The 71,358-nt window shown below is 34.1% G+C and overlaps 5 protein-coding genes and 1 long non-coding RNA gene across 14 annotated transcripts in view; 4 read left to right on the top strand and 2 right to left on the bottom strand.

Annotated features, from left to right (window-relative positions):
• Positions 1-6,349, top strand: part of LOC106765398 (SH3 domain-containing protein 3) — a 9,850-nt gene extending 3,501 nt beyond the window's left edge. The window contains exons 6-10 of the mRNA XM_014650004.2: positions 5,022-5,219; positions 5,317-5,379; positions 5,517-5,606; positions 5,728-5,802; positions 5,901-6,349. Coding sequence (XP_014505490.1) covers positions 5,022-5,219; positions 5,317-5,379; positions 5,517-5,606; positions 5,728-5,802; positions 5,901-6,020 — 546 coding nt within the window. The 3' untranslated portion in view covers positions 6,021-6,349. The remainder of the gene's footprint in view (positions 1-5,021; positions 5,220-5,316; positions 5,380-5,516; positions 5,607-5,727; positions 5,803-5,900) is intronic.
• A 3,835-nt stretch (positions 6,350-10,184) lies between these two features.
• Positions 10,185-12,723, top strand: LOC106767766. The gene is made up of 2 exons (XR_001376178.2): positions 10,185-10,429; positions 12,435-12,723. It is a non-coding gene; the product is annotated as an uncharacterized LOC106767766 (long non-coding RNA).
• A 649-nt stretch (positions 12,724-13,372) lies between these two features.
• Positions 13,373-23,419, bottom strand: LOC106766462 (probable xyloglucan endotransglucosylase/hydrolase protein 16). 2 transcript variants are annotated; one of them, XM_014651190.2, is made up of 4 exons: positions 23,350-23,419; positions 14,514-14,725; positions 14,096-14,289; positions 13,373-13,919 (listed from the first exon to the last, which is right to left on the bottom strand). In XM_014651190.2, the coding sequence occupies exons 1-4, from the start codon at positions 23,417-23,419 to the stop codon at positions 13,415-13,417; spliced, it is 981 nt and encodes a 326-aa protein (XP_014506676.1). In that variant the 3' UTR covers positions 13,373-13,414. The 2 variants fall into 2 exon arrangements, with proteins under 2 accessions (XP_014506676.1, XP_022639463.1); XM_022783742.1 differs by lacking the exon at positions 23,350-23,419 and having other exon boundaries at positions 14,514-15,072.
• A 6,427-nt stretch (positions 23,420-29,846) lies between these two features.
• Positions 29,847-37,461, top strand: LOC106768806 (elongation factor 1-alpha). 5 transcript variants are annotated; one of them, XM_014654135.2, is made up of 12 exons: positions 29,847-30,003; positions 30,101-30,410; positions 31,202-31,357; positions 32,187-32,405; positions 32,650-32,727; positions 33,982-34,520; positions 34,608-34,718; positions 34,811-35,298; positions 35,648-35,816; positions 36,474-36,713; positions 36,802-36,936; positions 37,046-37,461. In XM_014654135.2, exons 2-12 carry the CDS (start codon positions 30,308-30,310, stop codon positions 37,175-37,177), a joined length of 2,370 nt encoding a protein of 789 aa, XP_014509621.1. In that variant the 5' UTR covers positions 29,847-30,003; positions 30,101-30,307; the 3' UTR covers positions 37,178-37,461. The 5 variants fall into 5 exon arrangements, with proteins under 5 accessions (XP_014509621.1, XP_014509623.1, XP_014509624.1 ...); XM_014654136.2 differs by having other exon boundaries at positions 29,848-30,003; positions 30,110-30,410; XM_014654137.2 differs by lacking the exon at positions 32,650-32,727.
• A 9,244-nt stretch (positions 37,462-46,705) lies between these two features.
• LOC106767024 (exonuclease 1) lies at positions 46,706-56,880 on the top strand. 4 transcript variants are annotated; one of them, XM_022783743.1, is made up of 14 exons: positions 46,706-46,934; positions 47,109-47,228; positions 48,461-48,584; positions 51,901-52,038; positions 52,164-52,373; positions 52,634-52,809; positions 52,916-52,988; positions 53,531-53,654; positions 54,010-54,146; positions 54,253-54,307; positions 54,421-55,184; positions 55,267-55,375; positions 56,165-56,384; positions 56,462-56,880. In XM_022783743.1, the coding sequence occupies exons 1-14, from the start codon at positions 46,774-46,776 to the stop codon at positions 56,538-56,540; spliced, it is 2,490 nt and encodes an 829-aa protein (XP_022639464.1). In that variant the 5' UTR covers positions 46,706-46,773; the 3' UTR covers positions 56,541-56,880. The 4 variants fall into 4 exon arrangements, with proteins under 4 accessions (XP_022639464.1, XP_014507323.1, XP_014507324.1 ...); XM_014651837.2 differs by having other exon boundaries at positions 55,267-55,318; XM_014651838.2 differs by having other exon boundaries at positions 55,267-55,312.
• Positions 56,881-57,998: 1,118 nt separating this feature from the next.
• On the bottom strand, positions 57,999-66,895 carry LOC106766464 (alpha,alpha-trehalose-phosphate synthase [UDP-forming] 1). Its single transcript, XM_014651192.2, has 17 exons — positions 66,532-66,895; positions 66,169-66,266; positions 65,664-66,052; positions 65,254-65,368; positions 64,976-65,077; positions 64,684-64,834; positions 64,452-64,540; positions 63,348-63,396; positions 62,685-62,785; positions 60,976-61,163; positions 60,366-60,483; positions 59,921-60,094; positions 59,721-59,843; positions 59,544-59,631; positions 59,249-59,379; positions 59,018-59,116; positions 57,999-58,415 (listed from the first exon to the last, which is right to left on the bottom strand). The coding sequence occupies exons 1-17, from the start codon at positions 66,893-66,895 to the stop codon at positions 58,044-58,046; spliced, it is 2,751 nt and encodes a 916-aa protein (XP_014506678.1). The 3' UTR covers positions 57,999-58,043.
• Between the last annotated feature and the right edge of the window lie 4,463 nt (positions 66,896-71,358).

The raw sequence follows: 71,358 nt of genomic DNA on the forward strand, positions 1-71,358 counted from the left end.
TTTTGGGAATCTTTTTAGCCAATGCCTTGGGCTCACAGCTCTGGGGGCTGGGAGATATTTAACTTTACCTTTTCCATTTTCATTTGGTGTTCTTAATGCCACATATTGTCATTCTTCTGCCATTTTATCTGATTATGTGAACACTACCATTTTCATATTGCTAAATATGTATTTCTATAGTTACTTTCTGTTACTTAGTCGCATAAGATATTTTGATGTGTGATTACAAAAGGGAAACACGATACTCCTATATATATTGATTTTCTAGGCCAAGTACAAGGGTCGTATTACTAGAGCAAACTTGACTCAGTGGTATTCCTAAGATTCAAGTCTCTTAAAACATAAAAATCCTCGCAACAACTTTCTATAAATGCGCTCCTAACTAAGGCGGATAAAAGATCCTTAAACAATTAAACCACATGATATGAAAAGCTTCTTAAATAGTTAAATCCACGGAAAGGGGGAACGAGGACTGGCTCAAGCAATGCAATTGGTAGATATATTAGATTATTAGATATTTTATCTTTAGTTACTTGTTATTAATTTTTATTTGTATTTTGGGCTTAGCCTATATTTCCTTTATTATAATACAATACTCTATGTGTATTTTCTACACAAGGAAGATTAATCACATACATAGTTTTTTTCACTATATTCAATATGGTATCTAAAGCTTAAGGTTCTTTTGAAAAAATTTCATCGCCCCTGTCCATTACAGTCGCCGCCGCCGTTAGAGACGCCACCATCGTCACCGTCGTCGGAGGTTTAGTTTCAACCGATAACCACACGGTTCTGCTCGTCTCGGCCTGGCAACCCCAACGTTGTCAAGATCGCCAACATCAGAATCCAGACATGCTCCCACATGTTGGCCGAAATTCACAAATGCCATCTTTTCTAGCCGTGTGTGACGGCATGTGCACTGTTTTTTGCGGCTACGGTCACCTTTGCTAGACATGCCCCGACCTCCTTTATGTGGATTTGGCCTTATTGCCTTGATTGGAGAAACTTGGATTTTAAGGTTTCTCTCACTCTCCTGTTCATTTATGGCTTCTTTTGCTGCTGTCTCTTCTGATATCTCTATTGCCACCAGTGCGTCTGGCATGTCTATGTATACTAACTATGTGAGTGTGCACCTTGTCTATTGATAAGTTAGATGACACTAATTATGTGACTTGGACACCAGACATTACACTTTGGCTAAAGTGTTAGGGGTATGTTGATCATATTACTCAAAAAGTGACTGGTATTGCTTCTGTTGAGGGTCTTGTTGGATGAAAATTGTTGCTTATTTATGCATCGTTCTCAAAGGTACCCTTCACTCTCTTTTGTAAAACAAATTTTTCATTCATACGACACATGTTCTGGAAACAAGCCAAATTATTATACACCAATAATACTCAACATCTTTATGGTGTTTGTCATAATCTTTTCAATGTTGTTTTTCCTTTATATCAAAACTCTATGGCTGATTATATAGGTAAGACTCATGGTCTTTATCATCTCCGCGCTCCTACACATGTTGGTGTAGTTATAGAGTCTTCATCTCTTCTTCATGCTCAATTAGGTCATTCCAGTCCTTTCAAATTGCAACAGCTTGTTCATCCAAGTTATCAAGTTTGGCATGTGAGTCATGTAAATTAGGCAAGCATAGTCGTAGTTCCTTTCCTCGTTGTGTCTACCAACATGTTTCATCCCCTCTTGCCCTAGTTCACTTTGACATTTGGGAACCTAGTTATGTTAAATCTAATTTAGGTTGTCAATTGTTTGTTACTTTTTTTATGATTATTCCAGATGGACTTGTTATTTTTAATGAAAAATCATTCTGAATATTCCAATCTTTTTTTAATGAATTTAAAACTCAGTTTGGTTTTTCTATTTGAACTTTGCAAATTGATAATGACAGCAAATATCATTCTCATTCTTTTAAACAATTTATGGTTCCTCATGGCATTCATCATCAAACTTCATGTGCTTATACACCTCAACAAAATGGGATGGTTGAGTGCAAAAATAAACATTTTATTGAAACAAAACGCACTCATTTAATTCATAGTGAGGTTCCTCAATTTTTTTTGTTGATGCTATTTTTACTACATGTTATCTCATTAATCAAATGTCCTCTTCAGTTTTAAATAATAAAATATCTCATTCTATTTTATTTTCTCATGAACCTCTTCATCCCTTATCTATAAATGTTTGAGTCTACATGTTTTAATCATAATTTTAGTTCTGGTCTTAATAAGTTTTCTCCTCAATCACACAAATGTGGTTTTTTTAGTATTTACTAGATCACACAAAGGATACAAGTGTTTTTCTTTTTCTCTTAACCGCTATTTTGTTTATGTAGATGTCACCACCTTCAATGAGCCTTTTTATTTTTTACTTTAAAGGCCATTCTTCTTCTGATATATCTTCATCTAATAAAGTCAATATTCCTAGTTTAGTCAATATTCCTTTTATTTGTCGTCCTCCAGTTGTGCCTTGTCTACCACCACAACCACCACCATCAAATTCTTCTCCATCACCACATTAGGTTTATAGTTGCAGACATCATTCTCAACAACTACTTAGTGACTCATTTCAAGTGCCAACTACTTTGTCTCCTTTGACACTGTCAACCGAGTTTAATCTTCCAATTCACCTTTTTATACTTGCCTTTTGTCTATGACCATTTCAAAATTTGTTGGTGATGCCTTAGCCCATTTTGGTTGGTGTTAGGCCATGCTAGATGAATTAAGTGCTCTTTAGAATAGTTTAACTTGGGAACTTGTCCTATTACCGTCTAGGAAATCTGTTGTTGGTTGCAAGTGGATTTTTGCTATCAAAGTTGGTCCTGATGGTACTATTGATTGCCTCAAAGCTCGTCGTGTGGTCAAAGGTTACACAAATTTTTGGATTGAATGATAGCGATACCTTTTCCCTAGTGTCAAAGATGGATTTTGTTCGTTTATTTATAGCCATGACTATTATTCATCAATGACCTCTTTATCAACTAGATGTCAAAAATACGTTCCTCAATGGAGATTTGCAAGAAGAGATTTATATGGAGCAACCTTTAGGATTTGTTGTTCAGGAGGAGTCTTATGGGTTGGTATGTCGTCTTTGCAAATCCTTATATGGCCTAAAACAGTCTCCTAGGGCCTGGTTCGAAAAATTTAGCAACGTTTTTCAACAAGTTGGTATGACTCGGTGTGAGGCAGATCATCCAGTCTTTTATCGTCACTCGAGTGTTGGATGTGTCTACTTGATAGTATATGTTGATGACATTGTTCTTATAGGAAGTGATAACCATGGCATCTCCCATATGAAACAACATCTTTGTCACCATTTTCAGACCAAAGATCCTCAGATATTTCTTAGGTATTAAGGTGACATAGTATTGTTATATCTCAAAGGAAGTATGCATTGGATATTTTGGAGGAAATTGGGTTAATGAATCCAAAATCTGTTAACACACCCATGGATCCTTATACAATTGCTTAGAGAGCTACAATTTGGAGATGTCACTGAAACGACACTTGTATGTGACAATCAGACTACTCTTCATATTAGTTTTAATCCTGTCTTTTGTGTGAGGATCAAACACATTACAATCGATTGTCATTTCATTTGAGAGAAGATTGTATATGGAGACATCAAGACTAATTTCGTTAACTTAAGTAATCAGTAGATATTTTTACTATGTTTTTACGCGAATCGAGAATTGATTATATTTGTAACAAGTTTGGTACATACGATTTGTATGTCCCAACTTGAGGGAAGTGTTAAATATATTAGATTATTAAATATCTTAGATAAATATCTCTATCTTCTATCTTTAGTTACTTTGTTATTTTTTATTTGTATTTTGGGCTTAATCCATATTTGTTTTATTATAAATGCAATACTCACAAGGGAGATTAATCCTCATACATTGTTTTTCACTGTATTCAATAGCAACAATTGGAATTTGCTGGATCTCCTACATGGGCTTCAGTAATGTCTTGAAAGCTTACTTGTGGGACCTACACAGCTGGAAAAAATTTGGAATATTAGATTTAGGTGGCTGTAGTCAGAAGACAGCCACTGGGGAAGAAAAATGTCAGTACAGAGATACTCTAGGGAGGACTCTGAATAACTATGAGGTGGTTTCAGAGGATATCATTTAAAATGAAAGCATTAATCTATTATTCCTATTTATACTAATATTTTTGGTGAAGTACAGCTGTAATACAACCAAGAATGGGCTAATTGGTTAAGAGTTTATTTGGACAAACTTTTACACGAGCACTTTTAGGAGAAGACAATAAGAAGAAAAGAATAAAATAAGTTTCTTCATAAATTAAAATTAGTTTATGCATAAGTTAAAAATCAATTTTTGAAGAAGTTAATATTAAAATGTTTCTATAGGTCAGCTTATAGAAAACCTCAAAGAAATTCTAAACAGGCCCAAAGTAATGGTGGATGGGTTTGCCCTAAAATTCAAAATGGAATAAGGGAGACTCTGAATATTGTAGTGTGATGTGAGCAATGATAATTTGAAATAGGAAACGTTGATCTCTCACCCCAGGTTTGGCTATTATCGTAGGCTTTGCATAATACAACTAGTATAATGTCAATGATACTCCTAACCTCATAAGACTCCAAAAAAGTAACAATCTTGGAAGTCTGTTTGCTACTGTGCACAAATTAGGGAAAATTTGGAATAAAAGGCGGGATTTTATATCCTTGATCGGTGGTGAATCTAGTTTAGAAAAAGAAAGAATAACTGCCAGTGTTCAAGCCAGGATTTTGAGAGCCTCAAATCTCCCGCCAGGATCTATCTCACTGAAATTCAGTGAATCTAGTCTCTTCCAAGTTCTGTCACCAACTCTTAACTCCCTTAACTGACAGAACAGGAACCATCCTAGTGGGCTTACCTGATATATTCTAATGAACTGATATTTAGATCATGATTCTTATCTTTAGCATGCACTTCAGAGTGGTGGTAGTTACTTTTTTTTTTAATCTTATAACTCAAATTGGTTTTGAAATTCAATCAGAGGGAAGAGATTGCTAGAAGAAAAATACGGGTTCGGGAATCTCAAACTGCTGAACACGTAGCCAAACTGCATGCTGCGGAAGCAAAGATGCAGGAGCTGAAAGCAAACATGGCAGTTCTAGGTAAAGAAGCTTCAGCTGCATTGGCTGCCGTTGAAGCACAGCAGCAGAGACTTACTTTTCAAAGGCTTGTTGCCATGGTATGATAACAGTGATTGCTAGCTATTATATAAATGTATGCCTAACTTGTGATGGTTTTAGAATTTTATTTTAAAGATTGTGCTTGTAATTATTTAGGTTGAAGGAGAAAAGACTTTCCATTTAAGAGTTGCAGCTATTCTTGGTGAAATTGAAGCTGAGGTGAGAACCAAATTTCTTGAACTTTTAAGAGTATAATAATAATAATTATTTATTTGTATTCTAGTGTGTTATTGTTCGTATCAGTTGTTTTCATTTTCTTAATATTAATTACGTTTCATCTTATTGGAACTTCTCAGATGGTCTCAGACAGACAGAAGAAAGAATCTGCTCCTCCAGTGACTATTTCTGAGAATGGCTCCGAGAAAACTATGTACTTCTTGGCTGAAGTATGCTACATATTCCTAAAGCTAATCTTTCCTTTGATTATTATCGTGATGATTATCAATTTCATTACTATTATGATTATTATTATTTTTCATCAACTATTCTTTGGTGCATCGCTTGCAGGCAACGCATCCCTTCAGTGCTGAATCAGAGAAGGAACTGAGTTTTTCAAAGGGCGATTTTGTGGTTGTGCGAAAGGTTTATGCAAAACATTTTTCATCGTAATATTTGCTTGATTAATCAAATTCTCAATGTTTGAGCGTCCATGTTTACCAAATTTCTAAATGCTTGCCTAGGTGAACCCTTCAGGGTGGTCAGAAGGAGAATGCAATGGTAGAGCAGGATGGTTTCCTTCTGCATATGTGGAGAAAAGACAAAGAATCCCCTCTAGCAATTCAGCCAGTGAAGTTTTCTAGATTCTACTCATCTTTTTGCTATTCATTCTTTATTTCCCATATTGGTTTTTGCACTATTGTTCAAATTTGGATAAGCAAAAGGGGTAGGAGAAGGATAGTGAAATTGATGGTAGTGTTACCCCAGAATGAATAGAAAGAAAAAAGGGTGTTAAGCTGTGGGGTAAGATACATGTGGTCTGTCCTTCCTCAAGGCTGATACTTGACACTAGCTTTGCAGACAGTTTTTCCATATATATGTATATTTTTTACTTTTCGGCTGCAGACACAGATTTCCTTTTGTTCTGTATTCAAATTGATTGATTGAAAAACATGTGTCTTTGTTGATATCATTTCATTTTTGTGGTAGTACTTATTGGAAGAATGAAGATAAGATTTGAATTTTGTACAATCCCAAGGTATCCCCTATTGGTAGTTCACTGGAAAAAGAAGTTTTGTTTTATAGTAACTGAGGATCGTGATTCACAAGACAGGAATAATAAGGACTGGGCCAAGTATTACCCTAAAGCATGATCATCTTCTTTTGGGGACGGTTTGATTAAGTTTTATACTTTACTTTTCAAAGGAGCTTTCTTTTTGTCTTTTGTCAAGGGTTGTGTTGTGATTCATTAACACTTTGCTTTATAATGGAATCTTGCTAAACCTTTTTTTTCCCTCTTTAAAATATTAAGTTGGCGATTTGATAATAAATAGTTAAGGTTATAACAAGATGAGTGCCATTGATATTCTTCCCAGAAAAAAGACATTCCTTAAATCCTGTGTGTTTGAGATTACATTGCATTTTGAGTGATTATAGTTAAGTGGCACGGATTTATTGAAGGGGGTAAAGTTGTTCTAATGCCGATGGCTTGTTTTGTTAATCTAAGATAATATACAAACTTTTTCAGAAAAACTGTTAAGTGAGAATATAAAAAGTAAAATGAAATAAGTTTATTCATAAGTTAAGGTAGTATATTGAAACTATCTCGCTTTTTTTTAATCTATATATAAAATAATATTAGCTTATACAAAAATATATTTCATTGTTCCTTTTTTTTCCCTAAGATTCCTTCAGGAGAAGTATGTTTAAAAACTTTCCAAATTTGTTCTTGAACTCAACCTCTCTTAAAGACAATATCATAAATCCAATTATGTTCTCATTTCTTAAAATTATTTTACCCCAAGCATCTACATCCAAACCATGATATTAAATGAAACTAGTAAATTTAAGATGAATTCATATAAAAATATTAATTTCCTACATATTTTAAAATTAATTTAAATTGTAATTTTTTATTACTTTTTATTGAGTTCATAATCATGGATTTAACTTAGTAATAAAAATAAATGTTACTTGATCGTTGAGCGAAGTCAAAGATAAAAAGCTATTGACTTGGCAAAGTTAGGGAATTTATTGACTTGACTGTTATTGGATGAGAATATATTCACTAAATGAGGGCAAAGTCAAAGAGTTACCGACTTGATAGTTCTTGGATGAGGCTAAAGTCAAAGAGTTTACTAATTTAACAATTGTTGGACAAGGTCAAAGTTAAAGACTTACTGACTTGGTAGGCATTGGGCGAGACCAAAGTCAGAAAGCTCATTGACTTTATAGTCGTTGGGCTATACAAGTCTCGCTAGGCGACTTTTGTGAGAAATTAAGTCTGTAAGTTCTAGTGATATTCTCGTTGGACAAACTATTTGGTCGCTAGACAAATGTGTTTTCAGGCACTACTTTTTGAGTAAGTAGATATTCTTGTTGAGCGAAAGTATTAGAGTTGAACTCAAATTTTTATGTCTCTTATGATATGTTTAATGTGTTTGATTTGTGGATGTTAAAATGATTATTGATTTATAATGTAACCTAAGAATGCTTAGTACTAATTCAAGGAAGATTCGTGGTAGATAAAATAGTATATGTATCAATATACGGATTCTGTATTGGGAGTTATCATGTCTCTCTACAATCTCAAGTAGAGAAAGGTGAGGTATATGGATAAAGAAATAGGAGGTCCTAGTCTAGAGGCTTTACCTTGACCAAAGATATTATCAGACTGACCTTGTGTGTGGTAGGATGAGATTAATTGACAATGGTTATGCAGAATAGTAGAAACTACCACAAGTTCATAACTCGTCAGAATTTGGTATCAACATGCATATCCAGATTATTGAATCTAATATGAGTCTTTTGTATGTAATATGATTGTGATTATGAATGACTATATGTGATAATATCTTTATACTTGTTTTATAATTTCTCTTTTTGCACATTTGCTTACCATTTCTTCTATGTTTGTGTATTATCTTTGTTTACAATAATCATCTTAATGGTATTAGCAAATAAAGATGTCCCTCCTGGACAAAGGTGATGCAACAACATATATTTTAAGATAAATCTTATTTTGTATAATCTTTTTCTTTTTTCACAAAACTCTAGTTTATGTTAGTGTAGTTATATGATTATTTATGTTTAGTATTTACTTTTTATAGATGATTGTAATATAATAGTTAAATGTTAGTCTTATATATTTTTTCATTGTCATGTCTATAATATTTTATTTAATAATTTTATATTATTAAATGGAACATTACATGTCTATTTTTTTTAAACAATTAACGTAAATTAATCGATTCTATGAAATTTCTCAAACTACTTATATCATCGTTTTGTATTAATTGAATACTAGGTTATTGATATTTATTTATACTCATATCCGTTTTCAGCTTATTTAATTGATTTGAATAACATATAACGTATTTTGAAGTTCATCATCATTTATATTTTCGACAATAAATTAATTGATTAGAATAAAATAAATCAAGTTTTTCAAAGTGTTTTTTTTTAAATTGATTGGAAAACTTATAAAAACTTTCTACACTTAAATATTTTCTTTTCTTTTCTAATATACATATATATACATAAACATTTTCAAATTCAGATTAAATATATTTATTTTTATCACTAAATACTTGATTTATTTTAAGTTTAAATGGAATATTGACAAGAATGTAAAAGTTTGTTCTTTCAGCATAAAAAAAAAGTATATACTTTTACTGACAAAATAAAGATAAAAGTTACAAAACAATATCAATTCAACTATCATTACCCATTTTATGAACTGAAATCTGATATTAGAACATGCATCTCAAAACAGTTGTTTATAAGATATTTTAAAAAATAAAATTAAAAATGTAGCTTTAAAATTAAGCAAGGTATATTAAAAATAATATCCTTATTTATATACAACTATTGTAAACAATTTGTATTAGAGAGCTATTTGTTTTAAGCTCCTTTACTAAAGAAAGTTAATATGCTACTCTAAAATAAGTTGATTAGACTGTCCGACATAAATTTAAATTTAAGTCATATTTTTCATTCGACCTAAATTTACCTATCTTGCAATAATATCAAACTTAAGAATAATATAAAAGAAAAGCCCAAAAAATAATTAACTAAAAATGCATTTGTTGTTATAGTGAGCACAACTTGTTGTGAAAAAAATAATTCATTGATTATACAATTGAAAAATAATGAGGAAAAAAGTTGAAGAGAAATGAAGAACATCGATATTAGTGGGGAGTTTTGTCTTTTATTATACACAATTTTTTTCTAATTTTATTCTACAAGTCATTATAAATAATATTTTTTGAAATTAAAACAATTATTTTTATCTTTTAAATGATTTCTTATTTAAATTTAATTATTTTTTGAAATTGAAACAATTATCTTACCATTTTACCCATTTAAATAATTTAAATTTAACTAACTTCTTCATGAAAGTTTTTTAAAAGACTGTAATGTGTTTAGAAAAAGTACTTAAGAACTAACTCTAATTACTTTTGCAGTTCAACATGAATTAAAGAAGTTACTTAAGAAAAAGTTTATACTTTAAAATAAATATTTATAAAATAAAAAATTATCTTATAATTAATTAATTAATTTAAATAAAAATATAAGATATTTTAATTATTTTTCATTCAAAATATTTATTAAAAAAAATAAAGAAAATATAATTATAAACAATTCAATATTAAGTCATATCTTAAGAATTATGTGTCATGAATATATTATTATCATGAATTAATAATGAACATTCTTACATATAATTTATTTCTTTTACTATCTTTTTTTAATATGTTTTAAATTCATTAGCCACAACATAACAGGAAGAAAAGACTATGGATGCACAGCACACAACACAATAGGAGTAAAGGTGGGGCTTTTCATTTTCAAACCGTATACATTACCTCGGAATTCGGAAAAAGAAAGAACCTCTCTCTCTCTCACACACACTTCTCTGTAATATAATGTCTCATCTGCCTGCACTCTCTTCTTATCTCTGCTGTTTGTCTTCAGATAATAAAAACTCACTTTCCCAATCCCATGGCATTTTTCATACCCATTTCCTCAACACGTGCTTTCTGGTCCAAAGGTTACTCTTTTCCCTCTCCTGCCGCTGTTTCATGCTCTCTTCTCATAGGGTTTTAGTTTTTATGTTTAAAGTACTTATCTTTTTTGTTTTTTCCTTTGAGTTTTAATACAAAGCTTCTTCTTTGCTTCTGAACTTGTTATGTCTCTGACTCAGCACTATCACTATGAGTTTATTACCATCATTTCTTATGTGAGTCTTCCTTTCGTTGTCAATGTGCTACTATACTAGTAGTTCTCCTCTTGGGTACCTTTATGTTGTTATTTTTTGTGCTTGAGCATACAGTCTTTTGGCCAAGGATTTGATGATCTAGTTTATTCTTAAGAATATTTCTTTGATTAGTATAGTGATTTAACTTAAGAGACGTGCTTATATGAATGTTAGGAAAAATACTGATGAGTATGATTTATCTTTGCTAATTAATGGATGGTAGGTAGAAAAGAAAAAGATTGATGAGTAGTATTTATCTTTGCTACTTAATGGAAGGAAGGTAGAGAAGATAAAGATTGATCAGTATTATATATCCTTGCTACTTAATGGATAGAAGGTAGTGGTTGAATAAGATTGTGTACGGCATCCATGCTCAGTATGTTTATATTTAGTGATTGTTTCTTTATGTTGCCTTCTGGAGAGTTCATCCGCATGTGGATATTGATGGAATATTTGTCCAAAATACAGCGTAATAGAGCAGAGATAAAAATGCTACTTTGTGTTGCAAACATATACTTGGTGGATGGATAATGCAAGGATTTCCAGGAGTGGGGCCTACTAAAACAAATTCTTTCTTCATGAATCCAATTTTTTCCCATTTTGTTTTCTCCAATTGTTCCATTGTATATGATCAAGTCCAAGATATACGTGATTTTGGGTAGTGGGAGAAAGTTTGGAGGGGATTGCAACTGTTATGTTTTGCCTATGTGTTTCCTTGAATGTACCCATGTATACTGATTCTGTCTCTTTTGCAATAAACATCACAAGCTTATTAGGAAATATTCTCATAGTAAATACACAATTTAACCAAGCTATTGCTTATATCTACCGTTTGTCTGTTAATACTTGGAGTTGGACAAAAGAGAAAAATACCTGAATGTGCAGAAAATCTTATCCATTATCAATTGAATAGTGTATGATCAACAGAGTAACGTGTCTTGAGTTAACTAGGAGATTGGTGTAGCTAGCGTACTAGGAGATGGAAGTTCACCTGAAAGGAATTCAAGAAAGTATATTTTTTTTCACTAGAAATTGAAATTAGTATTCATGAACAAAAATCGTTTATCATTCTGGTCCTTTAGGTGAAAGTTATTTCAAAAAGGGAAATAATGTGAAGAGACTTTTTTGATTGTAGCAAACACGCGCCAAGGATAGAGGATACAATGTAAAAAGTTCACAAACTGGTAATAGTGTTATACACATAATTGAACATGAAACCTTTTGTTGTGTGAAACAAAGCTGGATACTGATAGTGTGAACATAGAAGATGGTTCTGGTTGAGGTGGGGTGGGATTGAAACAGAGATTGGTTATGTGAAATAGGATTGAAAAACCTTAAATACAGTTGAGACATATGGAGGGCTACACTGGGATGAAAGATCTCCCCATGAATTCTACAGAGATTAAAAATTTCATTTTTTTGTTGCTGCTGACTGGGATTTTATTTTTATAGGGGCCAATTCTGTATGGCTAGAATCATTTTACTTAAATTAAATTTAATCTCTGACCTTCTATTGTGATTGTATGGCCAAGATGAATTTCTCATCATGTGTGTGTGTGCTCATTTGTAAATGTTTTGTTTTCTTCGTAATGTACTGGTTTTTCCTTTTGCTTTTGATGATATTTTATCCTTCTTTTTCTTTATCATCCTTTCTTTCATTATATTAATTTATTTTTTATGTTTTGTATGCAACAATCTGGCATTAGTTTTCTTTTCCCAGACATTACTGTTTTGATGTCCTCAACATTTTGTTTTACTTCTAAAAATTTGGCCCTACTACTTCTCATGAACTTTACAGGTTTGGAGAAATTTGTGGTGGATGGCACAAGGAATCGACCATCTTGTTTAACACATGAAAGATTTTTTGTCGCTTGAAGGTATTGGAGTTATGGATTGATATGCCTGAAGTTTGGAATAGGGAATGAAGCCATTGGTCCTAGTAGTTTAATTTATATGTAATATATTATTGAATTATTTGTACATTGTTTGATGTAGTCTGGATCAATCATTTGTTGTACATCAATTTGCTATATATAGTGGCCGCTTGAACTTTCCTACTTTAAATGCTTATAGTTTTTTTCTTTTAATTTCGTTGTTTCCTTTGTTAGGTTTGCTAAGTAGAAGAACCAACTTCTGACCTCATTTATGCCTTCACCCTTGCAGCTATATGTTTCCATACTAAGCAATTTTCCAGCATTCTCTGTTATTTGTTTCTTCATCACATAATGCAAATGATCCATGAGTTGTTTCCATATTCTCTAATATCCCCAAAGAATTCTTTTTGTGCATGAACATCCCACAAAGCAGATAAAAGCTTTCCATGCAACTTTCACACCAGTTAAGATTGTTGGAGTGTAGACTAGCTTGCTTAACTGGTTATTATGTGAAGTTAATTAACTTTTGCTAGAAGAAATTATTATCATTCTTTCTACTGAAATTTCGAAAATAGTTGAACGGTGTGAAACTGCAACACCAGAAAACTTTAGAAACACACTCTTTCAACAAACGTTTTTGAACAGTTTCATTGAATGGAATTTATTGAAAATCACAAAATTGTGAGGTATTATTACCCTATATTTAATGAATCTTTATTGATGTTACTGTTGTTGTAAAGCATCAATTATCATCCTTAAACTTGTAAAAACAGTTCAAATTGTATGATTGGAAAACCTTTAAAATGAAGAATTCACTTCGATTTAGTAATTTTACACTGTTTAGAATAGGAAAAAACAAGTAAATAAACAAATACAGTTATCAGTTCAACCAAGAAAAAGTAAATTAAGTTAAACTCAAATTCAACCGTGTATTTGAGTGGAACATTTGAATACACAAACTAAAAGAATCAAATAATCTAAAATTACTTATCCCACACTCAAGAGAATCAAGAAAGCTCTTGCATTCACGAGGTCGACCTTGAAGAAATCGCTTGTAATCTTTGCAGTAGTTATAAATCATGTAATACTTTTGCACCCATCTCAGACTTCTTCTACCATAAGCATCCAAATCATGAACTTGCCAAGTATTATTATGAGTAGTGGCAACTGAGTTTGAAGGACAGGAAGATGATCCTTTGGACCACACACATGCGTTAGCATCAAAATTCCTATAGTAAGCTTTGAAAGGAGCATAGGACCAATTGGTTTTCGCAAGCCCTCCTCTTGTTGCCCACTGATCTGCACACCATAGACTGGAGTACAGCCTCATGGGCTGGTTGCTAGCAAATGGAACTCCCCTGGATTCATAGTTGTTGAAGACTCTAATAGGGATGTTATCTACCAAAAAACTAGCCAAAATGTTGAAACATCTATCAGTGGAGTAGCTATGCATTACTGTGGAACAGAGATGCTTCTATGAAAATTTTCACTTTTGTTTTACTAAACATCTATAATTTTGTAAAGATAATAGATATAAATAGTAAAACATAGGATAAAAAGACAATGAAAGCTTTATGTTTCTTACATGATGCGTTGAGGGTTCCATAAAATTGTGTAAGTGTGGAAATGTTTTGTGGGGTCAAACCAAAGATAGAATTGCTGTTCTCTATTGCCTATACCTTGGGTGTAGATATTTGTGTGGACTATGTAGGGCTCTCCAGTGATGTTTCCCAGGAACTCAAAATCTATCTCATCATGATTTGGCCCTTCTGAAGATAACTGCATCACCATGCATGACACATAAATTCAGTAAGAAAAACAGCATAAAATATATACAATGTGATAAAACGCTTCTGCCTATGCCATGTAACAATAGATATATATAATCTTTTTGTGACCAAGATTGATATGCTTATTTAATGTTAGCTGGTTTAATGCAGACAGGGATTTCTCATATGATATGCATGAACAGAATCTGAGGACAGAAACTGAGGATTTCTCACATAATATGCAGTGACTGTGCCAGCTGAGTTACCAGAGACAAGCTTAATCTGCATGTCTATTCTTCCATACAGATATTCTGCCTTGGATCGGAAGCCAGAGCCAGACAACTGGTCTAGAGAAAGCATGAGAAAGTTGCTATCTAGTATCTTCAGACCATCTTGTTCACCCCAAGTGATGGCAATGTCTTCATAGAAATTACTCTCAGCAATAACTCCAAAGAGACACATCAAGTGATAGGCCAGCAATGGAGCTGAAACTCTCATATATGTCTCACGTATTGCCATATTTGGTTGAAAATCTTCTGATTTGAAGTGTGAGAAGATAGTCTCTTTATATGGAGTTTTTATAAGTGATAAAGACAAAATGATCTTTTGGTGCACTAGGACATTTCATTAACTGGTGAAGGCAAAATGGAAGGAAATAAGCTGGAAATTGGATGAATTCAGCTAATTATTAAGTGGGTTCCTGAGAAGGCCATGAATTAAGGATGTTGTAAAGGGCCAAACACATAGTAAAGGTGGAACCTTCACATATCATACTCAATTCAATCAAGTTCTATAAACGAATTTTAATCAAAAAGGTGATAATACCTTTGAGTATTTGTTACAATTGATTATTGATATACGTGTATAGTAACTATATGTATCTGGGATTGCACATAAGGGATTAGAGAATGTTCAAAACTTTAATCTGTTTTGAGGATTTGTTATTTCATACGCAAATCAACTGAATGAAGAGTGCAATAGCACCAAAAACACATGCTTAACTGGCTATGTCATGGCATTGATTCTTTAAGGAGCAAATATGTATATTGAGGTATAAAGGAGGTAATGTAATGACTATAGGTGGGTGGATTGAGAACTTGGCAAAGTAACTCAAAATAAGGTTACACGTGCACATTTGCATGTGATTTTTTCCTTGTAACTGATACAAGTCAAGCAATCTATTCGATTGCAAATCACCATCTTCATATCATCCAGAGTAGTGTAAGTGTAAGAGTTTAATTCTTATTATAATTTAATCAACATTTTATTTAATAAAAAAAATATTTAAATTAGTCACATTTGAGTTCTTTTTAAGCTATGTAATCAAAATATTAAGAAAAAAATCATTTTAAAATTAGAACAAAATAGATAATCTTTACTTTCCCCTCCATATTTCTTTTATCTCCAAAATTTATATTAATTGAGTTTCGTGCCCATGAGAAATTTGAATATTTTCAATTAAATCCTCACTAAATTTTTCTTGATTTATTAATATTTGTATATTATTCAATTGAGTGAATGTAATTTAATTTATCTGTTAATTGTGTAAGATGATTGTTATCGTGTTTCATAATCGTGTTTACTTATCTCTACATATTAAGAAAAATAATATAAATGACAAATAACTTTTATTAGAAAACATGCAAAATAATGAGATCATCATGTTTTCCTTTCAACATCATCACTTACATCAAGGAACTATTCACATCACAATTGATAAGACTATTCTTGTTTTCTAAAACATTGAAATGGTAACAATAAAAATCGCTTATTATTAACACAAAAGTAAAATACAATAAAATTACAATCACGACACTTCATAAACAATAAAAACTCAATTGAAAAATATAAATTTTTTAAATAGTAAATAAAAAAAAATCAATAAAATTTTTAAAGATACTCAAATCTATAATAAACTTAAAACTTAGTTAAATCAAATTTATATAAATAAAACAAGTCTAATCCCTTCAGACTTGACTTGTACATAATAAAATGACTTGTATCAATATTGACTTCACCATACTAGCTCCTTAAATCTGAATTAAGTGATTAATTTCTTTTACCTTTTATTCAATTAAACTTACTCTACTTTAATATTAAGTAAACTTATTCTCATTTCCATTATTATCTTTTATTCAAGTTTTCCAAACCCCAAAACTCTCCTTTTATATTAAAAATCTTCACAAATAAACTGTGAAAAGAAAAAGGCAACTTTCTCATAATATTATCTCATAAAAAAAGAAAAGTAATATATATATATATATATATATATATATATATATATATATATATATATATATATATATAAACTTAATGACTTGCGTTTCTAATTATTATTGTAAACTTCATATAACTCGTGATCTAAAAATAAAAGATTCGCGCTTTCTTTCCTTTCCCTTCCAAAACTCTACTACCAACCCCTTAAAAAGGAAAACAAAAGTGTACTTAATCAGTTTATTTTAAGTATTATTTATGTTCAATCCGACATGTTATCATCTCTGAATTCACCATTTATGCTACCAATAAAACCAACACATTCTACTCAATCATCTCAACACCAACACACTCTACTCAATCATCCCAACAACAACACTATGTATCATAGTCTCTTGTCACAATTATTCCTGTTGTTGTAAAAACAGGTTGGAACCCATGAGTCAATTCGACAAACCAATGAGTTTGGGTTGGATTGGGTTTTTAAAAAAATTAAAATTTCGATATGAGCTAGTTTTGAGTCTGACCTATTAAGAACCCGACTAACTGAAATTGAGTCTGTAGTGAGTTGGGTTAGTTTATCAACCTACCCAATTTCTTTAATGCCTTGTTCACTTAGAGGGATTTGGGGAGAGTAGTTGAATGGATTTGAGAGGATTTGAAGATTTTGTTGTTGTTTATTTGAGTGGATTTGGAGGTAAGTGAAAGTAAATTTGGAAGTAAATTTTTTTAATCTGTCACATAAATTAAATCATACACTAATTCTCACAAACTTTACTTCCAAATCCACTTTCACTTACCTCCAAATCCACTCAAATAAACAACAACAAAAATTATCTTCAAATCCCCTCATATCAATTCAATTACTCCCCCTCAAATCCCTTCAAGTGAACAAGACGTAAGTTATGAAACCCTAAAGGCTCTCACAAGTTGGTGGCTTTGTGCAAAACAATAACTATCAAACATATCCCACGAAATGTTTAACACACCTTTCATTTAAACTAAGTTTTAGATCCAACGCCTACATATTCATATATATGTTTCGTTACTTTTCTTTCTATCGGTCATCCCCGGGTTAATTATTGCTTACTAAAAATTAGAATTAATTTCTAGAATCAAAGTTTCATGTGTATGATTAAAAGTCCTTGCATATCCTAAAGGTTCAATTTTTATGGAATATTTCGTGTTTGACTTAGACAAAGTAATTTTAACTCAAATGGTGCTTATATCTCTTAGCTTTTATCAAAGTAATGATCTTTTTATTTAGCTTCACATTTGGTGATTATGAGCTTATTTTAGGCCGATTAAAAATGGTAGTGCATTACAAACCTTAAATGTGTATTTACCTATTTTTGTGTTGTAAAGGAAATTTTTTATTGATTTCTCTTATTATTTTTAGGTTTAATAGCTAATTTTGTCCCAGTTTCGTTGGCTAATGTCAATTCAGTCTCTCCTTTTAAAAGTGATTGGAATATGTCCATAGTTATTAAAATTTGCGTCAAATTTGTCCATTCCGTTAAGTATAATCAAACGGAGTTAATATATTGTTTTGTGCATGCTGACATGTTGCTTACTTACAGAAGATATGGTGTTTTATTAAGATAGAGCTTTTTAAATTGGGGGAAAAAATTGATTTAGGGTTGATTTCTACGAGATTAGGGCAATTGGAATTGTGCGAGAGAATATAGTTGTTGTCGCACTTGACCTACATTGCGAACATACAAATCGTGTATAGATCGTTCTACGTTGGATTTGGACACGCCTTTCCAGAAATTGTGTTCGTGGGTATTATGAAAAACGCTATTCAAAGGTGTGTTTATGGTAGCTTTTGTTTTGTGTTTGGTTGTTGTCGTTGTGGTTCCCCCATAAGTTTTGATTTTTGTATGCTTTGTCTATTTATTGTCCCCCATTATTTGTGCATTTTCTTTGTTTGTGTTGCATCATTGTGGTTGTGGTCCCCCTGATGGTGTGTGGACAATTTTTTTTATTCTCGTATTTGTGCTTTTGCTTAGTTTTACTTGTTTTTTGGGTAGATAACATTTGGGTTAAGCATAGATTAACTATAAACAAATTTTATATTAGTTTAGATGGCCAACTCAGACTTTGAAGTCGTGTTTCACCATGCAGGGAAATTTGATAATAATGGGACATTCAGATACCATAATGGTCAAACCACAACTTTAAACATTGATCCAGATCGATGGAGTTATTTTGAAATATTAAGCATTCTTAAGGAGATGGGTTATAAGAATGTAAAGAAGTTGTGCTATTCATTGGATCGTGGTCCTGTGTTAGAAGATTGTTTGGAACTGTTATCAGAAGACAAAGGTGCATGTCATCTAGTCAGTATTGTTATGTTGAATGGTCAAGCTCACGTTTATGTTGTACACATGGTGTGCCAGCCTTAGTATCTTCTAGAGTTGGAATACTCCTCTCAACCCGAAATTGAAAGACCTAGTGGTGAAGCAGAAGTTGAGAGAGAGGGTGTATGGAAAAGCAAGTTGAGATAGAGGTTGGTGAAGCTGAGGTTGAGGTAGTGGATGATGCATAGGTTCAAGTAGTGGGTGAAGTAGAGGTTCAGACAGTGGCTCATGTATAGCCTGATGTAGAGGCTGAAGTAGAAGTAGAAATTGAGGTAGAAGTTGAAGTTGAGGCAGTGGTTGATGTAGATGTTGTGGTAGAAGGCGAGGTAGAAGTTGAGGCAGAGGCAGTGACTGATGTACAACCTTAGGTACAAGTTGAGGTAGAGGGAGTGGCTGAGGTAGAGGGTAATGGTGTGGAGGGACAGGGTCAGGTTGATGTACAAGCTAATGAGTATGATGTTAGAAGTTGAAATGGGTCTGAAGAGGATGTCTTGACTGACGATGGAGATGAAATGTGATATATTTGAAGCTACTAAGCAAGTAGAAATTAGTGGACCTAGGGGTTTATCAGAAAGTGATTGGGAATATGGGATTTTGAACAATGTTGTTGAAAGTAACAACACAGATGGTGATAGAGATGAGTATGGGGATTTTGGGGTTTTTTCAATGCCCAAAAGTATGAAACAATATAAATGGAAAGTGGGCACGTATTTCCCTGAGAAAAAAGATTTTACAGAAGATATAAGAACGTATGGAGTAAAGAATGGAAGAAAATTAAAAGTTTATAAAAATGACGAAAGAAGAGTATGTGTCAGATGTTCTGGGGCAAAAGGAAAATGTCCATGGCATGCATATTATGCATATAAGGCAGTTGAAAATACATGGCATCTGAGGAAGATTATAGATAAAAACACATGTAGTAGGGAATTTAACATCCGTTTAATGACTTCAAAATGGTTGAGTGAGAGTTTAGAGAAGACCATAAAAGAGAATCCTAATACTAACATGTATAACCTCCAAAGCAAAGTTTGTAATAAGTGGAACATTGGTGTTTCTCAGTCTACAACCTATAGGGAAAAAGCAATGGCTTTTAAACAAATAGAAGGTGATTTTAAAGAATAATATAAAAGACTCTATGACTATGCAAATGAGTTGCTTCGGTCTAATCCTGGTTCAACTGTCAAAGTTAAGGTTGAACCTAATGAGGACAATCTAATATTCAAGAGAATATATGTGTGTTTCAAGGCCGGTAAGGACGACTTCGTGTTTTGTAGGCCTATTATAGGTTTAGATGGTTGTATCTTAAAAGGAAAATATGGAGGTGAGTTGTTAACTACAGTTGCAAAAGATGAGAATGAGAAAATGTGTCCTTTGGCATATACTGTTATGGAGGTGGAGAATAAGGACAGTTGGGGTTGGTTTTTACAATTGCTCACTAATGATCTTGGTGGTGTGGAGCTTTTTTCAACTATTGCATATATTTTAGATCAACAAAAAGTGAGTAACGTAGCCCATTGCTTTTTTTTTTATCTTTGAAACCTTCATGTGTTTTATTTTAACTTGTATAACTTTATGTTTTTACTTTGATAGGGACTTGGACCAACATTACAAGAACTTCTCCCTGGTGTGGAGTAAAGGTTTTGTGTGCACCACATTTATGCTAATTTTAGGAAGAAATTTCCTAGCCAAATTCTAAAACATCTATTATGAAAGGCAACATCATCAACACACCCTCCAAGATGGGAGACAATGATGAGAGAAATTAAAGATGTCAATCCAGATGCGATTAAATACTTGTTAGCAATTCCACCAAGGTATGTCAACCTGTAACATATATTTAAATCGATTCTTCAAATTTACTTTTGTTTGTTTTTCCTAGTTGATAATTTCACTTGTTATTTGTTTAATTAGATTTTGGTCACGTTCAAGCTTTACAGGTAAAGCTATCTGTGACACCTTAGTCAATAATATGCCTGAAGTTTTTAATAGTGTCATATTACATGCAAGAGGTAAGCCCATCATCATAATGATGCAAGGCATTCATATGTACCTTATGAAGATATGGGTAACAAATAGGTAGAAAATAACTACATTTGAAAGTTGTCTTTGCCCAAAAAAATTAAAAAAAGATTTGAAAAGGAATTGTGCATGACTAAATTTTGGATACCTAGGTATGTGCACATCACTACATCAGAATTTGGATTTCATTATGATGTTTTAAATATTTTACTTTAAATACTGATTTAATTTGCTTATCATTGCAGTTGGTCAGGACAAAAAAATTTTGAGGTCAGACACACTTCAATGATTGGTGATAAGTATGTGGTTGACATAGATAAAGTGGAATCCAGCTGCGGAAAGTGGACTTTAACAGGAATCTCATGTTGTCATGCACTAGCTGCCATGAATTTTTTGTATATCAATGGAGAAGACTACATCCCAAATTGGTTTAGAAGGTCAACATACCAAGAAACATACATTCCAATGATATACCATGTCAACGATCATCACCTATGGGAAATGACTTCTCAGCCTGATGTTTTGCCTCCACCTAAAATGGTGTTACCTGGTAGACCACAAAAGAAGAGAAGGCTAGAGGCTTGGAAGCTAAAGAAGGATGACACACAACTAAAGCAAAATGGAACTCGTAAGAGATGTTCCATATATAGACGTCTTGGTCATAAAAGAAATACTTACCCACAAGGTCCTCCAACAAACCAATCTCAATCAAGTCGGCAACCTGAAACACAACCAACTACAGCACCAAGTTAGCAACCTAAAACCCAGCCAACTACAACACCAAGTCAGCAACTTGAAACCCAACTAATTATAGGACCAAGTCAGAAACCTAGCCAACTATAGGACCAAGTCGGCTTACTCAATATAGATTTGAACAAACACAACCATCTGCAACATGAGTTTAGAAGTTATTTAGAACATTCACATGTATTTTGAACACCTTAGTCACAATATTGACAACTTTAGCTTAAGTATGGTACAACCAAATATTGGCTTCTTTGTAAACATTGACATGTATTTTGAACTTAATTTTGAATTGGGTATTTTGTAAGATGTGATATGTATTTGGATTATAATCTGAATTACAATGACAGGGATATGCTTCTTTGTTGTGATGTATAATACTCATGTTACATGTACTCGTCTTTGATAGTCTAGGTGACACTGAGGACTAAATCTAACTTACCTTGATCTTTGTCAGTCCAGGGTACACTTACATCATGTGATTACAATAATCTTATGTGGTCAAAGTCTATAAATGCACTTCTTCTTACACTTATTTCGTCATGCTTTAAAGTTTTTTATTTAGTGTTGCTTTTGTCCAATGCACATTCTGAAGCCACAAATTTATTACACATTCATTTCCTCTTTGCTTTTCAAATCTCATTTCAATTACAATGATTGTGCTTAAACCACTTCCTTTATTTTTTTTGTTAGTTATAATGAGGATGACACACCACTTTCTCATTTTATTGTAATTTCAATCTAAAGTTCAATTAGCTTATTATCTTGTATATATCAGAAAAAATGTATATTCAAACAATAAATTCAGATGCACAAATTCACATTTCTCATTGATTTCAAAACATCATATTACAATAAGGCCAAAGTGCTTTTCACAACAACTGACTACTAGAACACATCATGGACTTTTAAACAAAATACAAAGAAGGATGATTCTAATCAACCCCATAAAACATAGAATCCAAATCAACATCTTCTCCCTTTTATGAAAACCCATAACAGATTTCTCCATGCTATTAATCTTTCTCCTTTGCCTAACAATAATACTACCAACATCATCTACATTATCTTCATTACGCCACTTAAAGAAATTGCATCATTGAAGTTCTTCATTTCTTGTCCGTTGTTCAAAGTATCTAATCATTAACATTTCATTAATCACCAGAACAAATTATCACAAAAATTAAACTACAAACCTTGTAATTAGGGCAACCTTAGAATTGCTTCCCCTCATTCTTAACTATTTTTGCCACTCTCAACACAACAACCTCCCCACAATGGCATATTTGGCTTCCACATCCTCTGGATGTACCACCACGAGAGCTCCCTGTTAACTCATTGGCAAGTGTACCAAATCGTTCAAGTAATAAACCGGTAAGACCGTATATCGTATCCCAAGAGACTCGAATAACACTTTACTCTATCGTATAATTATCTAACTAATTTAGACTAACGAATGATTCCATTTAATATGAATTGGTGCAATGAAAATAAACATAATGCAAAAGTAAAAGATTGAACTTCTTGTGGTCAAAACACTAAAAGATGAGATGATTATAAATGATATGGAATTGAGGTGTTGGAGAATGATTTCAACTATTAAACTCTCATGCAAATGCACATAACTTCTTCTTCAATCAAATGCTCTTATCAACCTACTCATTTACTCAAACCCAATCCCTTGGTGAGAGAGCCTAGATTTACTTGTTAAATCTCAATCCCTTTGCAACCCAACAAGTTCATCTGTATTAAGAGAAAAGGTTTAAGAGAACTAAGGGTCCAAGCTCTATCCCTAGACATAATCTCCCTTAGGTGTTTAGTCCAGTTCAAGGTTCACACAACATTTCCCAACATTAAGCAAACTCTAGAATCATGCTATGGTTGATCAAGTCACAACAAGCTTTAAGCAAAGGAAATAAACACTAGCAAATAACGAAAGAAGCTTATATTCATTCAAAACAAGTGCATTTACAAGTGAGTTTCATAGTTTACATCTTTTCCCAACAAAAAGAACTTAGCTCTCCAGAGAGCTTGAACTTACAATGGAAAAAAGTGGAAGAGATGAAGACCCAAGGAAGGAGAAATGAGAGTTCCCACTACCCAAAGTCAGCTCCCATAGGTCCAAAGGGGTGTTTTCGAGCTTCAGTCGCTAAGAAGATGGTACCCTCGTTGCATGTGAGCCTTAAATAGGTATAGGGTGCCATGTCAGCAAAAAGTTACGCCCAACCCCCTTCTCTGGGGCGCCCGGGCGCCAAGATTAAGCACAAACAGAGAAGCAAAAAAGCGTCCAGCCCCCTTCAGGGGCGCCACATTTTGGGAGAATCAGCGAATCAAAGGGTGCCCACCCCTCCTTTGGGGCGCTTAGGCGCCAAAATTTGGCAAAAATGCAAACTGAAGGGTGCCCAGCCCCCTTTTGGGTCGCCTAAGCGCCATGTTTGCAGAGAAACTTCTCCAAAACTTCCTTTTTTAAGGTCTTCCTTGGCTCCCCACTCTTGATAGTTTGAATGCTCTTCCAAAGCACACGAAGTTCCTACAAAATTTGAGAAATTAGTGATGAAAATTGGTGTGTGTGTGTGTGTGTGTGTAACCTAAGCTGAGGTTATTCACAAAGTTAGATGAAAGAGAGGATTAAGCATCTTTCAAGCTTCAAGAGAGTTGTTTTGATAAGAAAATTGCACCATATATAATGGTAAGAATTATCGTTATCACACTCCTATCCATTTCTTTAATCTCCACAATGGTATCATCCTTTTCTTCGATCTCATCTTCATTGCATCTGAAATAATTTTACCCATCAAATTTTTCACTTCCACTTTGTTCAAAAAAACAACAATGACACAACCTTCAATAATATTACAAACAATGATTTTTGTTTTTATAAAACAAAGTATAGCTTCCATGGATTTTATCTCGTACTTCAGACAAACCTAAAATTATTTCCTCCTAATTTTAGCAATTATTAAGGCTAATTTCTTTCCAATATAGTAAATGAGTGTTACACCTAAACTCTTCAACCCATCACCACAACGAGAAAAGACGTTAAGGTTTTACATTCCGCAATCATTACACATGCAAGACGAACACGATTGGTCCCAAGACATGCCTCACTTACTCCAAGCAGAATGTGGAAGACAACAACCAGTCCTACTCGGTCCTTCAGCCTAATTGTTTTCCTTTGAGGGCGTGGGAATGAGTGGCATCGAGTGTTGGGCCAACTGGTCCTGTCAACCGACATCATGCTTGACCCTTGGTCTTATGCCTTCTTTGCATTTCTCTGATCAGCTCCATTGGATCTTGTTGGTCTCCTATGTTTCTTGTGGTCACCATTGGATTCCTTCTTTCATCCTCGGGCCCTACGGTGGGCACAAAAAGTTTTCGGTTTTTGGAGTCAGTGTTAAGTCTTCTTTCACGAATTGTCTCTAAGTTCCAAGCTTAGGATAATGTTTTGACTTCAGTTCTCTTCTTTTATCGTTCGACTGAATCCGGTGCTACTTGCAGAAAATCCTCTTATGCCAAAGTCAATGTTTGTCCAAGTGTTGTAGCAATAAATGCGTAATAAAAGTAACAAACTACTGGATATCAAACTTGTATTTATAAATTTTGGGATCAACTTTTAATTAGTGCTCACTTAATTCTGACCCAAACAATAATAATTTGACTTAGGGTTAATGTAATTAGTCTTGTTAATTTTGTCTGTAGTCCGACCAATCGAAGGACCATATTGTATAACAATCATCTCTAATAAGATCGAAAGAGTTATTAACGGCTTGGTCCATTGCTGACCGAACTACCACACTATATAATATACAATATTTTTAAACTGTAATTAATATTTAAGTTTTTATATCTATATTATCTATCTTTTATTATATAAGTGTACACATTTGTTTTCATTTTTTTCCTTTAGATAATTATTTTTTTTAAATTAAAAAAATCATTTGTCAATTTTACCGTTTAAATAACTTTTTTTAATCAAATTGTAAGAAATATTTATATTCATTTTATAATTATAATGATAATAATAATTTTATTATTTGTTATCATGCAAACACTCGTAATACTATTTTTTAATGATAATTATTCAATTCAGAATATTTTATTTTTGAAATTCAATATCTATTACTTATAGGTTTAATTGCTTCTTTTGTCCCTAGTTTGGTTGAAGTGTGTCAATTTTGTCCCCATATAGAAAAAAATTGTGTTAATCAAGTCATCTACGTTAAATACAAACTAATGGTGTTAAAAACTTAAAGTGAGTTTTGAATAATAACCACTTCATGGGTCCAATCCCTGATATTACAGTGGATAAAGTGAGTTTTGAAAGCAATGATTTTTAACGAAGATGACTTGATTGACACAAATTTTTTCTATATGAGGACAAAATTGACATTTTTTTAAAAAGGGAACGAATTTGACACACTTCAACCAAACTGGGGACAAAAGAAGCAAGTAAACCTCACTTATATTATATAAATACTAATTACATATAAATCTATATTGCATATCACAATATTATATTTATTTATTTATTTCTTTAAGCATAACATAAATATAAAACTATCACTGTCAAAACAACAACGAATACAGTTATAACGCCTTAAATTAAACAACTCATTTTTAAAAACAAAGAAATATTGAGAAACGAAAAGCCAATCTATCAAATAATATTTTCTAGGTTAAATAGATTCGGTGGTCCTTATTTTTTTGCTGGTTTTCTTCAAGTAGATCCATGTATTTTCAAAATAATCAATTTGGTTTCTGATTTTGAAAAATTAGAGCAATTAAGTTCATTCCGTTAACTTCTCTGGACGGGGTTAAAAGGGTAATGATACATAGACAACATTTTTTGACAACATTTGAACATCATCATACGTGTCATTGTGTGATTGGTCCAAATGACAGAATGACACCACCATGGACCAATCACACAATGACACGTATGATGATGTTCAAATGTTGTCAAAAAATGTTGTCTAAGTATCTTTATCCGGGTTAAAAACCATGCTTGGTGGTAGGAGGAGGTGTCATTTTCGAAAAAGTTGTTCATAACCACTTTATGATGTGGCATATAACCACATTTCTTACCTTTTTACTAAAGATCTCTACCCAAACCTAGCGTCACCATCCCCCTACCATATTCACTTTGCGATTCCCCTATCTGATTGTGCTACCAACATCATCTTCTTCATCTCCTTGTTACCCCTGTAAAGGAAAAATGCAAAGACCCAATAAGAAAAAACCTCTCACACACAACCTCTGATTCCTTTCCTCTGCAAAAATAAAAACCACCAAAATCGGTCTTGCGTAGCCCAAAAAGCTCCAACTCACTCACTTCCTAGCATCCACTAGATCTCCCATCATCATCTCGTCAATCCATTTTAACACACTATCATCATCATAGAGTCAACATAAATCTCACATAGAACATCACAGAATGAAACCAACCATTTAAAATCAGATTCAATGTTTCGATTTCGTGAGTTTTAGAGTAATACAAGGGAGGGTATATCCATCAAATTTCACCCATGAACCAGTTACCAACAGACACTGAGCATGTACACCTCGCATATGTATAACATAGATTGTTTGTCAAGGATTGGATTCCATCTGCCGTAAAGTTGCTTTCGTCCCAAAGAACATGATAATGAGCATGACGACTTGTACCCTGCATCATAAAACAAACAACATTACAGCTTTAGAGCTTCTCTTCTTAACCCAACAAAAAGATTAATGTTTCAGTACTTCCAACAAATGCAGAACATTATCTCTCACAAACCCTTTTAACTATCTAAGGGGTATCAAAACCTTGCAAAAAAAAAAAATATTTTGCTTCATAATCAACATTGTAATAATAAAGCTCAAATCTTCTTCCACCTGGATACCGACATGACTATAGAGATAAAAATCAAATTTTGTTGGATGACAGATTTTAGAATCCACAATAGTCCCTGAGAAAAAAAATGATCTAATTAGACAATCACTTTATATGAGGCGATGATGCGACAACGAGCTTCTTCTCGCGACGGAAGATGCGGAGGATGAGGCATAATGGGGGTGATGGTGTCGCGGCCAACGGTAACTCCGGTGGGACGTGGCGTTTCCGGTGACGCCAAGATCGGAGAGGATGGTTGTGCGGCGGCTGGGTTCGAAGAAGTGGTTGTGCGAATCCCAACCCTAGGTTGGATGGAAAGAGTTAGACGTTGTGAGTTTGGGAAGTGTGTGTTGGAAGTGAGGTGGAGAGAACTGAATAATTTAAGTCCATGTCATAAAATGGTTAGTGCCAGTGTTTCAAAAATGACATCTCCTCCTGCTAGGAAGCACAATTTTTAACGTCGTCCAGAGAAGTTAACGGAATGGATTTAATTGTTCTAATTTTTCAAAATCAGTGACCAAATTGATAATTTTGAAAATACAGGGACCTACTTGAAGAAAACTAACAAAAATAGGAACCACCGAATCTATTTAACCTATTTTCTAATCCTAACATTTTCTTATAAAAAATAATTAAAATTCTTACAAAGATTTTCATTCAAGAAGTGTGTATAATCTTTTATGTTTTCCAACTACAAAAATAAATAATATACATTTTTTATGATAATATCTTTTTAATGAGTGAGTTAAAAAGAAATTGGAAGAAAAAGGAACTAATGTTCTTAAAGATAGAAAAACGTAAATAAAAATTTGGACAACAAAACACCGAGACAAAAATATATTTTGAATACTCATTAAAAAATAGGCTTAATATCCATGATGGTCCCTATTTTCGTCAAGTTTGTTCACTTTGGTCCCCATGTTTTTTTTTTCTGTTCAATGTTGTCCTAAATAGTGTAAATTTTGTTCAATTTGGTCCCTTTTGCTAACGTCGTTTAAATCGTTAACGGCCAACTGTCTAGTTGTACAATCAATGACACATCATCCATGACACGTCATCATCATTTCCTACCTCTAGAAACCCTAATTTCCCCTTACACAAAAACCCTAGCCACCACCTAACCCTAACCACCGCCGCCACGGTCACGACCAACCACCATCTTCTCACCTCCATCATTTTCTCTGTCCAACAACCACCAAAAAACACCACCCATGGCCACCTACCAGCACCTTCATTGGCGCCACCCGTGCATCCAAAAACAATCACCACGAAACCCATTATCGTGAATCAAATGAACCCAAAACAAAAAACCCCAAGTTCAGAAACCCTAACATTCCCAATTTGAACCTTCATCCCCCACTTCGCAAAACCTATACCAGCAGGGAAGAACAAAATCCCTAACCACTCGCAAAATAGAGAAGAACCAAGAATTCCCCAAATCAATTTTGAAACGAAAATCATACATTCCAATTTACAAAAACCAGATAACACAACAAAAACCCCCAAATCGAAACCCTCAATCGCTATGGTGGCAGCGCGAACTGGGAAGAAGATGATGGTGAAGGCACATGATGAAGATGGTGGTGCGTGGAGGTGGTCATGGTAATGGTCTTCTGGGTTTCGTTTGCAGGTATGTGGTGATTGCGGTGGTGGCCTGAGGGTTTAGGTGTGGCGGCGCTAGGGTTAGATTTTTAAAAAGAAAGTAGGGTTTCTATTTTTGGTTGGGTTGAAGGTTGAAGAAGATGGTGATGTGGCTTTATGTTTTGTAATGAATGAAGGTTATTCAATCTAGTCCTCATTTCTGTTAATTATTTCCTAATGTAGTCCCTATGATGATGACTAATCTAGCCCACGTCAGAACATAAATGACAGTTCACTCTCTAATTGCACATGTGGAGATCTGACCGTTAACGATTTAAACGGCGTTAGCAAAAAGGACCAAATTGAACCAAATTTATACACTTTAGGATAACAGTGAACAGAAAAAAAAACATGGGGACCAAAATGAACAAACTTGACGAAAATAGGGACATCAGGGGTATTAAGCCTAAAAAAATATTTTTGATAGTTTTTTATTAAAAACATTTTAATTTATTATATAATTAAAGCTTAATAATATCAAAAAAATATATCAACAAAATAATAACATATAAAAAAATTAACAAAATAATATAATATAAGAGAAGATGAAAATATGATATTATATTAAGATTAAATAATTTTGTATTTTCATAGTCGAATTTATCTATTTCTTGTCTTTTTTTAACAATATTATTAATAATCATATCTTTCTATATTTTATCATATTCAACCAAATTACTCATGATTATATATCTTGTCAGATTTAACATCATTTATCAAACCAATCCTATAATAATGAGTGAAAAGTGAAAGGCCAAACACGAACAAATTGAGAGATAGACGAATTTGATGAAGGAACCCAATCGTCCCTTGCGCGGTTGGTTCGATCCACACGCATTCACTTCTTCACTCCCATTTGTGTTCCTGTAAGGTAGGGTTTTCTGAATTCCAATTCGTTTTTCAAACCAATTCATTCATCTACATTCTTCCACTCAATTTAGCTCACGTCCTCCTTTTTCTGCGCATAGCTTTTGCAGTTTCCTTCGTCTTCTTGCTCTACAAGATGCTGTTGTAGCACTTGACGCAGTGTATACTGTTCTTTGGAACGGCTAGCTTTTATAGTGCCAAAAACCCGTTCCTGTTAGGACATATTCGAATTGAATCGAGGATAGTTTCATTTTCTGTTTCGCCGATTTTCTAATTGATCTGCTGCACTTTTTGTGCTGAGTGTCGCCATGCCTCGCAAAGTCAGTTATGGACTCGATTTGGACGACGACTATTACTACGATGATGATTACGACGACTATGATTACGACGATGTCGATGCAGAAGGCCATGGTTAGTTAATTTAAAACTTTTTTTTCTTGTCCATGGTGATGCTCGCAGATTTGCTTATGATTTGCAGCTGCTTTCATCGGTATTATTTATTTATTTTCTTTTATTGAGGGCACTTCAAATTCTTGCAAGTCAGTTGATTGCAGTTATTAATTGGTAACATCTTTTCAGTCACTTGCCGGGCTTAGTTTGTTGTTGTCATTGTTGTTTTCAGTTATTGTTTTTTGTGGGATACCTTGTAGTTCCATTGAGAATAATGTATTATTTGAGTGAAGTTAGGTTTTTATTTGTAGTTACATTTGTTAGTTAGTTGGTTGAAGAAATTTGGCAAGCTGCCATTGTAAGAGAACTGGTGTTTTTGGCTTGGAAAGTGCAGTTCCTTGAACTGTTTGATGTGAATGTCAAGCTAATTACATACTTCAACCTTATTTCTGCAATAAAGATAGAAGGGAAAGAACTCTGAAGGATGGGATATGATTGCAATAAGCTATAAATGAAATGAAAAGCATATTCTATTGAACTGGAAATTCAATAATACACGTGCAATTAGTCATTATTATCAAAATAAAAGTTTATTAGCGGTTGGAAAGGAGTTAAGTTGGTTGTCAGCGTACTTTGTGAAAAAGAACTATTTAAGCATTACCGTGTCATTTTTCTATATAACCAAAAAGTTGACGAAGAAATAGATTAAGAAAGTATTTTTTCTACATTGGTATTTGGGGAATGTTGCTATTTGCTAAGTTTATTTGTTTACTTATATTGTATATACCTCCTGAATTTTTCTGCTGTAACAGGAGGACCTGATACAAAGCAAGAGACCATCAGGCCAGGTCTTTGGCAATGCTCCATTTGCACTTATGACAATGACGAGAGTATGGCATTTTGTGATATTTGTGGTGTTTTACGAAGACCCTTGCCTAACATTGGAACTTCCGACAGTAGCAAAATAGGTAATTCCGTTAATGAAGAATATTTTAGTTTATTGCTGGGGATTTTAATTTGTGTTTTGTTTGACAAGGGCATTCCTTTTACATGGTCTAAAATTTAAATTAATCTCTCTGCCTCCTTCTATTTGCGGCACAGGGTATGGGTGGGGGGTGGAGTTACCTTATTCATATGGGAAGATAGTACATAAAATATCTTGGAATGTTAAGTTTATGATTGTTATAGCTTATTAATATCAACAATTAGTCGTTATGTGAAATTATATACATCTGTGGGATATTTTATTTCCATCTTCTATACCTTGAAAGTTAAGCTGGGATAAAAACTAAATTCTGGCTTTTTTACTACTTACAAGGCAAGGCATGCTATTAGATGAGAAAAAATAGACTGCGTAAAACAAGATTGTTGTCCTTCTCACAGGGTATGATTAGATGTGGGAGGGTATCAAATTAAGAATGAAGCATGCTTTTCTGTCTCTGTTTGGTAGAATAGAAAACTGCCTTAAAATGGCCATGTGAGATGCACAGTTCTATTATCTCAATACAACTTTATAAGCAAAGTTGCCATGCGCACAATTTTATTATCCTGATAAAGCTTTATAAGCAAGGATGCCAGCATTCCTCTACACGCAAATTGTCCAAAGATGCATAAACTGAACCATTTTTTTATAGGCAATTGTTAGTTAGAATTTTGTTAGTGGGGAGCTGAACCAACAAGGGGACAAAGGAAGGGATGAGAGTCAAACAATATGAGAACATGTATCTGGCCCTTAGTTTTAGGGCTACAACAATGACCACATATACATACGTATATTGAACAATGTCTTTGGTGCAGCTGAAGACACACACAAAATTCCTGGAGCATCCAAGTTGGCCAGGTCTCTTTTTCAATCATTACCACAAGAGATTCCCAAAGAGGTTATATTATTTCCAAAGCTGGGTGATGGTTTCCTGACAGATGGCAGTATCTTCTACAAGCTTGAGAATGTCCGGGGAGAATTTCATGAAATTCATAAAGATTTTAGTACTCAGAGTCATCCACACCTAAACACAGGTGTTAACCAGTTTTGATTCAGGATGTGCATTTGATAAGTAAAAACAGTTTCTTTTAAATTTGAGATTTGAATGTCATACTATAATAATTAGGAAAAATGTAATCAATTAAGGTTCATAGTTTGAATTAAAACATGTCATGATTTAGTTTTTGTGGATTGCAACTCCTTGCACCAGATCAAATTACTTAATTCATTTTTTTTTTTAAATACTAGTTATAAAACCACACTTTTTCTCATATACAGATCCTTTCAAGTTTGACGTTCCATCCCCTGATGATGTCATTTTTACTGGTCTACATTCTTCCAAAGTGGGGTTGAAAGGTACCATTCCACCAAACAAACCTAATTTGCCTGTAAAGCTCAAGTTGGAGGAAGAGTTTATATGCTGATAGTAATAATAGCTGTTTTTTTGAACTTAAAACTCATGCATATCAATTTTTTGCAGTTCACTTTTATATTTTTCATATATATATATATATATATATATATATATATATATATATATATATATATATTTACATTTTTAAAAGAAAATGAAATAGTATTAGAAAGGATTACAAAAATTCTTACATTTCTTAATAACTTTTTGAGCTCGAGTCTGAAGATGTAGTGGAGGGAGTAGTTTAGGCTTTAGCTTTTCAATTGTTTCCTATCAAAGTTGTGTCGTTGAATCACTCTTGAAAAGATTTCTTCTACTTCTTGGAGGTTGTTATAAGTTTGATACTTGGGAAAGGAATTATGTTTGAAAAGAATAATACCCTTGTGCTTGATGCCAATGGTGATGTCTCATGTATGGGGTATCATATCTTCAAAGTTATATGGTGGTGGCAAGATTATGAGCAAAACTAGAGTTCAAGGCAATATTGCTTAAGGATTATGTTGAATGCTCTTGCTGAAAATGATTATAGGTAGTTTAAGTCAAATTGGAAGGTCTTGCGAAGCTCTATTGTGACAAGTTGATCGTCAAAACTATAAAATAAAAAATGAAGGGTTGGTGTGTACGTTCTATGTTGCAATCAGATTTCAGAACATGAATTAGTTGATATTTAACAGGGTTTAGAAGACATATTAATGATCTTGAAGGGGTGGTGTTGCAGCGTAAATGAGTTAATATTAGGAGAATCAGATTGAAACCCCTGAAATAAAGATACTTAGGTGGAGGGATTTATATAGATTGTTTCCAGATTTAAGCCTTATTTAGTATGTATTTTTTTATTGTAGTGTATATGATATTATCAATTTGTGAACAAGGTCAAATAAATTGGGAATTCTTCTCATCATATTTTTTTCACCACTTCTTTTGGAAGTAAATGTTATTCTTTTTTTATAAATTTCTTTCATTTAATATTTGGGCCGAGTAATAAAAAAGAAATGAAAACATGACAAGTCCAAAGATTATTGTATGTTCAATAACAGTTTTTGCCATCTCTCTTCGAGCAGTAAGTATCTTTATCAATGTTTCTTTTACCTAGAGATGGAGAAATATTTCTATGAAAAATTGAATATATTTATTGTCTTCACATTCTAGTTAATGTATATAAATATTAATCTATTTTATTTATATAATTCTTTCAGACAATGTTACAAACAAAAAAAGTTCAAAACTTTCATCAAGCATCAGAGAGATAAATGAACTCTCTGTTCAATCAAATGCTGAAAGTTCAGACAACTTATCTTCCTTAACGCAAAAGAGCAGGAAGGATAGTTCTGCCCAGAGCAAGCTTTCAAAAAATGTAGCAACTGGTCTGCAAGCAAGTGGTAAACCTTCAAACAGCTTGTCAGAATCTCTACCAAAAGACAAAGCTGAAAATATTAATAAAATAAACTCTTTGAAAAGTGGTACAATTGATATTCAATTGAGCAAAGAGAAGTCTGGTAGTTTTTCTGCACTGTCAAAAGTCAAGGAAAGTGATAAGAATAGTTTCCCTTCTATCAAAGATGGAAAACCGGAAAGTATTTCCAGCAATTTCAACAACATGACTGCTGATGTAAGATCTGGAAATTCAGACAATGCTAATGCTAAGAAACCTCATTCACGTGTTTCTTATAAGCCAGAAAAATGGATGCTACCTCAACAAGCTGAAGATACATTGACTCAGCTGAATCTTGCAATTGTATGTGAATGGCAGCAATTCTTTTATATGCTCCAGAAAATAGTTCTAGGAATAAAAGTCTAACATTTTTTAGTTTGTCTATTGTAGGTTGGCCATGTTGATTCTGGAAAATCAACCCTATCTGGTAGGTTACTGCACCTATTGGGACGGATTTCCCAGAAAGAGATGCACAAGTACGAAAAGGAGGCCAAGTTACAGGTATTTTCACCGTCTCGGTCTTTTTTTGTACTTTTAATGCCTGATTTTGTATGAACTCGTGCCAATTTCTGCTCCTTGTTTTTGTTAATCAGGGCAAGGGGTCTTTTGCTTATGCTTGGGCACTTGATGAAAGCTCTGAAGAAAGAGAAAGGGGAATAACTATGACCGTTGCTGTTGCTTATTTTGACACCAAGAAATATCATGTTGTTTTGCTCGACTCTCCTGGCCATAAAGATTTTGTCCCAAACATGATTTCTGGGGCAACACAAGCAGATGCTGCAATCCTTGTTATAGATGCCTCACTTGGTTCATTTGAAGCTGGTATGGATGGAAACAAAGGGCAAACAAGGGAACATGCACAACTTATCAGAAGTTTTGGTGTTGATCGGATCATAGTTGCTGTAAATAAAATGGATGCTGTTGAATACACCCAGGATCGATTTGATTTTATAAGGAAGCATCTGGGAGCTTTTCTGCACTCATGTGGCTTCAAAGATTCTTCTCTATCTTGGATTCCTATGAGTGCTATGGAAAATCAAAATTTGGTGGCATCCCCTTCTGACCCTCGTTTCAAAAACTGGTATATCTTTTATACTCAGTCTGATTTTTCCTGTTCATGACAGGAAATAAAGAACTATGGAAGGGATGGGTTTATTTGTTTTTATGTAAACTTCTGTTAAATGGATAATATGTGCAATGGGATAGATCCCATAGCCCTATACTGTTAAGAAGGGTGCTGCTCTAGTTGATTAAAATAAAAACATTGATAGCTTAGCATCTTTTATGCTACTGATGATAGGTGTTTATATATTGGAAATCTACATTTGCTTTTGGCCTGATTGCATTTTAGCAAGTCAATTTCATTTTTGTTGAGAATTGTACGCAATTTATAATGCTATTAGAATTATGGTTGTGTTCCTTGTGAACAGGTATGGTGGACCTTATCTGTTAGATGCGATTGACTCTCTCCAAGCTCCTACTAGAGAATTTTCAAAACCTCTACTAATGCCAGTATGTGATGTCATCAAATCAACTACGCTTGGACAGGTATCTGCTTGTGGTAAACTGGAAGCAGGAGCTCTTCGGAGTGGATCTAAGGTACCATTGGGAAATGTTATAGCTATTGATGTGTTATCAGATTATAAATTTAAATTTGGAACACTCCAAATTAAATTATTGACTTATCTGAAACTGAGTTCCTGCCAGGCATATTAATATTGAATAAATATTTCATTCTCAGTGTTTTTATTGTATGTACTTGGTAGAGAATAAAATAAATATGTTGAAAATGGACTCAGTAAAAATCCAAGGACCAAAACTTTGTAATTGAATTTAGATGCACTATTAATATAAATGTTTTGGTACAAACTTCATCTTAGATTTTATCATTTACTAGATTAGTATCCTACAAATTAATATATCGAGGGTATATGGTAGATTTTTCTTGAATGTTTGATTAGAAATATTTTATGTTTACAGTATATATAAATTAAACTCAAAACTCTTGAAGTATTCCTATTTATTATGAAACAACTGTTTACCCAGTGGACTTATTTTGTAGAGTTATTTATAAACGTGTCATTTACCCCCTGGCTATTTGGTTAGACAATGTTAGGTTACAAAGGATGTTTAGAAAATGGTGTAGCATGAAAATTGAGAAAATAATGTCTCAAAGGGCATAACTTTTTTTCTTAGCTTTTATTACGTGACATGAATCTGTTTCCGCTATAACTAATTTTTTTTATAAAATTGTAGGTCTTAGTTATGCCTTCAGCCGTAGTGGGAACAGTACGCTCATTGGAGCGTGACTCTAATGCCTGCACTGTTGCAAGAGCTGGAGATAATGTAGCTGTAACATTGCAAGGTGTCGATGGAAATCAGGTGATGGCAGGAGATGTACTATGCCATCCTGACTTTCCCGTTGCAGCTGCTAGGCATTTGGAGTTGAAAGTGCTAGTGTTGGATGGTGCAAGTCCAATATTGGTGGGCACACAGGTTTGTTCTATGCAAATGACATTCACTTTATTTTCCACTTTATTCTTGGAGAAAAAAAAAATTCAATTTTCTTCTTGAATATCTGCAGTTGGAGTTTCATATACACCATGCGAAGGAACCTGCGAGAGTTTCAAAAATATTGTCAGTACTTGATCCCAAGACTGGTAAGGTGACCAAAAAGTCGCCTAGATGTCTCACTGCAAAGCAAAGTGCAGTAATTGAGGTGAAAAATCAATTCAAAACTCTGTTTCAATGATTTTCACTTTTGTTTAAATCTATGATTCCTGGGATTTGCAAAACTTGGAATGACTTTTATTATTACTGATTTTTAGGTGGTTTTGAATGAGTCTGTCTGTGTGGTAGAGTTCTCTAGTTGTAAAGCTCTTGGAAGGGTGTCCCTAAGATCCATGGGAAGAACAATTGCTGTTGGCGTTGTAACAAGAATAATTGAGGACGAAGGTTAATTTATGGCATTCATCAAATAAGATATAAAATGATGATAGCAAAGAGGGGCTCTCAACATACCATGTATCTTTGTTTGCCATCATAGTTTATATTAAGTCATGCTCTCAGCAGCTATACAACCCTCGATGAGGTTCATGGGTTAATATGTGAATTATTTAAGAATGGTGAAGTTTTGTGTTGTGTTTTCACCATATTTGTACCATAGAAACTAGTCGAACGAAGAGATAGAAGAGTATGTATCAGATGCAATTTATTTAATTCATAATGCGTAGATTGATCTGCATATCTATAATTACATCTGTAATCACTGCACGTCTTGTTTAAATTTTGGGCTTGGAAATTTCTAGGCATTTTCCCTGGGAAAAGCATTGTTTCTTAATGGAAATTAGAATAAGTTTACTTAATTTTAAAGTAGAGTAAGTATAATCGAATAAAAGGTAATAGAAATTAATCACTTAATTCAGATTTAAGGAGTTAGTATGATGAAGTCAATATTGATATAAGTCATTTTATTATATGCAAGTCAAATCCGGAGGGATAAGACTTGTTTTATTTATATAAATTTGATTTAACTAAGTTTTAAGTTTATTATAGATTTGAGTATCTTTAAAAATTTTATTGATTTTTTTTTATTTACTATTTAAAAAATTTATATTTTTCAATTGAGTTTTTATTGTTTATGAAGTGTCGTGATTGTAATTTTATTGTATTTTACTTTTGTGTTAATAATAAGCGATTTTTATTGTTACCATTTCAATGTTTTAGAAAACAAGAATAGTCTTATCAATTGTGATGTGAATAGTTCCTTGATGTAAGTGATGATGTTGAAACCATTGGAAAACATGATGATCTCATTATTTTGCATGTTTTCTAATAAAAGTTATTTGTCATTTATATTATTTTTCTTAATATGTAGAGATAAGTAAACACGATTATGAAACACGATAACAATCATCTTACACAATTAACAGATAAATTAAATTACATTCACTCAATTGAATAATATACAAATATTAATAAATCAAGAAAAATTTAGTGAGGATTTAATTGAAAATATTCAAATTTCTCATGGGCACGAAACTCAATTAATATAAATTTTGGAGATAAAAGAAATATGGAGGGGAAAGTAAAGATTATCTATTTTGCTCTAATTTTTAAATGATTTTTTCTTAATATTTTGATTATATAGCTTAAAAAGAATTCAAATTTGACTAATTTAAATATTTTTTTATCAAATAAAATGTTGATTAAATTATAATAAAGAATTAAACTCTTACACTTACACTACTCTGGATGATATGAAGATGGTTATTTGGAATCGAATAGATTGCTTGACTTGTATCATGTTACAAGGAAAAAATCACATGCAAATGAGCACGTGTAACCTTATTTTGAGTTACTTTGCGAAGTTGCCAATCCACCCACCTATAGTCATTACCTCCTTTATACCTCTATACATATTTGCTCTTTAAAGAATCAATGCCATGACATAGCCAGTTAAGCATGTGTGTTTGGTGCAATTGCACTCTTCATTCACTTGATTTTGCTATGGAATAACAAATCCTCAAAACAGATTGAAGTTTTGGACATTCTCGAATCACTTATGTACAATCCAAGATACATATAATTACTATACACGCATATCAATAATCAATTGTAACAAAATACTCAAAGGTATTATCCCCTTTGATTAAAATTCGTTTATAGAACTTGATTGAATTGAGTATGGTATATGAAGGTTCCACCTTTACTATGTGTATGGAAGAATAGACATGCAGATTAAGCTTGTCTTACATTGTTGTTGAAACTGGAATAAAATGGACTTAATCTGTTAAGTAAAGAGGTTAACTGATTAAATCATTTCTTAATGGGCTTTTCATTCTTTTCAAATGGGCTTCCCTCCACACTTAATATGTTATATTGTTCATATATCTCTTTCGAAATCATCAAAACCTCTCAAATCTCTGAGCTTCCACTCAATGGCTTCATCATCTCAATATAAGCGTATGAAGAAAGTTGCAAGAAGGTCCCGCCCACCCACTCTGGAAGGGTGGATCAGTGACTATGAGGAGCAAACAAACTTCGTCAATCTCTGGAGGACCAGAAAGATCATCCCCCACAAATACATAAGCACCAGATTCTTCAGAAGAGAAGGATTCAGCTTCCAAAATTGGCTGAACAATCAGGGGCTGAACACCTTCGTAGAGCTCACAGGAGAGTGGTATCCCGATTTAGTAAGGGTGTTCTATTCGAATCTGAAAATAAGCGATGGCACCCTCTGTTCAAGGGTCAAAGGTATTGACATTAAACTGACTGAAGAAGTATGGGAATCCATTGCTGGATTCAGGGCAGGAGGAGAAAAGACTCATCTGGGTATTGAGGGTCTACATAAGTTTTCTATGTATCAAGACTGCCTGAGGGATCCAAACCAACCAAGAGACTGCTCTTTCTATAAAACAGGTGGAATGAAGAGAGATGACCGTCTCTGTGCTTACGTGATTTCTTGGATTTTGCTTCCAAGAGGGAGCAATCACGCTCAGCTGACAACAGAGGACATTTTCATCATCTACGCCCTCAAGAGCAACATTCAAACTGACTGGGCAGCTGCTATCTCAGAAAACATGATTAAAGTAACCAAATCGGATGCTGCCAGTTTGCCTTATGCTGTATTCATCTCCAAGGTCCTTCAACATTATAATGTTGATCTTGCTGAAGAGGATACTGAATCCATTGGGAAGAGAACCTTAGTGGACAAAAATGCGTTGCATCAAATGGGATTAAGGCATAATGAAGATGGCTGGGTTTTCAAAGATGAAAACCAGAATGAGGAAGAGATGGCTGGAAACGCTGGAACATCATCCTCTGTCTTCAGACCAAAATCTGAATTTGAGAAGTTCATGGTTAGGCAGATGCATTCCTTGTCTACTCTCTGCCAATCCCGGTTTGACAAGATTGATAAAGATATTGCTGCAATCCAAGAGAAGTTGGAGATTTAGAGTTTAGGTGATGATGATGATGAAGATGATAGATAGCGAAGGAGATGTTGGAAATTATGAAAATGAAGAGGATGAGAGTGATGACAATGTACTTGTTAGGGATATGATCTAGTTTAATTGTGTGTTGAGAAGGGTTGTAATTTTGACCATAAGATCATTCCTTTTGAACAATATACGTTTCTGTTGTGCTGCTGTTTGAATGAACATTTGATTTGAAATATCATGTCTTGTGAACAATCTTTCTTGTTTGATCATTGAATATAATATGGTGGATTAAGATTTATCTACAAATGGATTAAATATGTGATTGAATGAACACTGATCTTGTACTGGACAATTGAATCTGAAACTGCATTCATAACGTATCATTCACAAATCATGCATTTTGATATACAATTGATGCAAATATCATGTTGATTATGATACTAACATGTTGCAATATTGAAAAAGTTGTTTTTACAGGTGATGAAGTGATCAAAATAGGTTTTGAGATCATATATACTGCTAAAAACTATTTATGCGAAATTTAATAGATTAAACAACTTATGATAATTCAAACTGCAGTTTTTATAATCTGTTATATTATTTAATATAATCAGTTATGTTGTGAAAACTTGCTTTACATGCTTCTAACTGTTTTTCTGAATTGTTAAACAAGTTTTAAATGTTGTTATATATAGCTTAAGATACACATATAAGTTGCATAAATCTCAAATTTAATTGGAAAACTATCGTACTTTGTGAAATAAATATGCCTCTCTATGGACTTTATTACTCTGATACAGAGTTGATTACTCTGATGCAGATTTGATAACATTTGAATCATATTTTCTGCTACACAATATCTGTTATTTAAGAATGGTGAAGTTTTGTGTTGTATTTTCACCATATTTGTATCAAACGAGGGCGTGCTGTACTGTACCATAGAAACTAGTCGAACGAAGAGATAGAAGAGTATGTATCAGATGCAATTTATTTAATTCATAATGCGTAGATTGATCTGCATATCTATAATTACATCTGTAATCACTGCACGTCTTGTTTAAATTTTGGGCTTGGAAATTTCTAGGCATTTTCCCTGGGAAAGTCTAAGTCAAACACGAAATATTCCATAAAAATTAAACCTTTAGGATATGCAAGGGCTTTTAATCATACGCATGAAACTTTGATTTTAGAAATTAATTCTAATTTTCAGTAAGCAATAATTAACCCGGGATGACCGATAGAAAGAAAAGTACTGAAACATATCTGAATAGGAAGGCGTAGGGTCTATCTACATGAGAGATACTTGAATATGTGACTTTTCAGTTCGTATGAGTGTGATGGGGAAGCGCAAAGGTTTATCTACATCTTTACAATTTTTATATCATGAGTTTCATAGAAAAACAATGGTCTATTTCATAAGTAACTCTAACATTTATAAGTAAATATTAGGTTAAATATATTTTTTGTCCTCATATTTGTACCTAAATCTCAAGTAGGTCTTCGTGTTTTCTTTGTTCCAATTGAATCCAAATACTTGTTAATTTAAAGCAATAAAATCCTTTCCGTTAAATTTGAAGTAACGTCGTCTAACAGCTGACCTGTAATTTTTTGCGGTTGACGTGAAAAATGTGTATTAAATTAAATGGGTGTATTAAATTAAATGGGTCTTCTATTGTACAATTAGTCATTCCACGTGTGTAAAACTTTTATATTTATCCTTACCAAACGATCCTCTGGTAACCGACTGCCGGAAAGATTTCTCAGCTGGATCTCGTCGGCAAAGCCAACAACGACGTCGTCCTATGTTTGTTGCCATGCTGCTCTTGATTGGCAAGCTCTCTGTTGTTGCCGCCACAGCGCTTGTTGTCAAAATCCTCACCGCGTTTGTCACCGTTTCCGACACTTGGAGGCTCCCTGCATCAAGGGAAGTCGTTCCTGTGATTGCCGTGTCGCCATTCCCATAGGCCTCCAGGGTGTCTCGTATCTACCAGCACAAGAACGAAAAGGGCTTCAGACCCAAGCCCAAACCCTCTTCACTCCAAGCTCAGAAACCCCTTTAGGGGTTCTCCCAATCTCCCTTCATTCCATACTCACACACTTGCTGAGACTCAAAGTATCCTTCGAAGAACACAAAGACCCTAAGCTTTGTCTCTCCCGACGCGCCACAACTCGTACCAGAACCGGCCACCGCGAAACCACCTTCTCCAGTCTCGTTGTCGCCGGCGACAACACTAGCAGGAGTTGCGCTCATTCATGGCAGTCCAAGATGCACTCGCTATCACAACCGAGGCCACCGTCTCGACTAGAACTGGACACTGTGTCACCGCCATTCGATCCGGGTCACGGTTTCTCCACCGCCGTCACCAGGCTCGCCGTTGCCAACCACTTTGATGCCATCCGCCTTTTCCTCGACCGCTTCAAATCCTGGTTCACTCTCCGCAACGAAGGGTTTTTCTCCCACGCCTCCTTCACAGTACCAAGCCGAGAAGAAACGTGCCCAACTACTCTGACTTAGACACTCATCCTTGTCTCCTCTCGCGGACCGAATCTAGGTCCAAGGGGTTCCTCGTCGCCGGCAAGGGCACACCTTACTCCCTCTTCTGTTCAGTTTTTGTGCTCTAAACGCACTCAAGCGCTAAACCAATGTATGCTAGGGGCTCTTGTAACTCACAATAACGAAACAAACATTAAGGTATTAATTTGATCTTTGTTTGCCGCGGGGTGGATGGAACACACTGTGGTGTTCTTTCAATTTGATTTCATTGGTTGTTGGGGGTAAATAGGGGATTGGTGGCTACGAGATATTGGTTCGGTTTGGTGATGGTATAAGTTAGAGTTGATGATGGTGACCCGATGGATGCTAACAAGTGAAAGAACTTGAGCCTTAGTGAAGGTTACTAGAATTGGAATTGGATTGGTGAAGCCTATTTAATTTTGTGTTTTATGTTGTTTCTTTTTCGGGTGCAGATTGAAGAAGCTAGGGTGTTGTGATGTTGAGGGGTCATATTGGGTTGACTTGGTTTATTTTGTTTTCTGTTCTTTTTACCGGGGAACCAGGAACAGGGGCAACAAGGAGGATGAAGATGATGATATCAGTAGAATCATTTATGGAGAATCACAGAGTGAATAATGGAGCGTGATGGTGACACTGGGTATGGGTGGAGATCATTTAACAAAAGGCAAAATGCAGTCGGTTAAAGAGGCAATGCTTATGCGTTGGAGGAAAGGAACATTCACACCATCATATCATACCCAAATGTATTCAAACGGAGTAAACTCAAGCATAAAAAGATATATAGTGCAGGCAATTTACATGACGCTACCAGTGGGCAAGGCGTGAGCAAGGTACACTTACCTCTTGGAGCTCTGAATACTTTTATCAGGCTAGTATCTCCGGTGACCTCCCTCCTTCTTTTGGTTGGCTTCCAGAATTGTCTTGTATCTACCAGCACAAGAACTCAGTGCTTCCTTTTGAGAATGTTCATGGCTTCCCTGAAGAAGTTGTTGGATCTTTTCCAAGGAATTATTTGCTTTGGTTTTGATTACATTGACCATGATTAGAGCTAGCCTTGCGATATTTGCATCGGCGCTGCGAGGGTCAGAAGAAAGGTACTGGATGCAAAGGTTCTGATGGAGTTTTTGCTTGCATGTTTCTTCTATCAGATTGGCCTTGTTTAGCAGAACGACTCTGCAGTTAGTTGTTGTTGGCAACGAAATTGTTGCTACGATGGAGTGATCATTAGATGGATTCCAGGCAAGGAATATGATGATGGCAAGTTTGACCATAAACAACTCAGATTAATCAAATTATTGGGATTTGAAGATAACCACCAAATCTGTCTGAAACAATTTGACAAACACCTCGCAGGGACTCTCTTACAAGTTGAAGAAGCGTTTCGAATCGTGAGAAGAGCGAAAATCCTGGTTTTTTCGCCTCAACGAGCGAAGAAGATGAAGTGCAAGTGGTGATGATGGGGCGTGTGAGAAAGGTTCTTCAGAATGGGAAAAGAGCCATTGGGGTGAAGAAATGATGAAGAACTCTCTGATTTTCAAATCCCTTATTCCCTTTTTAATTTTGCCATGTCATCTTTTAATTTAAATAAAAATTTCATATAATTAACTCAGTATAAATGTGTTATTAATGCCCGATCCACGTCATCACAGGTCTCAACAGCGTCAGTTTAACGGAGAGGGTTTTATCGCCTCAAATTAACAAATATTTAAATTTAATTGGGACAAAAAAAAAACATGAGGACCTAATTAAGAATTAGACACAAATATGAGGACCAATGCATATATTTAACATAAATATTACTAATTTTTCATTTTTATTTTCTGAAATATTTTTAATTGATTGAAAGTGTTTTTATAAATATATGACACGAAATTGTCTTGGCATGTCTTGAAACATGTATAAAACCTTTTAAATATTAGTTTTCTCTCATTTTCTTCAACTTTTATTTTTATTATTGAACCTAAATTTATTATTAGAAACTCATTTTCATAATTATATATATTCTTTTATAATGTTTTTTAAATATCCATCAACATAGTCTGATGCAATTGTTTTTGTCTGATAAACCATACACCAAGAAATAACAATGTATCATTTTCTAATTACTTTATCTAAATATCAACCACATTATTTTTTTGATTTTCTCTTACTATTCTCTCTAACTTCTTACTTATTCACTTCACAATAAGATTAAATTCTCTATTGCAACTATCATGTATTGACTACAAACATATAAACTAAAGTTTACCTCCACCAATAGTCCTCAGTCCTGTGTTTATTAAGTGCACTTTTAATATTAATTTTAATATATTTTAATATATTGATATTTTTTACATGATGTTGTTGATGATGGTATATATATATAGATAGGTTTGTTAACACGCGTATGCCTGTTTTTTAGTTGGTATATATTAACAATTTGTATCAGATTATAGTAGACAAAAATATCTTCATATATTATGGATTCTAAATTTTAAAGTTAAGGATATTTAAATAATTTTCATTCTCAAAACTAAAAAAAAAACCCCAAACCCTTACTCATCTCCCTCATTTCTCTCAACCCTTTCTCTTTCATCTCTCTCACTCCAACATTTTCTCTATCATTAGTAGATCCAACTGAAAAAAAAAATTAGAAGGTGAGCTCCGAGATGGTGGACTTAAAGTGTTGCCACCGCCGCCACCGCTACTAGGTGGCATGGTGGAGACCCCAGTGAGGGAGGAGAACTAGACGGTGGAGTGGTTGACGACGGGGATGGAGTCGAAGGAGTAAACGGTGGAGGAGCAGACGGAGTCGACGGAGGTCACAAAGAATATGTCACCGGCAGAAGAGCGGAGGGAGTCGTTGAGGGTGGAGATGAAGGAGGTGAAGGTGGAAGTGGTGATGAAGTCATAGGAGGATAAAAAAAAAAAAGCAACCGAGTTACGAGAGAAAGCTGACATCACATGTTGTTCGTCGTTAGTCAAACGCCGTTCATTTTTAAGGACAAAATACAAGAGTTTCAAAACTACGAAGATTAAAAGTCATCAAAGTTTTAAGTAGGGATTAAACCCAAAATCGTGTGATACTTGCACGAAACACATATTTAACCCAATTATTTATATTTTATTTTTATAATTACAATAATAACATTAACAATAATTTTTTTTATTCTTATAAAAAAATGTATGCTCGTAAAAGAATTATTTAATTAATTTTAAAGTACTATTCATAATGTAAATACACAAATGATATAATTCCAAATATAATTTTTATTGTTTATTATATAATCTAAAATCTAAATTTCCATTATATAATATAAAATAGAGGTACAAGAAGGAAGATGCAGGAAGAAATTCCCTAAAATTTATATTTATGTATAAAACTTCACACCTTAAATTTAGGTCCGACATTACAGTATATAATCAAAGTCGTATTCGGAGGGTAAAATGTATTTTTTAATTTAGAGGCTAAAATGTATTTTTTAATTTATCGAGGGATAAAATGATAATAATGAGATATTATCGAGGGATAAAAAATACATTTTCTTTTTAATTTAGAGGCTAAAATGTATTTTTTAATTTAAAGAAGCAAAGAAAACTCAAATTTAAAAGAATTACAATCATATCTAAGTCTAATTTTTAATGGGGCATAGTGTAAGTGTTAATATTTAGTAAAATAAAAAGACAAGGAATCAATTTTTTTTCATTTTCATTATTCAAAAGTGAACAAAATAATAATAAATAGTATCCACTAAATTTTCTGAAATCAGAGTATACACATCAGATAAGATACAACAATATCCCATTAAAATAATACAAAATAATATTTATTTGTTTTTCACCTTCTCAAACCCAATTTCAAGTAATAATAAACAATTCTTTATTTAGAATTTCGATATTTTCCGCTTTCCCTTCATAAAATAATAAAAAATTAATAACATATAATGAAAATAATTTATATAAAACGCGCGAAAAGAGCAAATAAATAAAGCAAAGATAATTTATATAAAACACGCAAAAAGGCAAATAAATAAATGGAACATAAGTTTTGGCGCGCAATTTTCTTGCATATATGAAATGTGTTGTGTGGTTGGTAGCTTGGTAGATTCTTCAAAGAGGAATGGGAATTCAGGGGTTTTTGCCGCTATTGAAATCGATTATGGTTCCAATCAATATCAAGGACTTGAAGGGTTGTTCAGTAGCGGTAGACACCTATTCTTGGCTCCACAAAGGTGCCCTTTCTTGCAGCACCGAACTCTGCAAAGGGATACCCACTACCAGGTCACTTCCCTTTTAGCTTTTGCCTTACTGTTATTTTATTGGGGTTTTCTTGGATTCATTGTTGGCAGAAACCTGGCTCGTAAAGGTTCCATTTTTTGAAATGGGCTTAACTACATACAAACTGGGTGTGCTGTTCAACTTAGTTTATTTTGTGTGTGTATTGGTGGGTTTTAGGCACATCGAGTATTGCATGCACAGAGTCAATTTGCTGCGCCATTATGGGGTTAAGCCCATTCTAGTGTTTGATGGAGGACTTCTGCCAATGAAGAGTGAACAAGAGATCAAGCGTGCCAGGTGCTCTTTATGTCTTCACAACATTGAATTTCGTTTTCCTTTATTGATTGTTTTTGAAAGTAATTTTTGTTGAGTTGAGTGATACCTCAATTGTTAATGGGATGCTTTCATGTATGTTACGAGTCCTATGTACGTTAGGTAGAATAATAAGCTTATGTGGTACTTAATATATGATGCCTTACCACTTAGTGGACTAGTTATTTGGTTTGAATTCTCTATATCTGCTTAAGTCATAACAGTTAATGCTTTTGGATTGAAAGGGCTGTGCATAGGTTAGATTAAGGTCTATGAACTGAATACTCTGAAAGGTGAATGAAGTCATCAACGTAAAGGAAACGGGCCACTGTTGGGTAGGGTTCATGTTGATAGTGTGAAACTGTTGGAGATGTTGTTTCTTCTAGGAGGTGTCAATGTTGAATTCTCCATTGATTAGAATATGAATTTCAATGTGATTCTTAAGCTATGAGGTTCTTTGATTGGTTGAACCAGTTTTTTGGATTGAGATATCTTGTGTTCTAGCCACAATAATTAGTGCTTTTCTTGAGAGTTTCTCACGTTCTTGGAACACCAGTCTACATTTGCCTTATTTGCTCCCTTGGTGGGATTTCACTTCCCCAGTGTACAATGCATCTGCATGTAGGACAATTATCCATAATGATATAAGCTGATTATTTTGAACAAAATTTTCTGAAGCCCTGTCTAGCTGTCTCTGTGTTTGTGTTTGTCAGGTTCTTATACACAAGCATAATTTGTTGAAATAGCAACGATGTCAGGTTTATGATCTCAAATTGCTAAAAGATTTCCATTTCTGTTCTAGATGAAATGAATGTTTTCTATGCTGTTTGTTGATTGCTCTGTTGTTTCAAATATTGAGGTAAAACCGATTTGGTTTAGTAAGAACTACAGAAAAGGAACACTTTTAATGATTTGGTTGTGGAATTGATAAATAATGTAATAGTTTTGAACCTAAGATACTGAAGAACTAATCTTTCTCCAGTACCTATGAAAATAACACATTATCACTGGCCTGAATTATAGTCTTTCTCCAGTACGTATGAAAATAACACATTATTAAGTATTAAAGGATAATAAATAAGAGGCTGTGAACGTTATTACAATATCACCAAAGAGGAGTTATTTGATTTCTGGGCAGGTTTAAGAACCTTAAAAGCTCATCGAGAGTTTTTGTACTTTTACGCATGAAACAAGTATTTTCTATGCTATAAGTGCAGGGTTAGAAAGGATAATTTTGCACGTGCAGTTGAACACGAGTCAGATGGAAATTCAACTGCTGCTTATGAGTGCTACCAGAAAGCAGTTGATATTTCTCCCCAAGTTGCTCGTGAACTAATTCAGGTAAAAAGGAGTTAAATATCATAGTTGGTCCCGTTGTTGTGATATGAGTACGTGTGTTTCCATTTGTGTGTGTATCATATCTGCATTTCATTTGAATATATTCAAAACAGTAATTCCTAAAGAGTTTCTTTGTTGTTGTGAATCGAGTGTTTAATCACACATGTAAATCCTTTACTTATAATCATTCAAATATTATTTAAGTATCCCATGTATCTCCAAATTTTAAATGATGGAGAATTTGCTTAAGCCATGTTATCTTTCATGTAACTGTTGTCACAACCTGGTACTGAACTTCGGCACTGCATTTAGCAACTGTTTTCTGCATCTTGCTAATGAAAGGAATCAAGTTTCTACAAATGAGAGATAATATCCAAAAGTTGACCTTCTATCTAACTACGATCCTTTGCAATTATCATAAAAATAACAAACATTTTTGGAATTGCCTTTATCTACATATATTAAACTACAACCTGGTTCATTCTTGATGTGTCAAAGTGTGTGTATCACCACATTCCAATGACAATCACATGGGCATTTAGGAATTGGTTAACCATGCTAATGGCATATGTGGTGTCTAGTTTAGTTAGGTAATTAAGTCTGCCTACCAGAAAAAAAGTATCTTCCAGGGCCTTTCAATGACTTTCCTTGACCTGAAAGAAGCTTCAAATTAGGATCCATAGGACCATTGTTGGGGTGACAATAAATCATACCAGTTTTGATCAAAATGTCAAAAGTATATTTCCGTTTGGGAAATTGCAATGCTATTACATAGAGATAGGCCTAGACCTATATAATGAAAATACATCTAACACTCCCCTTCAAGTTGGTTCTTATAAATCAGATGCATAGTTTATTACAAATGTTATAATTTTAAGACCTTGCAATGATTTGGCAAAGACATCTGACAACTGATTATTAGAGTTAGTAAATTGAATATTAATGTTTATACAGACAACCTTTTCACAAATGAAGTGACAATCTATCCCAATATATTTGGTCTTCTGGTGAAATTTTGGGTTTGAGGCAATATGAAGGACAACTTGGTTATCGTAAATGAGAGAATATGTGTAACCTCTCCAAATCACAATTCTTTAAGTTTTAGCCAAATAAGTTTACAAGTGGTAGAAGCCATAATGCTAGGCACTACTTCTGCATTAGATTTGGCTAGTGCATTTTTTATTGCTTTTCCTAGAAATAAAGTTCTTACCATTAAAGACGTAATATCCTAAAGTTGATATCCTATCAATGGGAGAGCTTGCCAAATCTACATTTGAGTATCCCATAACTCGAGTATGATTATTGTGTCTGAAATGATAAGCCCTTTTTTGTGGCTCCCTTAATGTATTTTAGAACGCAAAGGACAACATTCCAATGTTCTTTGCATGAAGAATTTAGAAACTGTCTTGCCACATTGACCACAAAAGAGATGTAAGGACAAGTGACTGTGAGATAGTCCAGTTGGCCTGGACCTGTCATGATCTCAAAGTAACTCCCCTAGACTGGATAGAAGTTTAACATTGGGATCCATTGGTGTGTAAGGGGGTTGGAAGTTTTTAGCCCAATCTCTTTTAAAATATCCAATTTCCATAGCATACCTCCTGTGGGAAATTATAATTCGTTGTAGGATTGTGCTACTTGAATTCCCAAGAGGTATCTAGGTTTTCCAATGTCTTGTTTCAAAATGATGACAAAGGTGTTGTTTTATTTGTAAAATGGCATGGTAATTGCTATTTGTGAGAACAATGTCATCAAAATACACTACTAGGTTGATACACCCAATGCTTTAATGCCATAAAAATAAAATGGTCAGTCTCACTCAGTAATGGTGGAAGAAAAGAAAGGAGTATTCTTAAAAGGATGTAACACAACAAAGACTAGGTATCATGTAGTTGAGGAGAGAAACATCGATAACAATTTTGGAGTTGGGAATAATCCAAAAAAATACATTTGACATATTTAATAGAGTTTATTTTTACTTGGGTGAGATCATGAGTAAAACACATGCTCCCAAAGAGAGATATATGGAAGTTCTATATTAGGGTTCAAGATGGAATAGTGAATTTAATTATTAACAATTGATGAAGGCATGCGATTAATAGGTTTATTAACATATTGGAAGTAAGTTTGTTAATAAAGATTAGATTATAATGACATCTAGGAAGAAAATAAGATATAATTTAAAGAAAGTTGTGAGAGGATGAGTTTATCTGATGCCTTGGACTTTAATTTAGAAGCTGTTAGCAACTTGGGTCATTCATATATATATATATATATATATATATATATATATATATATATATATGTATATAACAAATCATTAAAAGTGTTAGGTTCATTATATTTTATTCGTCAATTTTATAAAGTGATCTGATTAAGTAAATGTATCTAAGGGCACATATGTCATGAAAGGATTATTGTGTAAAGACCATAAACAATATTTAATTTGTGGAGGGGCCAAATTAAATATCAAAACTTAAGAAAGAGTAACTGACAGAGGCTACATAAAGGGGTTATAGTCCTCATTTGTGAGCATGCTCATATTAATAATTATTGTGTAGAAACCATATGATTTGAGGCACCAAAATCAAGTATCTGAGGTCCAAGAGGGGAGGACTGAGAAACAAAATCTATAGGATTACCAAACTAGTGACAACTGAAACAGATAATGCAGGTTGGTTGGTTGCTCGAAGCTTTAGAAATTCATGATACTCAGTTATATAATCATGATATTTGAACTAGAAGTTGTCAAATGACGAGCCCTGTCTTGACCTTGAAAACATAACTAGATAGCAATGACCCAAGTGCTGATATTTGCTGTCCCTGAGTTTTTTGCATGGGATCATTGTTATGTTGGTGAAAGTCATTAGAGATTGAGCAGAAGCGAAGAAGTCAAACAATGCCAAACAAAGTCCAAAAGTGATTCATCGGAGAAGGAAAAGCTCACAGGGAGGTTGCTGGAGGCTGAGTCATTGGAAAATGGCGTCACATTCTGATAAGAGGGTGCGCCATGACTTGAACAAGCCAAAGATGGGAAGCATGTGTGAAAGATTTAGGCAGTAACTCTTGCACGGTGGTGGGTTGTGGGGAGATAACGACTTTGATTGTTTCTGCTTGTTGGAGAAAGGGGGGCTTGTCATTGAAGAATAGAGGATCACAGCATAATTATAAGTAATATATAGGAAACTAATAATTGCTAATAAGGGAGAATATTTACAATCATCACTGTACACATTTGCCGAATTTTTAAGATCAAATAATATCTTTTACAATGCTTTATATCTCCAAATAAATGTTTTGCATTATTTTTGTGTGGAAGGTATTGAAGCAGGAGAATGTGCAGTATATTGTTGCTCCTTATGAGGCAGATGCCCAGCTGACATTCTTGGCAATTAGTGGACAAGTTGATGTAGTTATAACTGAAGATTCTGATCTTATACCATTTGGCTGCCCTAGAGTAAGTTTACCAGGTGGCTTAGCATATACATGCTTTATGTTATTTATTTTCTACTGTAAATTTCTTCCTACGTTTCGATGTACTCACTGGTTTTTTATTGGCATGCTTCTTCCTTGAAAATTTAGATTCTCTTTAAAATGGACAAGTTTGGTCAAGGAGTTCAGTTCCAGTACTCTATGCTACAAAAGAATAAGGAGCTCAGTTTTGAAGGGTTCAACAGACAAATGGTTCTTGAAATGTGTATTTTAAGTGGCTGTGACTATCTCCAGTCCTTGCCAGGTATGGGTCTTAAAAGAGCCCATGCAAGCATAAAAAAATTTGGAAGTTATGACAAGGTAAGTGCGGCTGATACACCTAACAAGCATGATTGTTCAGGACCTTAAAAATTAATAAGGTTTTTTTTTTTTTTTTTTTTTTAATTTTAACTATCAATGTTCTTTTTCCATGTTTAAACCTACTCAAGCAGTCAGGTACATCTATACGCAGCAGAAATCCTAAAAAGTGTTGTTTTTAATGATATATATCTTTTAAATCTTGTATGTAAATCTTTCTATATGAAAATTTTGTATTTCTAATGCCAATTCCAATGTATCAGGTACTTAAGCACTTGAGATACAGTGGAGTTTCTGTGCCTCCCTTGTATGAAGAGTCATTCAAGAAGGCTATACGTACTTTCCAATATCAACGGGTTTATGATCCAATTAATGAAAATATTGTCCATTTGTCTAATATACCAGATGATATTGGTGACGAGTTAGACTTTTTAGGCCCATATCCTTCATTTTTAATGTTCTTTTTCCATTTTAAATTAATATCACTCCATTTTGTTCAAATGTCTATAAGATCTTACTTGAAATTATACCTTAACCTGGGATACACCCATTCCAAAAGAAATAGCACAAAGAATAGCAAAAGGGGATCTTGATCCAATTACCAAAATGCCATTTGAGGTAAACCGTTCAATTTCTTCTTTATTTTCATCTTTAACAAACTGTGCGTTTGTTAGAATTAATTAGTAAATTTCTAGTCAACTGAAACATCCATGCCTTTAGTGCCTGTCTTGTTCAAAATAATGTGATCAATTTCATTTGTTCAGTTTTGGAATACGAAGGATAATTTGCATGATTGTGGAAGAAAAGGAGTTTTGAAAATGATAGGAATAGAATTGACAACTGAAAAGACTGCACTATAACTGTTCCATCTGTGTTTACTTAGACGAGTGTATGTGTAAATTCTGCAATGAGGATACTTTCTGCTAACTAGTTCACTGAGCATACTATTTTTTAAGTTTTGATGAGATGCATGCTTATATGCTAAAATTATTGTGAATAAAGCTTGAGGAAATATGAATAAATTGTTACTCTTTCTTTTTAACAAATATTAAAAAAACAAGGGAAGCATTGGACACGGATGTATGCTTCCTCAAAATTTCACAGCCTTATTATTGTTTAAAAGGCACTGTGGCTGAAGTCCATTTCTTTTTAAATGGCAGGGAGAGAATCTTACAGCCAGATTGACAATTGCAGGAACTAGTCAATTTGAAACTCCTCGTTCTGGAAGTACAAAGAAAAAGATTGATTTGCCTGTGCAGAAGAATCTCTTGACCAAGTATTTTTGTATCCTAAGAAGTATTCTTCTTGAATTGATTTCAATCAGTTTAGCTTGTTTGAAAGGGAGGAATGCAGGGCAGCACTTTATGGTTCACTCCGAACCACCTGATGCTGTTAATGCTTTAGTTACCATTGTTCTGAAGTTTTAGATTCAACATTATATAACATTCAAAACAATCATATAGCATTCAAAACAATTATACAACATTCAAAACTATTATATAACATTCAAAGCGATCAACATGAGGCAATGAATTATGGTGGCATTTAGGCTCAGTGTTTCTTAACGACATACTGCAACTTGTAAGTAGCTTTGTTTCTTTTATTGCTCCTTAGAGTAACTTTTCCTTAGCCATGAAAGGTGTTGTTTCACTTGAAGCAAAAAGGAAATTCAGAGCACCTCGGGTGTCCCCTACTGCTGCTAATGAAACAAAGAACCGTACTGCATCAATCATTGACTATGAGAATTTGGCCAATGCCCGTCATCCTAATAGCCATGTGAGTTGCCTGAATATTGAACTGTAATAGTGAAAATTCTGCTCATTGTAGGTGGTTAAACTCTTTTAGATATCTTTTAACTTATATTTCCTTCCTTCTTCTACAGACTGAATGTGATTCTGCCAAAAAACTATCAGAATTTACAGAGTCTCCATATCATGGTAAGCTATAAATCTGCTGGTTTGCTTTGTTCTTTTGGATGAGAAAATCTTATTTCTTAAGCCTTTACATGTGTTGGTTGATGATACTGATCACATTGTTTGCATGAATTAAGTTTCTATGATCCATGAGGAGAAGAAAAACCCTGAACATGCAGTACTGCAACAGCCTAGGCAGCCTATTCATAAACCATGTTTGGGTTTGAATAAGGAGCATGGTAACACTGATATCCAAGACACAGTAGAAGAGAAAACCAGGGAGGTATCTAGAAAGGTTATTGTTAGAAGTGCTTATTTTCAGCACAAGCAAGTGGACAAGAATGCTTGTGATGAAAAACTTGAGTACCAATCCTCTGGCATTGTCACTGATGAGAGAAAAAAAGTCATATCTTACAGTGATTTATGTAATGATCATTTGAAGAATAAAGACCAGGAACTCCATGACAAAGTTGAAGGAAAAACCAGGGAGACAACAAGAAAGGTAATTGTAAGGAGCGCTTATTTTCAGCACAAACAAGTGGAAAAGAATGTTCTTGACGAGAAACAAGAGTACCAATCCTCTGACATTGTCATTGATGAGAGAAAAAATGCCATATCTGACAGCTATTTATGTAATAACCATTTGAAGAATAAAGATCAGGGATTCCATGACATAGTTGAAGGTAAAACCAGGGATACAACTAGAAAGGTAATTGTAAGGAGTCCTTATTTTCAGCACAAGCAAGTAGAAAAGAATGTTTGTGATGAAAAACAAGATTACCTGTCCTCTGGCATAGTCATTGACAACAGAAGTGCCATGTCTGACAGTGATTTATGTAACAACCATTTGAAGAATAAAGACTTGAAAAGGAAGCTTTCTCCTGATGACAATATTCAAAATGTAGGATTTCTTAACTTTGAACCTTTGGTTTTCTTTAGCACTCACTTTTTTAGTATTGCACTAATGGTTTGACCCTCTACAGGAAAATTTGCATCCTAGGCAAATGCAGCGTGCTTCACCTCCTCAAAGTAATGGTATAAATCAATTTGAAGAAATACTAGTGGGTTTCACCTTCACAAGTGAAATAGCTAGTAATTGTCTTGATATTCCACTAGTTATGTTTTTTTTTTTTTTTCTTTCGTTGCCATTTTACTGGCCGTCCAAAGTGGTGGACATCTTTTAAGACTGGCATTACATCTTTCACAAAAGATTCTATACATACTGATGGACGATTTCTTTTACAAATTTCATTCAGTTTCATTTTCTTGGCAATTTGGCTTATAGATAATCAGAAGACTTATTGATTGAAAACAGTAGCTTATCTTTTAAAGTACAGACTGGTGTCAGTAGAGTATCTAAACTGTAGCTTATCTTAATAATTTAATATTGACTATGTGTGTTTTAGTAGAATAAAGTACTAACTTGTGAAGAAGTCTGAGTTGAAGAAGTTACATGATTTATCGGTATTAACTATTAAACCTCATGGAAAAGTTGGAAACGAAGTTCATGGAATATCATGCTTATGCAAGAGAAGGAGAAAAATGATGGAAGGAGATGGCAAATGCAAAAGAAATGGAGATTAACTAATCAACACCAAAAAGCTCAGCCATAACAAAGATATTTGTTGCAGAAAATTACTTATCTAACTGTATATGAAGAACAGATCACTCTTCAATGCAGATAAAATAGAGTGAATTTTCAGTTTCCTAGTCCATTTGTTTTATTCTGGCTCAGCGGAGATATCTGCTAGGAAATTTACTGAATATATTGAGTTAGGGTTCGGAAATGATATCACCAAGAAACAACTCCACATGCTTTTTAAATAATCATGAAAGGAGTTATCTTGAAGTTTCTCTGAATTCTGATTTTCTTGAATTTAGGTTGCTGTGATCACGACGTCGAAGGACCAGTCACAGAGAATAATGGTGAAGAAGAAAAATTCGGGACAAACATTTCCCATTTGGGCCAGTATTCAGAAATAGCTGAGAAGTCTATGGAAAGATTTGTCTCTGTTATATCATCCTTTAGGTGCACTTCTGGTACTCGTGTCAGTGGTCTCCGAGCTCCCCTGAAAGATGTTCGAAACACTTCCGATAATAGGTAATATTTTCTTTTGTTAATTTTAAATTCATTATCCCTTGGACTTTCGTATGTGACCTGTTTATCATAATTCACAGGCCAAAAACTGCGGACTTTGGACAATATGCATATGTGCCAAAGCACACAAAGATTAGAAGAATAGCTCCTGGGAATTAATTCAAGTTGTTTAAAGAGAACTTCATTTGAGGTATATCTCATCATTTCAACACCATTCTGCCCCAGCCAAGACCTGCATTGAGTTAATTTTTCTTTGGCAGCAGTAAATTGTATTCTTGATGTAACCATTCATCAGCCTGAAAATTGGTCATCTTGTTTTTTCCATTTAATACCACACTAAGTATAAAACTTGGTTCAAGAGCGTTAATGAGACAGTGAAAGCTTGGCTAGGCGGCTATTGTTCTAACTATTTGTATGTCCCTGAACAAGTGTATGCCTCCATGTTTTGTATTCTCATTTATTGATATCAATTGAAGAATAGAAACATTAATTTTCTGTTTGTTTCTGGCTTTAAGTTCCAAGGGTTTTGGACTGGTTTTTGGTCAACAAATCATACTAGATGCTATTTACCACGAGATTCAATGGATAGAGTTCAGTTTTCACAGCTCGGTTTAATCGAAGTTTAGTATTCACAACTTGGTCTTTAAACTTAGAATCTTCATTAGAACAATTAAGTCGTCTTGTATTCAAATTGTTGATGGTCTCTAGGCCATGTGTATTCGTAAGTAGTTTGATATTCTATTAAAGGTGAATGTAACTTCTAATTACTAACATAGAGATCCAGTAAAAGTATTAAGAATTTTATGTGAAAATTATGGAAATATCTGCTCGTAGTACTTGAAATCGGTTGAGGAGCCTATAAGCTTTAAGGATTACATAATATTAGTTAAGATCAAAAGATAACATAACAACTAACTAGAGCTTATAAAATACACTTCTCACTGAACAGACTTAATTCTGAATGTTCTAGCTAGAAACCTTAAGAATCATATCAAGGTACATTTTGCTAGATTTGGACAAGAATTGGTTTTAAAATTAAATATAATTAGATGATAAAAATAAAAAAAATATTGTAATGGATAATTTACATATGTGGAGAAAATTTGTAGACATTTTGATTTAAACAAAAGTAGCAAAATAAAATAAAAAAATCTTTGAAAATGATTGAGAAGTTCTCATTACATGCCTGCGATGTTTTTAGTAAAAAATTCATCTCATAAAAACATCTGGGTTTTACAAAAATTGATTTTGGAATAAATTCATCTGAAGGGAAGTGATCAATGTTTAGGAACAATAATGTCAAAAACTAGGTTTACAGTAAACTTTAGTGTAAAATTCGGTCGTAGGCCGTTAACGTGTTTTGAAGAAAAAGTGAAAGCACATCTTAAAGAGACACATAAACAAGCAATTTTTTTAGCAGAAGTTTCAAACCAAGGTTTGATAGATACAAAAATGCTAGGAGTATGTTGTCAATGTGTGCATTCATTCAAATGACATGGTCTTGTGACTGTCAAGGTACGCAGACTGCGTGCCAGTCCTACGTTCAAATATCAGTCAGTTTATGCCTATCAATGAAACATGTAGAGCATTGCCGAATCAATTGACATGAATAGACACTTCACCAAGAAAAAACAACATAAAAAATATCAGCTAATTTGTTGATTAAGAATGTTCTGCCAAGTCACTTAAGAGGTTGACAACATCATCTGAGGTTTTAAGATGGTAACGTGCACTTGATCTTTTCCGTCCAACAACACAAGAGAAGTAATTATCACCTTTTAGATCAAGCACTGAGGAACCTTCATGCTGTGATATTCTATCACGATATGTTGCTCTCAGTTCAATTTCTCTCTTTTCTATGCTTGACAACGAACGTTGTTTCTTGTACTGAGCAGCCTTTGTCCCGGCTTTATTGGCTGCAAATTTTGGCAAAGATGATGGTCTGTATGACTTGGATTTGGATAGCATAGCTCTTGGTACTGAAGGTGATTCACAAGGAAGCTCCGGCTCAAAAAATTTATACACATCTTCGTCCTGAAACAGTTCATTTCCAACTATTATACACAGTTAATTTTAATTTGATGCAGATCAATACAAAACCAACCTTCTTCGAGAATTTCATTCCAAGTTTTACTTTCAAGCTTTGAAGAATGTGTTTAGTCCTTAGGTGATGGGAACTGAGATCCTAGTTTGGAAAGGATTCTCAACGGGTTGGAGCTTTGGAGGTAGTTAACTAGAAGAAGTACATATGATAAAAAAATGGTTTTGTATTTATCAAATCTTTTAGAAGTAGTTCTGCATTAGAATCTGTCTTCATAGAAAGGCCTATGTATTTGGTAGCTATGCTATGCATAGAAAATAACTGCTGGCAGTTATTTATTAGGGCTACACAGTAAGTTATGTAGTTATTTTCAGTTTGTGGACACTGAATCTGTAGGGAGACTTCTTTCTGCGGGAAAGTAAGCGTATTGTGATTTCAGTGTTCAATATTATAATTTATTAACTTATCAATTGGTGTGCTAACGTTAGAATAGCCACCATACTGTTGACAACACTCATTTTTTAGTGCTACGCTGCTCTGAAAATGCAAAATCAAAGCTGAACTAAGAATTGAAATTCAAATGAAGTGCACTCACCTTGGCTAGAAAGTGTCCAATGCATAGGACATAGTCAATCGGTGCCGTCATGCCTTTGTTATGAACTATCTCTCCAAGGATACGATCAATAGCTGCTCCCTGTTCCAAAATACCAAGTAGGAAGACAATACAGAGAAGTGTCAGGTGCTAACATGTAGAGAAAATAAAGTTTCCGAACAGAAAAATGATAGTTGAGAGACTCTACTAGCAAACTGAAATTGTTTATTATACCTTTGACACGCCAACTGTGCGCACCTCAACTGATCGACCACCTTGGACAACATCAAGAGATGCATTTGATATTGGTCCTGTCCACAGATGCTGAAGCAAATCTCTTGCTTGAATCTTTCCAAATTCAAAATCTAATTTTAATTACAGTCACGATAAGTTAGCAATTAACCATAGAAAGGCTCCCATTTTTCTAAGGAGTAAAGTGACGATGTGTGTCGACAGAAAAGTCTTATCAGAAGAAAATTAGTAGGTTGAAAAATAAAAGGGAAATATGGGAGCAAATAATGGCAGATACCTGCGTACTTGTAATTCCATACTATTGAAGTCTCCCTAAGCTCAAAATGAGACCGGGGAGTCCTTTCAGTAAAATACTCAAAAACATGCTGAAATTTTATAAAAATATGAACAAATTCAGTCTAGAAAATGAAGGAACTTGATATGAGAAACATTTGGATTCATGCAGGCAATCTACCTTCACGCTATCAACCCAATCCATGTTTAAATTTTCAGGCATGGTTGTCATCCACTCACTTGAAGTGAGTCGCAGAAACATCCCATTTTCCGCTGCCAACCACATATTAAATTCACTGAAGTTCTGCACAAAGTAGTTGTTAGTCCAAAAGCAAATGTTGCTGAAAATGAAAGAAACACATGGACTTTTCTTGATAATACTTTGTCCAGGACTGCTCGATTGCTTCCACTGATAAGTACTATTGTTGTCTGTGGATCATCGGATAACTTCTTTAAAGGTCCTTTCAGATTTGGGTGTAATTTAGGTTCCAGTTCTCTAATTTGACCAGCCCGTCCAAGGGCATCCACTGGTTCAGTCAAAGTGGCATTGAAACCCTGCAGTGCAGTTCAGGCAAAACGGTAATGTTTTAATGAAAAGGAGCCACACATGTTGGTGAGAGGCAATGTTCTAAATCATTCACAAAAACCTACTGGAAACACACAAGTCCATATTTGTCTTTCTCTTTAACATGTTCAGTGAACTTGTACATGTAATATCCAGTTAGTTTCCTATAAAGATGTAAGAATAATACTTAGTGCGCCAAAAAGGATGGTTAATTTGGAACAGCCCTTTATTCAGCGTTTGATGATCCAACTAACAGCTTACCAGTATGATTAATCGGTTACTGGATTTTTTATAACAGTCAACTGTCACTTTGTTGGGAAGCAATGGAGGATCTTGTCTAGTCCTAAGCTGAGCTTCAACAATGGTATCATTTAGTTCACTGTGCAAAAAGAAAAACCTTGTAAAATAAATAATCATGCAAAGCATAAGTGGCACAGATCTTCATAGAAGGTAAGTCAAAATCTAGAGCAATAGACCTGATAATATGTCTATTTCAAATAACATAATTTCCATTTTTCCAATGACTGTATTTGATCAACTACATTTGCAATTGAGAACTCGTCTCAAATTGGATTGTTCAAAAGAAAACAGAAACCAGTAAAGTATTTTCTTGTATCTACTTTGCATAAAGCAAATTGAATGATATTACATAGGTATAACATAAAAACACTATTTCTCAACTTTTCCTGTCATGCTAGTCCTTGTCAAAATAAAGTAATGGATGGCAGGCTCCAGGCATCAAGTTGTCATCTGTAACTGTTCCATTTTGTCCTAACTATTGCATGTAGGATGGTTGGTATACATGAAAAATAAAACAAGAGACAAAACTAATCCGAGAAGAACAAAGCTCTATCAGTGTTACAGGATTAACCTCACAAAAGTTGCAGCCCACTCCTGTGATGTGTGAGTCTTCACATGTCTGAAATTAAACTGATGTCGTTTTTCTCTTTCATCGGCTGGCATATCCAACGCATAACCAATAGAAGCAGCAACCTCTGTTATGTTCCAAGGATTTACCAAGATAGCACCAGCACCAAGAGACTGAGCTGCACCAGCAAACTGATACCAAATAAAGAATTTAAAATTATTTGATTAATACCTAGCGCTCATGGTTATACACAAAGAACAGAAAAAAAATTGCTTTGAATAGGATGATGATATTCTGATTTTTAACAGGGGTACTCAACTGAACTTGACTAGGCTGATTACTTTTTTTGGAAAAGAGAAAGAGACTTTCGCGCAAACTATAAAACAATAAGAAGTCAAAGTTCTTTGTGAAAAACTGGTTTTCTCTTGAAAGAGGAAGAGGTGCTTCCATTCTTGGTTTTACACTAGGTGATCTACATTTTATTTACCTTCGTGTTCCTTTCTTCAAAGGGAGGCCTTGAGCAACAATTGCAACCTATTGCTGATAGAGTCAGATCTAAACTTAAGAAATGGAAAGGACATACTTTATCATATATGGGAAGGGCTACTTTAATATCATATGTTGCTTCACTACTTTTAGGTTTATAAATGGCATCTGCTCGTTATTAAGAGGATTGATAAATGGATGCACAATTTTCTCTGGACTAGTGATATTCACACACGGAAAAGCTATGTTGCTTGGAGTAAGGTTTGTAAGCCTGAAGTTAATGATGGCATAGGGCTTAGATCAGTTATTATACAACTCAATGATGATGCTATTATTATGTTAGGCTGGGATTTACTGGTGGAGAACTGTTCTCGGGCTGATAGACTGAGGTCATGGATATGGAAGAAGCAGTTTGTTCACTCTGCTATATGGGCCAATTAAAAGGAAGTATTGCATATGCTACTCAAAATATTGGTTGGCAAATTGGAAATGGTTCTGATATTATTGTTTGGTCAGATAATTGGTAGAATAGACCTTTGGTGAGTGGGTCTTCTCATATTCCTTTAAGTCTGCATAATCAACTTAGTATAAAAATTTCTGATTTTATTGATAATGGTCAATGGTTGACATTATTGAAAAGAGGAGTATGAGTGTCTAAGGGAAATCACTGATTTTGCCTCTTGAAGAATCTTGTGATACAAGGTGTTGAGAGATGCAGCTGTGCTAACTATGAAGATATGTCCTTTTGTGGAAATGTTAACTTTTCGTTTTAAGCAGTATTTCCATACTAGGACATAGCATAGCTATTTTGAATGTATACATTCCTTCTTCTAAATCATTTTTGATCCAGCGTCTGAGACATAATAAATTACCTATTGAGGACAACTCGATCAAGAGAGTAATGTTCACTGTTTCTATATTTTGTCATTGTCATACAAATATGAAATCTGCAGTCCATCTGTTTTTTCAATACGTTCATTTTCTTGCTTAAATACACAAAAAAAATAAAAATCTTTTACCGTTGCTTTATGAAATCAAGAGATAAAACAAGACTTGTGCACATCGCTTACAAATACCTCAACATTAAAATATGCTTTATGGAAGAATCATTTGAAGTTATTGTGATCTTAGTAAAACATGAAGTGCTTTTTTCTCAAATATGAAGAGCAATGAACAATCAGAATATAATAGAGATTGAGCCGAAATAAATTAAAAAACTGAATCACCTCACTTAAAATGAGAACCCCCTTCTTGGATGCTTGGCACGCAACAAATTCATAGCTGACAAGATTCATTCCATCTCTCAAAGATGTAACAAGTGCAACGTCTAAATAAAATGTAAGTTAGACTGGTACATATGGATGGTGAATTCTTAGTAGTCAGTTCAAGCAAACTAGTTAAGATGGATTTTATAATATAAAGAAGATATGCTAGACCAGTTTGCCTTTTCTGATTTTCTGGGAATAGTTAAGGTTAAATCATAAATGAATAAAGGAGAAGAAAACCAAGAAAACAATTGTAAGTCAATTATTGTTTTGTTGATGACTTCAAAAAATCTAACTGGCGACAAAAAAAGTATGCAGTCCACCATCAATTGCCAAAAACCATAAAACTATCAATCAGTTCTTTTTATTCTTCCAGCAAGATACAAAGCGTTATAAGCACAGGAATTAAATCATGAGGAGCATATCAAAGAAAAGTGAAAGAGTTTACAAAAATAATGAAATTTCTTTACTAACAACACAAAAGAATGTCCTACAGACAGAGAATTTCACATATCCAATAAATAGTGAAATGTGAAACTGCTTGAATATGAAAAATATTATTGCTTTTGAATAAATAAGTACATACGTGTGCTAAATCTTATGTTATGGGCAGAAAATGAGTACCAGTTACAGCATAGAGTGCACATAATTCATGAAAGTCAAGTGATCGATCCTGTAATCATAGAAAGAAATGGTCCAGAAATCATCACATGGTCGACACAATAATCCTAACAAATATTTTCTGAACTATCTAAAATAAACGCGTGACTTCATTTCATTTGTTACATCTTTTGGGAAAGATTAGCAATGCTAAAACTTTAAGCAATCAAGGGAAGTACAGGTAATGAACAAGACAAAATACAGAGCCAGTGTGTGCAAAATACATTAGTTACTTGAATATTTCCAAAAGAAAGAAAAAAAAATTATAAATTTAGTTTTTGAAGGAAGAGAATTTTTTTTTGACAATTTACTTAAATAAGTGATTGTTGGTAGAAAAGCCCCACATATTCTGAATTATATCCAGGTAACCTGGAAAGAATGTGTTGTAAGCTCCTTGGTCATTTTATTGAAGATTTATTGCAACTTTGGCAAAGAATGTTCTATAGTTTTATTGGGATATTCTTGGTCATTTAGGGAAATTCTGAAAGAACTAAAATCCCATCAGGGTTTGTATAGTAGGTATGTTTCTATACTTGTCAGCTAAGTCTGTTATCAAATGGCTGCTATGTAAAAAATAATATTTGTAACACGAAATTCCTATTTTTCAGTTATGATTCCTGGCAAAATTCATAGGATCTGCTTAGTAGGTTACTTCGCTCATTTGTTCTCTTTTCTGTTCTTTTGCACTTGTCTCATACAACTTGGTCAAATGAGATGTCATGAATATGTTTGAGATAGTGATATGTTGTAAGACAACTAGCAGAGAATGCAGCTCAGAACACACTTCGAGAATAACTACTCAAACCCAAATATGTGCATTTACAGCTTTTGGGTGGAAGCATCAATTTCAGATGGACAGTGTGTAGAGCACAGACTAGTATTTGTCTATGTAGATGATGAATAGTTTGAATCTTGCAGTAAAAAGGATCGCTCATATATAGTGATGCGTGAGAAATTTAGTGTTTCCAACGAGATTTCAAATAATAGATATTTGTGTTGACACTAGTGATCCTTCCACTGTCAAATACCATGCAAGAAATCTAAGTTGTAAATGTTTAAAACACCAACCAGATGGTGTAGTGGAACAGCTGTAAGTGTTCCAAATCTTCCATTGATGCGTCCTACAATCTCATGCACTTGGCTTGCAAGCCTTTGGTCTGTCAAAGCATTGAGTGAACAGTATCATTCATTTAAAATTCCAATAACTTAAGATGACAACCAAAATAAACAAAGCAAGAGTCTAAATCAATGGGTCAAAAGGCTTCAAGTGATTATTAACTTGTCTAGAGAAATAACGTACATTCAGGAACATCTTTTCTAGTAGGTACAGCAATTTGCAGCAAGACAACTTTATCACGCCAGTGGGAATTCTCCTCGAGGAACTTTTCAAATGCCAATATTTTCTGAGGAATTCCTTTTATCATATCAAGACGATCGACGCCCAACATTACCTTTCCATTTCATAAGAAGCTCAAGTTATTCAAATGATTCACATTTTTAGAGAAAACAAGATGTAGAACAGAACCAAACCATGCAATAACCTCCACTTCTCAAACTGTTGAACTTGGAACTTTGGCATATACGGTTCTCACCTTTCGGCCTGCAAATCTTTCTTTCAGTTCTTTCATGTGCGCCTGGACTTCAGGGAGTTCAAGGGCTTGAATGAATCTCTCAGAGTCAATCCCAATAGGAAACTGAAGTTTCACACTCCCAAAAAATAAAACATTGTCATCATGAGAAGGAAATCATAGACTACATACTCGTTGGTATAGCTATTCAATACTGATAAACATACAACACAAGATGAAATTCAAGCTTTTGCAGTTAAATTTATTGAATTAGAAAAGGAAATTAATATATGCAGATATACCGCAGCCACACGGGTTAGCTTCCCTCGATCTTCTACTCCATCAGGTGTGCCCTCAAGCCCAAGAATACGAGTACAAGCACTAACAAAATGCCTTGCATAATCATAGGTATGGAATCTGGAATGTAAACACTAAAATCACAACACTGGATAACATGTCCAGAGCTCTCAAAAATGATAGCAACATACGAACTTACCAAGCGATGTTTTCTAATAATGGTGCAATGGACAAGCAAGAATAGTAAGTCTCAAGGTGGAAGATTATGGACTTATCACAGTGTGTACATCTTACTTTTTGGCTACAATGTGCTTTTCCTAAGTGCGTGCTGCTGATGTCTATTTTTTTAAAGGAATTTAGCTAGTAAATGTATTATGATAATGATAATCAAGTTGGAGATGCATGAATGACTTACCCCACAAGGTCAGCTTCAATGACTGATCTCAAAAGCTCTGTTCTGGATGGTAGAGTCCTATGTATTTCTGAGGAAGGAAAGGGTGTATGGAGAAACCAACCAACTTTCATTTTGTCGTTGCGCTCCTTTAAACATTTTGGAAGGAACATTAGGTGGTAATCATGGCACCAAACAACATCTCCTTCCTCATAATGCATATTTACTACATCAGCAAAGATTTGGTTTGCCGTCTTATATGCATCAAATTGGGATTGGAAAGTACGAGTGGTAGCAAGTCGATCTTCTTGTGGAAGCCCAAGGTAATGAAATAGAGGCCACAAGATGTTGTTGCAGTAGCCATTATAGTACTGATTAACTATCTCCTCATCAAGAAATACTGGAATACACCGCTGCAGTGAACAGCACATAATCAAGAGGACAAATATTGATGGTTTTCTGTCTTTGATATATATCTTCATGCTTGAGAATTATAAATTTGACACATAAAGCAAAGAAGACTCAATACCATTTCAGCCAAAGCTTTAGTCAATGCTCTCCGTCCAACCTCATCAGGCACATTCACACCAGCCCACCCAATCCATCTGGTATCAAACTCCTTTACACCTTCAACAGAAACAACAAGCTTCATACAACCTTCACTTTGAAAATAGAAAAGTTCAATCCATTCCTATGATTAATGGATTACTATTACAATGTTGTGAAGATAACTATAATTGGTGTGAGTTGTGACCTCTATTAGATATTTAACAAAGGTAACTAATTAGAATAGCTGAATTACAAACTTACAACAGATATATGAATCAGAAACAGATCAACAAAATACACCAAAGTAAAAACAATTAATGCAAAGTGACAAACTTTTTCTTGCCTAGAAGTGCACTGACTAGCCCTCCTACACTGATCTCAAGATGATATGACTCCACACCATCTCTTACAGCAGAAACTGGCAACCTGTTAGCTACCACCAACAAACGTTGTTTGCCTGGCCTCTCATCTTGCCTATTCGTTTCCGTGGCTTCTTCCTCTTTATGAACACCTGAAATTTCATTCTCACTTATTGAATCACCAGAACATTGTTCTCCCTCTTTGCTCCCATCTCTTGCTTCATCAGTTGGTTGATTCTTGAAGGACTTCCTTAGCTCTCTTTCCCTCAGAAGCCTTTCCAATCTAGACCTTGGTGTTAAAGGAACGCAGTTATAATTGTTCGCTGGCAAACGCTTGCACTCAAGCATGTCAAGTCTTTTCACTTGTTTGATTCCTACAAACACAACATTCTAACTCAAAAGGTGGTGGAATTGTTGCACACTCTAATGGAAAATTGCACTCAAGAAAGAGAACTAACAAGCATGCTTTGATCCACTATCATTAATGTTGAATGTCTCCATAGACTAAAACAACTTTTCTATCCACAATTAAACCATTCTCAGCGATGAAATACGTAAACTAATCGTCAGGCAAATACATAATTGCAATGTTTCTCATCACATTAGAGAAATAACAGGACAAAGGGCGAGGGGGAAATTGGCTTTTTGATACATGAAATAGAATCGTAAACAAAATATCGAAATGTATTTCAAATTCATAGCAATTGAATGACCACCAAAACCAAAAAGAAAAAAGAAAGTTTCAAGGAATAAAACACCCTTAACATACAGCGAATTTTGCATAGACATTGAAATGAAAAGGTAAGGCAAAAAGATATCCAGTGTTATAATTAAATAAATGAACAGAAAAACACATTCACAGTAATGAATAAAACGACTTCAGGAATCATAAGCAAGTTAAATCACAGCAGCAATAAACCTACTTGAGACATTATTGTTTGACATTGAATAAAGAAATTGAACGGCAGATCTCTTAAGATGATTTCACTTCACATTGGTGTCCACAACTCCACGTTGTTTCACAAACCATAGTTTTGTACAAGTCATCAAAAGGGTTGTGGTCATGATTGGAACAAGGAAGATTGTTTATATAATGACGAGATAAAAGGCATAGATGAGGTAATTGGCTTGAAAGGGAAAAAGGAGATCATGCATTAAGAGAATAATGCATTAACTAAATTAAATTATTAAATTATTCCACATATTCTCATCCATGCATGGAAATACAGTGCATTGAAATTGGAGAATGATCTGAGAACATCAATAGAGAGTAGTACAAAAATGTGCCTTACGATTTTGAAGCTGTTTGTATAAGAAAAAAAAGGTTAAGGCATAAGCACGAGAGAGAGAGAGTTAACAGTATGACATGTTGTTACATTTACTATATATGACACCATATAAACTCTTTGATGCTTAAATAATAATGTAAATTATTAGAATTGAAATTACAATTACATTCACGTAGGATTTTAATATGAAAATGTTTTTCTCGAACATGATATGGACCCCAGCTAGATTTGATTTGATTTTGGGTTTTATTTTCATATTTTCTTGGCCTAACCATAGGGAACTCATGAACTGTAATTTCTGCATCGGCTACAAATATGCGTCAATTTTCTCTTTCTCTAAAAATAGGTCAACTCCAAAGCTTGAAGTAGTTAGAAACAGTTTCGAAATTGAAATAAACTACTGTGATATTATATATATATATATATATATATATATATATATATATATATATATATATATATATATATTTGAAATACAGAAATTTTGTAAACTTTGTTAAATAGCATTGATCAGCATATAGTAAGATGTGTTGTTACATAAATATTGTTTGTTTATGTCAAATTTTATGAAAAATAAATAAACAACAATCAAGTGTTATTTAAATTAATTATTTGTTCCTAATATATATATATATATATATATATATATATATATATATATATATATATATTATTAAATTTGATTCATATGTTTGAGATACAAGTTAATTTTGATTTAATACAAGTCTTTTACAATATAATAAATATATATGGAAAGACCTCCGATTGAGTTTTGAGAATATAATTCTTATAACAACTCGAACTGTAATGCTCCTGGTCACATCTTAAGAAGGTATACTGTTGAGGTCGTAAGAGCTCGAAATGGTATGTCATCGAACTTATCACAACTTGGAGTAGTACGTTGCTAAGCTTGTCAAAGCTTAGAAACGATGTGTTGTTGAGCTCGTCGCGGTTAGGATGCTCACACATCACAAATTTCATTATCATATTCATTTTCTATAGCTATTCGGCTATCTAAAACTTTTTTTCCAGTAACCAAAACAAAACCCAATACAATGCATCACAAAGACTCGTTTCACCCATCTATTCACGCACACAACTACACAAAACAACCGACATCAAACCACAATGGACAAACAAGATCGGCGAGCTTGACAAACTCGATAAGGCCGAGTAGGGAGATGGCAAAAAACCTCACATCTATAGATACTCGTAGGTAAAATCTGTTGTAGGTATTTAGTATCCGAAGGTAAAAAGTACTTGCAGGTAACAAGTAAATTAATACTTGCTCATTAACGGTCGGATTCGAATATCACAATATTTGAATACGCGGGTATCCGCTACCCGTTTGAAAAATAAAATTACAAATTTATCCATTAGGTTTTCTTACTTTGAATTATTTTCTAACTGTTCAATCTTTAGCTTCTATATTCTATATCTACCGTCAAAGAAATAGCAAACCCTAAATCTCACTTTTTTTCTGATAAACTCTCTTTCATTCGCATTGACGTTACAGAAGGAGAGAAGAAAATGAAGTTCAATCATAGGGTTTCCTCTGGTAGGCGCAAGAGCCACAAGGCCCATTCATGGTGTCATCGAGCGTCCGTCGCGTGCTGATGAGCGTGCCGCTCTCAATGGATCTTCAGTTCAAATACAACGTGTGTTCCATTCCAGTTCAGAAGGACGACGAGGTGCAACTGGTTAGGGTAACCTACAAGGGTCACAAGGTGGAATCTTCACTAACTACAGGATCCCTTTTTTATGCTTCACCAAACTGTCTGCGGGAAATCGAAGTAGGGACGACGATGAACAAAGCAAGAGCGACCCTGGACCGTGAACATGCCACGACGGCTCGATGCCACGAACGACCTACGTGAGGAGGATCGATCGGCAGTGATTGACGTAGGAGGAGGAGATCGGGCCTTGTGACTATGATTGCTGGTTCGCGAGGCGGCGATGGAGCGGTTAGAGGTGAAAGAGGAGGTTGTTATCTACATATCTGCTAAAGTGAAGAAATTCTTAAGGTTTGCAGTTTCTGAAGAACTAAAAAAAGGGGGAGTTGATCCCTCCACCCCTACGTTCTGGCCTCCACCTCCCCAATTTTTTCCACATCTTATTTTATTACAAAAATAACCTTTTTACTTTTTATTATTTTTTCTACTTTTACCCTTATTTAACTAATTTAACTCAGAAACCTTAGTTTCAATTTTAGTAACCAGCAACAACACTTCTATTCTCTCATTCTCACCCCCTCTTCCAGATCCGTTTTTTAACCAAGTAACTTTTCAAGATTTGTTTCCCCACCCCAAGTCCCAACAGTTCCTTTCTTTCGTTGGTGCGGCGGTGTGGCGTGTGGTTGATGTGCAGCGGTGCGGTGGTTGGTGCTTCGCTTCTGCGTCGGGTCTACGAGAGGTTAGTTTTGGTTTTCGGTTCTTCGTTTTTTCATTGATGCATGATATGTTTATAAGCGTTTTACATTAAGTATGTAATATACTGTATTTTGATTCTGTGTATGTGCATGATATGTAATATTTATTCTGTTTTCGTATGGAGGTTCTGTGTTGTCTTGTGTGCGCTTAAGAGGAAGAAGACATATGGTTGAACGGATGTTGACATCTGTTTTACCTTAAACGGATGTTGACATCCGTTGAAGGATGGTCAAATATGTTTAAGGGTTTAGGCTATTTTTAAGAGTGGATTACATAACTATGTCGCGCACGTTTCTCCTTCAACCACCACGCCTTCAAACACGACCACGGAGACGACAAACTCTGCACAGTTGCAACTTTCCTTCCACCACCAGCCAACGATTCCTCACAGTTGAGGGCACAAAGAATTCGAAAAAAAAATAAACACAATGAAACAGAAACGAGAGAGAGAGAGAGAGCACGTGAGAAAAAAAATAGGTTTTGTGCAGTAGGAGATTGGAATTAAAATTAACCTAAAAAATAAGTTTTACTTAAGGATATAATAGGAATATAAATAAAAAAGAAGGGATAAAAGTGGAATGGGGAGGTGGAGGGCCAAAAACGTGGAGGTGGAGGGATCAACACCCAAAAAAGGAGGAGGGGTTGGGCCCTATCCATTTTTCAAGAAAAACATAAAAACAAACAATAAAAAAGGTGATTTCGGCTTTTAGCCTGTTTTCATTTATGAAAATAAAAGGGTTTGGGCATTAACCCAATTTTGTTTAGGATAATGATATTTAGACAACATTTTTTTGACAATATTTAAACATTGATTACATGTCATCCTCTGATTGATCCTAAATTACTCCACAATTAATAATAATAATCATAAACACTATTATGGAGTAATTTAGGACCAATCACAGGATGACATGTAATCAATGTTCAAATGTTGTCAAAAAAATGTTGTCTAAATATCATTATCCTTTTGTTTATGAGAATTATATGTTTTTTTTTTCAATTTAAGTTGGACCTTTTATAAAAATCATAAATTATATATATATTTTTTAAAATATTTATGGGTTGAAACAATTATCCAACAGATATCTGCGGG

Source organism: Vigna radiata, chromosome 7 (genome assembly GCF_000741045.1).
Source record: "Vigna radiata var. radiata cultivar VC1973A chromosome 7, Vradiata_ver6, whole genome shotgun sequence".
Lineage (NCBI taxonomy): Eukaryota > Viridiplantae > Streptophyta > Magnoliopsida > Fabales > Fabaceae > Vigna > Vigna radiata.

What these genes read in the sequence shown, in the direction of transcription:
- LOC106766462 (XM_022783742.1), bottom strand. Translation starts at nt 14,798, where the DNA reads ATGGCAATACGTGAGACATATATGAGAGTTTCAGCTCCATTGCTGGCC. An exon ending in GCACAGTCACTGCATATTAT is followed by an intron (nt 14,290 to 14,513) that starts GTGAGAAATCCT and finishes ATGGTGATGCAG; the next exon opens with TTATCTTCAGAAGGGCCAAA. An exon ending in TGGAACCCTCAACGCATCAT is followed by an intron (nt 13,920 to 14,095) that starts GTAAGAAACATA and finishes CATTTTGGCTAG; the next exon opens with TTTTTTGGTAGATAACATCC.
- LOC106768806 (XM_014654135.2), top strand. Translation starts at nt 30,308, where the DNA reads ATGCCTCGCAAAGTCAGTTATGGACTCGATTTGGACGACGACTATTAC. An exon ending in TGTCGATGCAGAAGGCCATG is followed by an intron (nt 30,411 to 31,201) that starts GTTAGTTAATTT and finishes CTGCTGTAACAG; the next exon opens with GAGGACCTGATACAAAGCAA. An exon ending in CTCTTCGGAGTGGATCTAAG is followed by an intron (nt 35,817 to 36,473) that starts GTACCATTGGGA and finishes ATAAAATTGTAG; the next exon opens with GTCTTAGTTATGCCTTCAGC.
- LOC106767024 (XM_022783743.1), top strand. Translation starts at nt 46,774, where the DNA reads ATGGGAATTCAGGGGTTTTTGCCGCTATTGAAATCGATTATGGTTCCA. An exon ending in CTGATGACAATATTCAAAAT is followed by an intron (nt 55,185 to 55,266) that starts GTAGGATTTCTT and finishes GACCCTCTACAG; the next exon opens with GAAAATTTGCATCCTAGGCA. An exon ending in CTTCACAAGTGAAATAGCTA is followed by an intron (nt 55,376 to 56,164) that starts GTAATTGTCTTG and finishes TCTTGAATTTAG; the next exon opens with GTTGCTGTGATCACGACGTC.
- LOC106766464 (XM_014651192.2), bottom strand. Translation starts at nt 66,895, where the DNA reads ATGCTTGAGTGCAAGCGTTTGCCAGCGAACAATTATAACTGCGTTCCT. An exon ending in TAGAAAAGATGTTCCTGAAT is followed by an intron (nt 64,541 to 64,683) that starts GTACGTTATTTC and finishes ATGCTTTGACAG; the next exon opens with ACCAAAGGCTTGCAAGCCAA. An exon ending in GCACAGTTGGCGTGTCAAAG is followed by an intron (nt 59,117 to 59,248) that starts GTATAATAAACA and finishes ATTTTGGAACAG; the next exon opens with GGAGCAGCTATTGATCGTAT.